A 71449-nucleotide genomic window follows, 5' to 3' on the forward strand; every position below is an offset into this window, starting at 1 on the left:
ACCGTCGACGACGACTACTACTCTGGAGGTGCCTACTACTATGTGCAAGCCGCTGACGACGACCAGGAGTAGTTTAGGAGGATCTCAGGCTGGAGGCATGTGCCTCTTTCGATCTGTATCCCAGTTTGTGCTAGCCATCTTATGGCAGCTTGTTTACTTATGTCTGTACTCAGATATTGTTGCTTCCGCTGACTCGTCTATGATCGAGCACTTGTATTCGAGCCCTCGAGGGCCTTGGCTTGTATTATGATGCTTGTATGACTTATTTATGTTTTAGAGTTGTGTTGTGATATCTTCCCGTGAATCCCTGATCTTGATCGTACACGTTTGCATGCATGATTAGTGTAGGATGGAATCGGGGGCGTCACAAGTTGGTATCAGAGCCGAGTGCCTATAGGAATCCCCCTTCCACACTCCTTGGCCGAAGTCGAGTCTAGTCACTACAAAACTTTTACTAACTTGGTTGTGTGCCTTACGAGCCCACGTCGCCATTGGGTGGTATTAGGATATTTTACTCCTCGACCTTTATTCTGGGGCTCTGAACTCTCTCCTACTCGGGTTAAACAAATTTACTAACTCTGACATTAGGATCCCATTACCACGTTCACCCCAAAGTTGGATAAGCCATAGTTATTCTGTAGGATAGTATTTTGAATAGTGCCCATATTGTCATTTGACTCCATTGAAACATCTTTGTTTTCAGATGGAACCCACGAGGCAAGTCGTGCGCCACACGGCGGCCATTGGTGCTTCGGGATCACCTGCTGTGCTAGCTGAGATGATGACCTATCTGGGTTATCGCTGGCACACTGAGTACACCGTCTACGAGGAGTACCAGGACTTTAACCAGGAGCAGTATCGTGCCATCGTCCACCTCTACTCTCGGGAGTATGAGTCCACTACCGTGCTACACACCGCTCATGGTGTTGGAGTGACCATCGAGATGGCAGTCCACGATGCTGCTCATGCTGCTCTGACACGTCTTCGTGGAGAGTATCGGGCGTTGGACACTTCCCCTTTCAGGCACATTCCTATCGCATCTGACGTTGGTGCGGAGGGATACTACACTGCTGCCTACTCCACCATCACCCGAGAGCCCTTCCACCATCAGCACCTGGTTCTGCATGCTGATGGGCTGGACCGAGCTAACAGAGCTCGTCGCCACGAGTTGTACACCACTCATCAGCACCTTTACAGGGCTCTGACATTGTTGCACCCCTTTGTCCGATCTGGACAGCTGCCACGTTCTACGATCTACCCAGCCAGGACCGTGATGCCCCACGGTGTCGGTTGGCCAGAGGTGGGAGGCTACTCTCCCGCACTTGGTCCTCTTCTGCCACCTGAGCGTTGGGTTCTACACCAGAGTATCCGTGGCCCCCAGGCCACTGACGTGGAGGGCTATCCGTTGCCTCACTACCAGCTGTCAAGCTACGACTACCTTCACAGTACCTCCTGGGACTAATGTAGTCTTGCTCATTAGTATTAGATGCATTCGCCGCGAGCCTACGTGCCGCCTATGATGACTTATGTACTGAACTCTGTGTACTGAACTCTATGTCCGACCCCTTTTGTAAGTCATGCCGACTACTATGTAGTATCTGTCGTGCTCCTTTCATTATGCATGTTTCATCATGAATGATTGTTGTCTATGCAAATTTCTCAATGCTGAACTACCCCTGTTATATATTAGCAGGATGGTTAGACCAGGTGGTCGTGGTCGTCGCGGCAACGCCTCACCACCGCCTGAGTACATGGCTGGTATGGTCCAACAGCTCGAGATGAATCGCCAGTTCATGGAGAATATGATGGCTCGGTTCCCTCGCCCCAATATGAACGAGCAGCCAGCCCAAGTGACTCTGCAGGATTTCATGCGCCTCAACCCAACCGTGTACCGCAGCTCAACTCAGCCGCTGGATGCTGATGACTGGCTCCGTGACATCACCTATGAGATGGAGTTTGCTAAAGTAGCCCCTGCCTGCTATGTCACCTTTGCTTCCTTCTTTCTGAAGGGACCCGCGGCTCAATGGTGGGACAGCCACAGGCGTACTCTGCCAGTTGGGACAATCATCACCTGGCCAGACTTTCAAGCTGCCTTCCGTGCCCGCTTCATTCCTCAGGGGATCATGGACAGGAAGAAACGTGAGTTCCGCAACCTCACCCTGGGCAACAAAGCTGTGGAAGCTTATCAGCAGGAGTTTCTGGACTTGTCCCGCTATGCTGAAGAAGACATTGCAACTGATGCTCGCAGACAGGAGAAGTTTCGTGATGGCCTTCAAGCTGACATCAAGCTCGCACTTCTAGTGCATGACTTTGCCGATTTTGCCACCTTGGTGAAGAAGGCCATTGTCACATCCCTAGCTTCTGGTGCTGCCTAGTGTTTGCATCATGTTTAAATTTTTGAAACTTGAACTGAGGAAGTTTGGAAGCCTCAAGAACTTAAATAAAAGAAGGGCAAAAACCCTAAAATCTCATTCATTGTTCCAAAATGCTCTTCTTAAATGTTTGATAATTTTGGCAAGGGTTCTGGTCCCAACCAAAATATTGAACATTTTTAAGGACTTAATCTTGGGACTTTGAATTTAAATCATTAGCTATTTGAATTTGAATTATATTCATATAATTAGAATATAATTTCAAATACCCCTGAAATATTTTATGAGCTTTTGGAAAAGTCCATCTAGCAAAATAAAAATATTCAGAGGAGTTTTTGGCATTGTTTGAATCGTTTTAAATTCAAAACAGTGGCAAAAGATTTTAAAAAAACAGAAACAGAAAAAAACAATAAAAGAGAAATACTAGAGAGAGAGAGAGAACTAACCTGGCCTTACCTGCGGCCCAGTAGGCAGCCCACCTGGCCCAGCCCACCAGAAGCCCCACCGCTGTCTTCAACCTCTGCCTACTGGCAGAGGCGTGTCGACGCGCCCGTGCCCGAGCCTCCACCTCCTGCTTCCCCGGCCCTCCTAGCAACGCCACGACGACGCCCCATGTCCCCTCTCTCTTTTCCCTCACCCGCTGCATCCTCTCCCCTCCTCTGGCTCCCTCCCCCTCTCTTCCCCGAGCGCCGCCGTCGCCGCCAACCAGCGCTCGCGCGGCCGCAAGCATCCCCAAGCCTCTCCGACACGCCCCCGAGATCCGCCGGTCCTCCCTCGTCCTCCTCGTCGTCTCACGCGACCAGAAGAGCCCCGGCGCGCCGTCCCCGCCCCGTTCTTCCTCCTCCGGCCATGGAGATCGCCGGCGACCTCCTGCCATCACCAGCACTTCCCCGAGCTCTCCGAGGCCACCGCTACACTCGCCGTGAGCTCCTCTTCCTTCTCCCTCTAACCATGTCGCTCGAGCTGCCCCCTAACCCCGTTGGTCATCACGGCCGAGAGGTCGGCTCCGCCGGCCATGTCGCCGTCGTGGCCACAGATGCATAAGCTCGAAACTGAGCGCGTAACCGTGCTCAGCACATCACCAGGAGGCCGTAGCACCCGGCCGTTCGCCCTGCCGTGCCCCGTAGCACCAAAACCGTGAGCACCCGAGCTCCGGCGACCGCCAAGGTCGACACCGGCGACAACTCCGGCCTCCCCAGGCCCAACCGCCACCACCACCCGATGCGCGAGTTCACCAGCAGTCCGTAGCGCGTCTCCGCCGTCGATTTGGTCAACGGAGGACCAAATCCGAGCCTCGCCGCCGTGTCTGGCCTCGCCGGCGTTGAGTCGCCGGCGAGTTTGACCTGTTCGACCCGGGGTTTGACCTCCCTGGGGTCAACACACGTGGGCCCCGCCCCTGACTAGATTAGTTTAGGACTAATTACCCCTTGCTGACACTGACTGGTGGGCCCAGTTTGACCCTTGGGTCCATGATAGGTGGGGCCCGCCCTGCTAACTAACCCAGGATTAGCGCTAACTAAATTTAGTTATATTAACTACCTACTGACAGACGGGACCCACTGGTCAGTTTGACCCGTACCGTGCCACGTTGACCTGCTGATGTCATGATGGTGTCAGGCTGACGCAGTAATGTTTTCTGGATTTATTTTTATTCAGAAAATTCCAGAAAATTGTATAAACTTATAAAATTCATAGAAATTCAACCGTAACTCCAAATTAAATAATTTATATATGAAAAATTATCAGAAAAATCCAATCTATCCATCTGTACCATTTTCATGCATGTTAGAACAACTTATGACCACTGTTTAGGACAATTCAATTAAATGGCATTTAAATAACCACATGTGGAGTTTGAATTTGAATCTTGGATTCAAACCAACTTCATTTAATCTGGTTTTAGTTGCATCAGCACAAATCAACAGCATATTGCCATGTCACATTCATGCATCATACTGTTGCATTGCATTGATTGTGTTCTTCCTTGTTTGCCGGTGATTGTCCCCTCTCGGTAGAAGATGTTCCGACGTTGTGATCGTTGACACTGATGAAGACTCAATGCTATCTTCAGAAGTGCCAGGCAAGCAAAACCCCCTTGTTCATTCCGATACAATCCTACTCTCTTGCTCCTGCTCTCTTTTACTGCATTACAACACCGATTCATCTGTTACTTGCTGCGGTAGCTGAACCCCTTTATCCTTTGCATGACCTGTCATTGCCACAGTAAATAGATGAAACCCACTAGCATGACTAGGAGTTGTTTGAGCCCTGTTGTGCCTACTCATTCATGCTTGTTTGTCATGCCTGCTACTGCTTAGAGTTGAGTCAGGTCTGATTCATCGGGGATGAATTGGAATGTGATGAACATGTCCTTATGTTGAGAGCTAAGTGTGTGAACACGATTTGGTAAAGGTAGCGGTGAGAGGCCATGTAGGAGTACATGGTGGGTTGTCTCATTGTAGCCGTCCTCAGGAACTAAGTTTTGTGTTTGTGATCCATGAACAGTTACTACCACACATTGGGTTCCGGTAACTCGGCCCCTCTCGGCTTATTAATCAACTTGATCTCTGTCCAGGAGTTGCAACTAGTTTCTGGTGTTTGTAGGTAGTGTTAGTAGTCTACCAAGTGGCACCCGGTACAGGTGGGCTTGGGACAGACTAGGCACAGTGGCCCGGTGTACCAAGTGGCACCCGGATGGTGGACTTGGGAACCCTGCACATATCGTTTGGTGCCGTGAGCGACACCCCGGCCGGATCTCCTTGCGGATGGAACCCGAATAGGTGATAAACCTGGACAAGAGACTTGTGTGGTTAGTCAGGTCGTGGCCGACACCCTCGCTGGGCTTCCACTTGAAGGTTGCCGAGTACATGTCGTGTAAACGGCGATAAGTGGTGAGAGCGTGTGTGAAGAAGTACACCCCTGCAGGGTTAATATGATCTATTCGAATAGCCGTGTACGCGGTAGAGGACTTCTGGGTTTCCTGTACAGTTCATAGACAAGTAAAAGTGGATACTCTAAAATACGCAAGATAAGCGTGAGTGCTATGGATGGCGTTCTCGTAGGGAGACGGGAGCGGATCCATAGTGGTGTATTGTTATGGTGAATATGTGGACTCGTGTGCGCCACCTCAAAAGAGTTACTTGCAGTCGTAGTTCAGGATAGCCACCGAGTCAAAGCTGGCTTGCTGCACTTAAACCCACCATCCCCTTGTTGATAATGATGCATATGTAGTTAGATCTGATGTAAGTCTTGCTGGGTACATTTGTACTCACGTTGCTTAATTTATGTTTTTGCAGAGAGACTTCGGTCTCACTAGTAGTATCGCGTGGACTTCGACGTTTAGCTTGTTACCTCAGCTACGATCTTGTGCCCTCGGCAAGATCTGGTAGATAGTCAGGCTTTTCAGCCTTTTTTCATTTATAGATGTCTGTACTCAGACATGTTAAGCTTCCGCTTGTGCTTTGACTTGTATGCTCTGAATGCTGGGTCGAGAGACCCATGTTTGTAATATCTCGCTCCTCGGAGCCTATTGAATAAATACTTGAGTTGTAGAGTCATGTTGTGATGCCATGTTGTATTTGCACATATCGAGCATATTGTGTGTATGTTATTGAAATGCTTGGTATGTGTGGGATCTGACTATCTAGTTGTTTATCCTTAGTAGCCTCTCTTACCGGGAAATGTCTCCTAGTGTTTCCACTGAATGGTAGCTTGCTACTGCTCCGGAACACTTAGGTTGGCCGGCATGTGTCCTTCTTCGTTCCTGTGTCTGTCCCCTCGGGGAAATGTCACGCGATGAATTCCGGAGTCCTGTTAGCCCGCGACAGCCCAGTTCACCGGAGTCCTGCTAGCCCAGTGCTACAGCCTGGATTCACTCGCTGATGACCGACACGTTCGTTGTTGGGTCATGTATGCCTGTCCCTGTAAGTTAGTGCCACTTTGGGTTCACGACTAGCCATGTCAGCCCGGGTTCTTTGCCATATGGATGCTAGCGGCATTATCATATACGTGAGCCAAAAGGCGCAAACGGTCCCGGGCCAGGTAAGGTGGCACCCGTGGGAATACCGTGCGTGAGGCCGCAAAGTGATATGATGTGTTACATGCTAGATCGGTGTGACTTAGGATCGGGGTCCTGACAGCTTTGGTATCATAGCTTGACTGCCTGTAGGATTACCAAGCCAAACTGGTCGAAGTTGAGTCTAGAAATTCTTTAGTTATGTAAGGGAATTGATTGTGGTTGGGAACGTAAGGCTCTTTTTACTCCTTATACCTTATGCCCTTCTGATCTGAGTCATCTTATCTTTCCTACGGGGTTAAGGAACTAGGCTTTCTTTTCTTTCTATCAGGATCACGTGTTACTAATCCGTAGACCTATAGGATTGATGGTTCTAAGCTTGAGTTCAGTTCCTACTATCTTCCGTATGTTAACTGTTGATCTCAGAACCTTGATATTATGATGATCGAGTGGTTATGCCACCATTTTGTAGTGTGTCTTAAATCTTTTCGAGCTTTTACAGCCGTTATGCTGTCCGAGTCATCCCAGGTTTCTAAATAATCTGATGCATTTGCAAATTCCTCCTTGTCAATCTGAAGTTCCTTTGTGCCAGACCAACCACACTAACTAGTGTGTTGAGGTACTTCATTGCCTCGGCATTTGTGTTGGAGCTATTATTATGACCCTAGGTGTCTTAGGGGATCACCTAGCTAGCTAGCCATGTGTTGTGTTTCCAGTGTGATGATTCTGGCCTTTATTCTCGAAAGCATCCCGTGATGCCACTTAGTTAGTAGGCATTCTATTCCTGGGTTCTTGACCCAAGATCCACCCTACTTACTTCATGTTGATAGTGTTTGCTCGTCCCTTTAGGTTATTAGTAACCTTTGCGATAGTCCTCGAGGTCCATGGTATATCGTTCTTCCAATACCATGAACCAATATGGCAGAAGTTCCTCGTTGAACCGAAACATCACAATAGAGTGCTCTTTGATGAGTTCTAGATTCTATGTTGTTACTCTGCCAGTCCTACCTTCTCCGCATGGGTTATCCGGAAGAAAAATGTTGAGCTTTGTTCGACATACTAACCTATGCATCCATAACTCAGTAAACCGCATGTTTCTTTGAGTTGTCCCTCTTTAGTTGTCTTCTGACCTTCGTCTATCAATTGATAGCCAAGAGTATACGTGTATTCGTTCATCGATACCTATTATTCTTGTGGTCCATCATGCCATTCTAGTTCGGAATGACTAGGAGAAACAAACTCCAGTACCTTGTCCATTTCTAGGATTTGGACAAAGCAGTTGTACTCCGCAGACCAAATACTAATCTAGTTTTTGTTCTGTTCTACCCTGAAGTATTACCCTCTTTATGTCAAGAATATCATGGGAATTGCACACCCTCCTATGAATTCTTGATACAGTGATACTTCTCGCCCTCATTATTCATTTCTCGGTTCTCGTGTTGTTGCAACCGGAATGTCGACAAATGAATCGTGATGTGTGAAATCAATACTGCTAGCAACCCCGTTGATTGGTAGTTAAAGGACAACAATTTCATTCCTAGCGTATTCGTCCTTGAATCGTCACCCTAGGGTTGATCGTGCTACCTAGTCCTTACTTCCGGTGCACTTCTCGATCAATGAGTTAGGATTGTGCCAATCCCTCGCTTATTTGATCATCTCGTCTTGCCCTGAAAAGCAAGATTGTTCTCGAGCTTATTAGCATATCGGTGGTTCGTGATTTTTCGATTATCTTCTCGGAAGTATCACCAGGTTGTCACCTGACTACTATGTTGAGCTCGTGACCAAGTTGGTTTTCGAAACCACCCTTTCTCCAAGAATCCGTGTTGGATACCCCTGAGCTAGTTGGTTAAGCTAAACAACAACTTGGAGAGTTGGAGGATAAAAGCTTACCGACTTAGTTCATTTCAAAGGGATGTGTATGTGTGTGTTGAAGAAAGATGATATCTTCATCAATTGATCCTTGAGACCAGTTGTTGGACCTATTGTCTTGCCAAAAACTTTGATTTGAGTGTGGGCTATCCCCAAATCAAATCAGAACCAACGATATTCGTAATGTTGTCTTACTCGTGGTTGTTTCCTCGAGCATACACCATTATATCTTTTGGTCTGACCAATACTACCACCTTGTTCACATAATCGTGGAATTCCATTTATATGGAAACCTGGATGAATTGTTATTGAGCCCATCAGCAACATTTTTATCTTTCCCATGATTCGTGTTGAACATTAAGCTAGTGTTGGAAACTTATAAGCATTGTCTTCACGTCCTGCTCATGGAGCATATGTCCGGATGAAAGAAGTGACCTCCTCTAATTCATGTGCATTTGATGCAAGTTGCCGCCGTGAATTCGAGAAAGTCAATGTTGCCTCCTCTGGAACCATCTCAAGTCAGTCATGCATGTGCGAAGTATGCTATGGTTTGATAGGCTCGCTACCTCCATTCTATATGTGTCCCTAGCACACCAAGCCACTGATTGACTTGTTCAAGATAAAGGAGTCTGTTCTAAGGTAAAATCTTTGGACTTCCACGCGTGGAGACTTCGATATCATTGATGATGGTTCCCTGCCAGAACTCGGTAGTGTTTTATTACAAGACTACTGCGTGGTCATGCTTGTCTGGGACAGCGTGTTCACATGCCTTTAGCAGAACCAGCTCATGTTTTGGAGCTTACTACCGTAGTTCATTCCCCGAGAATCTCGCAATGTCATCTCGTCTATTTGTGTTGCAAACTTTCATTTTTCTTTCTAGACTCGATGAGTCTAGATTGTTCTGACACCAACCAGATGTGAATCTCAGGCAAATATGATGGTTGGAACGTTTCCCAAGAACTATAATAATGGTCTCTCTGTAACCCGGTAAAGTGGATGTCGTGGCCAACACACCCAGCCGGAAGACCTATTATTGTAGTATCTTGATTGAAGAAGTTGGCCACCTCCCCATGAGGATTCTTATGGATTTACTTCCGTAGTTATTCCTTATGATTTTTGTGTTCCCGAAGTCCGACCTTTACTTGATGTCCTAGATATCAACCCAGTTTTATAAATGGGTTGCGCTAGCACATCAAGGAGAACATTAGAAGCGGAGTGCTAAATGTCTCTCGGTCGATCATCCGGATTTTGATCCCTTGGCCTCGCTAAGGTGAAATCTGAGAAGGTGTTATCTTCCTTTGCATCTGCATCCTCCATCACCATTCATCATGGTAGTAAGTTGTGTTGCCAGGATCCTTGACACGGATGTTGGTAAAACCTTGATGAATATGGAAATGCTCAAGTTCTTGAGAGAATGCGCAAGCAAAATCATCCCTTGCGTTGTTTTCAACAAGGTAATCCACATCATCCATTCTAATCCAAGCATGCCATTCTACCGACCCCCTCCAAACGATCGCTCGAGAATTACCTTAGGCTGGTATAAAGAGTTTCAATGATCTTTGAATCAAAGGTAATTCTTTTTGCCACTTAAGGGGATATTTCTACGAGTCACCTTCCCTAAGGTGTCTCATTGTGGTATCATGGCAATTCAACTCCTCGCTACGTTGACAACCATTCACCACCCTCATAAGTGTGGAATTGTTGTCTACCTAGTGAACCTTCGTCATCCGTTCCACTCCATACCTCTAGATGTATGCTTCGTGTCTCAGCTCGAGAGATGCTGCTATGTCTCATCCCATGAGTTCATCCTGAGTTGTTCGGTCTTCGAGAAGATCAATTCTTCTAGAGTTTTCCTTTCCTCTTCTTGTCTTGATAGTTGGAGTTCTCAGAGGAAGACGTCGAGACAATGATGGTGATCGAATCAATGTTCTTATGAAGGGCAACCTGGATCGTGAAGATTATGTTAGTTTGCATTCCCCCTTCATCCTACCCTACGCTTGAATCTCGGGATGAGATTCTTGTTTAGTGGGGGTGAGTTGTCACATCCCTAGCTTCTGGTGCTGCCTAGTGTTTGCATCATGTTTAAATTTTTGAAACTTGAACTGAGGAAGTTTGGAAGCCTCAAGAACTTAAATAAAAGAAGGGCAAAAACCCTAAAATCTCATTCATTGTTCCAAAATGCTCTTCTTAAATGTTTGATAATTTTGGCAAGGGTTCTGGTCCCAACCAAAATATTGAACATTTTTAACGACTTAATATTGGGACTTTGAATTTAAATCATTAGCTATTTGAATTTGAATTATATTCATATAATTAGAATATAATTTCAAATACCCCTAAAATATTTTATGAGCTTTTGGAAAAGTCCATCTAGCAAAATAAAAATATTCAGAGGAGTTTTTGGCATTGTTTGAATTGTTTTAAATTCAAAACAGTGGCAAAAGATTTAAAAAATGAGAAACAGAAAAAAAACAATAAAAGAGAAATACTAGAGAGAGAGAGAGAACTAACCTGGCCTTACCTGCGGCCCAGTAGGCAGCCCACCTGGCCCAGCCCACCAGAAGCCCCACCGCTGTCTTCAACCTCTGCCTACTGGCAGAGGCGTGTCGACGCGCCCGTGCCCGAGCCTCCACCTCCTGCTTCCCCGGCCCTCCTAGCAACGCCACGACGACGCCCCGTGTCCCCTCTCTCTTTTCCCTCACCCGCTACATCCTCTCCCCTCCTCTGGCTCCCTCCCCCTCTCTTCCCCGAGCGCCGCCGTCGATGCCAACTAGCGCTCGCGCGGCCGCAGGCATCCCCAAGCCTCTCCGACACGCCCCCGAGATCCGCCGGTCCTCCCTCGTCCTCCTTGTCGTCTCACGCGACCAGAAGAGCCCCGGCGCGCCGTCCCTGCCCCGTTCTTCCTCCTCCGGCCATGGAGATCGCCGGCGACCTCCTGTCATCACCAGCACTTCCCCGAGCTCTCCGAGGCCATCGCTACACTCGCCGTGAGCTCCTCTTCCTTCTCCCTCTAACCATGTCGCTCGAGCTGCCCCCTAACCCCGTTGGTCATCACGGCCGAGAGGTTGGCTCCACCGGCCATGTCGCCATCGTGGCCACAGACGCATAAGCTCGAAACTGAGCGCGTAACCGTGCTCAGCACATCACCAGGAGGCCGTAGCACCCGGCCGTTTGCCCCGCCGTGCCCCGTAGCACCAAAACCGCGAGCACCCGAGCTCCGGCGACCGCCAAGGTCGACGCCGGCGACAACTCCGGCCTCCCCAGGCCCAACCGCCACCACCACCCGATGCGCGAGTTCACCAGCAGTCCGTAGCGCGTCTCCGCCGTCGATTTGGTCGACAGAGGACCAAATCCGAGCCTCGCCGCCGTGTCTGGCCTCGCCGGCGTCGAGTCGCCGGCGAGTTTGACCTGTTCGACCCGGGGTTTGACCTCCCTGGGGTCAACACACGTGGGCCCTGCCCCTGACTAGATTAGTTTAGGACTAATTACCCCTTGCTGACACTGACTGGTGAGCCTAGTTTGACCCTTGGGTCCATGACAGGTGGGGCCCGCCCTGCTAACTAACCCAGGATTAGCGCTAACTAAATTTAGTTAGATTAACTACCTACTGACAGACGGAACCCACTGGTCAGTTTGACCCGGACCGTGCCACGTTGACCTGCTGACGTCATGATGATGTCAGGCTGACGCAGTAATGTTTTCTGGATTTATTCTTATTCAGAAAATTCCAAAAAATTGTATAAACTTCTAAAATTCATAGAAATTCAATCGTAACTCCAAATTAAATAATTTATATATGAAAAATTATCAGAAAAATCCAATCTATCCATCTGTACCATTTTCATGCATGTTAGAACAACTTATGACCACTGTTTAGGACAATTCAATTAAATGGCATTTAAATAACCACATGTGGAGTTTGAATTTGAATCTTGGATTCAAACCAACTTCATTTAATCTGGTTTTAGTTGCATCAGCAGAAGTCAACAGCATATTGCCATGTCACATTCATGCATCATACTGTTGCATTGCATTGATTGTGTTCTTCCTTGTTTGCCGGTGATTGTCCCCTCTCGGTAGACGATGTTCCGACGTTGTGATCGTTGACACTGATGAAGACTCAATGCTATCTTCAGAAGTGCCAGGCAAGCAAAACCCCCTTGTTCATTCCGATACAATCCTACTCTCTCGCTCCTGCTCTCTTTTACTGCATTAGGACAACACCGATTCATCTGTTACTTGCTGCGGTAGCTGAACCCCTGTATCCTTTGCATGACCTGTCATTGCCACAGTAAATAGATGAAACCCACTAGCATGAGTAGGAGTTGTTTGAGCCCTGTTGTGCCTACTCATTCATGCTTGTTTGTCATGCCCGCTACTGCTTAGAGTTGAGTCAGGTCTGATTCATCGGGGATGAATTGGAATGTGGTGAACATGTCCTTCTGTTGAGAGCTAAGTGTGTGAACACGATTTGGTAAAGGTAGCGGTGAGAGGCCATGTAGGAGTACATGGTGGGTTGTCTCAGTGCAGCCGTCCTCAGGAACTGAGTTCTGTGTTTGTGATCCATGAATAGTTACTACCACACATTGGGTTCCGGTAACTCGGCCCCTCTCGGCTTATTAATCAACTTGATCTCTGTCCAGGAGTTGCAACTAGTTTCTGGTGTTTGTAGGTAGTGTTAGTAGTCTACCAAGTGGCACCCAGTACAGGTGGGCTTGGGACAGACTAGGCACAGTGGCCCGGTGTACCAAGTGGCACCCGGATGGTGGACTTGGGAACTCTGCACACATCGTTTGGGGCCGTGAGCGACACCCCGGCCGGATCTCCTTGCGGATGGAACCCGAATAGGCGATAAACCTAGACAAGAGACTTGTGTGGTTAGTCAGGTCGTGGCCGACACCCTCGCTGGGCTTCCGCTTGAAGGTTGCCGAGTACATGTCGTGTAAACGGCGGTAAGTGGTGAGAGCGTGTGTGAAGAAGTACACCCCTGCAGGGTTAATATGATCTATTCGAATAGCCGTGTCCGCGGTAAAGGACTTCTGGGTTGCCTGTACAGTTCATAGACAAGTGAAAGTGGATACTCTAAAATACGCAAGATAAGCGTGAGTGCTATGGATGGCGTTCTCGTAGGGAGACGGGAGCGGACCCATAGTGGTGTATTGTTATGGTGAATATGTGGACTCGTGTGCGCCACCTCAAAAGAGTTACTTGCAGTCGTAGTTCAGGATAGCCACCGAGTCAAAGCTGGCTTGCTGCAGTTAAACCCACCATCCCCTTGTTGATAATGATGCATATGTAGTTAGATATGATGTAAGTCTTGCTGGGTACATTTGTACTCACGTTGCTTAATTTATGTTTTTGCAGAGAGACTTCAGTCTCGCTAGTAGTACCGCGTGGACTTCGATGTTTAGCTTGTTACCTCAGCTACGATCTTGTGCCCTCGGCAGGATCTGGTAGATAGTCAGGCTTTTCAGCCTTTTTTCATTTATATATGTCTGTACTCAGACATGTTAAGCTTCCGCTTGTGCTTTGACTTGTATGCTCTGAATGCTAGGTCGAGAGACCCATGTTTGTAATATCTCGCTCCTCGGAGCCTATTGAATAAATACTTGAGTTGTAGAGTCATGTTGTGATGCCATGTTGTATTTGCACATATCGAGCATATTGTGTGTATGTTATTGAAATGCTTGGTATGTGTGGGATCTGACTATCTAGTTGTTTATCCTTAGTAGCCTCTCTTACCGGGAAATGTCTCCTAGTGTTTCCACTGAATGGTAGCTTGCTACTGCTCCGGAACACTTAGGCTGGCCGGCATGTGTCCTTCTTCGTTCCTGTGTCTGTCCCCTTGGGGAAATGTCACACGATGAATTCCGGAGTCCTGTTAGCCCGCGACATCCCGGTTCACCGGAGTCCTGCTAGCCCAGTGCTACAGCCTGGATTCACTCGCTGATGACCGACACGTTCGTTGTTGGGTCATGTATGCCTGCCCCTGTAAGTTAGTGCCACTTTGGGTTCACGACTAGCCATGTCAGCCCGGGTTCTTTGCCATATGGATGCTAGCGGCATTATCATATATGTGAGCCAAAAGGCGCAAACGGTCCCGGGCCAGGTAAGGTGGCACCCGTGGGAATACCGTGCGTGAGGCCGCAAAGTGATATGATGTGTTACATGCTAGATCGGTGTGACTTAGGATCGGGGTCCTGACAGCCATCAATGTCGAGACTGGTCTGCAGGAACACCAGAGCTCTCAAAGGCGCAACCGTGACACGGGCTCATCTTCGGGCCCGCCCTCGCAGAAGCGTAAGATATGGATCCCAAATAGCATGTACCGTCCAAATGCACCTGCCCCAAGGCAGACCTATGCTGCACCTCGTCTGCCTCCTCCACCATCTAGGCAGCCAAGGCTTCCAGCTCCACCACCCCGAGCTCCTGCTCCCACTCCCAATAATGGTCTGTGCTTCAGGTGTGGTCAGCCAGGACACCATGCTAGGGAATGCAACCAGAACCAGAATCAACTGGCCCTTCCAGCAGCTGGTCATGGTAACAACCAGCCCCGCAACAACAATGCCAAGTCTTATGGCCGTGTTCATGCCAACCACATTGATCTGAATGAAGCTCAAGACCAGCCTGCTACTGTGATGGGTACACTCCTCGTAAATTCAGTACCAGTATCCGTTTTATTTGATACAGGAGCATCGCATTCATTCATGTCAGAAGATTTTGCATTCATGCATGGCATTAAAAGCGAAGACATGAACGCTTCGTTATTAGTACACACCCCTGCGGGCCAATGTCGTACCTCCATGATTTGCAACGACGTCCCCGTTTAAATTGAAGGACTAGAATTCCTTGTCTCTCCCATCGTACTGAAGTCCTATAGCATTGATCTCATTCTAGGAATGAATTTGTTAAAAGCGCATACTGCTTCTATCGTTTGCGCCACCAAGACCGTCCATCTGCTACACCCTTCTGATGAAATAATAAGCTACAATGCTCGACTGGTCTAGAATGCCGAGGCAAGGCTCTATGCATTGAATGCATTGAACACTGCACCACTCGAGGGCATTGAAAACATTCTCGTCGTGCGTGAATTCCTCGACGTCTTTCCTGAAGAACTTCCTGGGATTCCCCCTGTTAGAGCTGTCGAATTCATCACCGACTTGAAACCAGGCACCACTCCTATAGCCAAACGACCTTACAAGATGCCGCCGCATGAACTCATTGAGCTTAAGGAGGAAATCGACAAATCTCTTCGAAGTGGTTTCATTCGCCCAAGTTGCTCTCCTTGGGGAGCACCTTCTCTCTTTGTCAAGAAGAAGGATGGGACAAACCGATTGGTCCAAGACTACCGCCCTATTAACCAGGCTACCATTCAGAACAAATATCCTCTTCCTTGGATCAATAATCTATATGATCAACTGGTCGGTTCGTCAGTGTTCTCTAAACTCGACTTGAGGTTGGGTTACCACCAGATCCGTGTTCGTGAAGAAGATATCCCGAAGACCGCATTTGTGACTCGCTATGGTTCATACGAGTACACCGTCATGTCTTTTGGATTAACCAATGCTCCAGCCACCTTCTCTCATCTGATGAACTATATCTTTATGGGATACCTCGACAAATTTGTCGTGGTTTATCTGGATGATATCCTTGTATATTCCAAGAATGAAGAAGAAGATGTTGAACATCTTCGTCTTGTTCTAGAAAAGCTTAGAGAGCATCAACTCTATGCCAAGTTCTCCAAGTGTGAATTCTGGCTTCCCGAAGTAACCTATTTTGGGCATGTCATCTCTAAGGATGGTATTGTCGGCGTTCTGGGAACGGGGGTCCCCAGACTTGCCTGCCTGCGGCCTGCGGCATGGCTCAAGGGGCGGCCCGGCATGGCCCATCTTCATCAGCACGAGCTCAAGACCCTCGCGAGGGGCCAAGCCTCGCAGGGTGGACGACAGGGAGCTTCCTCAGGCACGACCTCGTCAGGCTGGCTCGCGACGAGGCGGAGAGATCAAGGCGGGGTACCTCACGAGGTGCCCATGACGCAAGCCATGACGACCAATGGCGCCAGGCGGGCGCCAGCCCGCGCAGTGTCCTCCCTTTCCTCTTTGGTGCAAAGGAAGCAAGCGCAGGCGAGAGCATCAAGCAAAGGCATCCATTTTGGTGCAACAAGACCAAGACCGTCGCAACGGCAGGAAGGCAGTCATTGTGGAGCCCAAGACGACGTCACCACCAGAGCCTTTGACAGGCGAGGACCAGCTTTAGTCAGGATAAGTGTACTGGATGTTCCCCTTCAAAATGGCCAATTGTTGGCGCCCTTCCCGCTCAATATTTGGGAAGAGGCCCAGGGCCTTTGCCTATAAGTAGGACTAGCCACCCACAAGGTAGGGACAAGAGGATCATCATCTGGAAACCAGTAGAAAGAGCGACTGAACTCCTCCTAGCAGTTCATCGCACCAGCCAAGAACAGACCCTCGCGAGGCTGTTCTTCCTTGTATTGTTCATCATCAGCCCAAGAGGCAATCCACCACACCACAAACTAGAGTAGGGTATTACACCACAATGGTGGCCCGAACTAGTATAAACCCTGTGTCTCTTGTGTTGCTCTTTTCATAGCTTAGATCCTAGCGAGGCGGCGAGGTGCAGGTAGGTAGAGGGCGAGATCTCCACGCGCACCCTAGTGTTCAAACCTAGAGGGTCTGCCGAAACCCGAAATCCGACATTTGGCGCGCCAAGTAGGGGTGCGCCGGAATCCACCTTCTGCCGCTTCGCGTCCCGTCGCATCGTCATCATCATGTCCGGCGACCAGGCAGGCAACCCTTATCCCTGGGCGGCCTGGTCCGCCCATGCAGAGCCGCTCGCCATGGGCAACCCCATGCCCCAGGCAGCTCGCGATCCGCAGGGCGCTGCGGGCCGCGGGCGGCACGGACAGGCAACGACAGCTCTCACGTTGCGGCAGGCACGGTCGGCGGCGAGGGCCTCCCACCACGCTGCGGCCACGGCGCCGTACACCCGACGGGAGCAGGCGAACTCGAGGGCCGCGCTCACGGTGGCCCGAGAGCTACTGCAATGCAGGCTGCTGGAAGGCGGCCGCGATGTGCTGCTAGAGCGGGTGGCAGAGCTCCTGGGCTTCGCCGCCTCGGGGGCTCCCCCCTTCTGCACCCAACTCCCACCTCAGGTCCAGGGTGGCCCGCACGGAGGCTCCATGCACGCCCGTGCAGCCCCAAGCGGACTCCAAGGCCACCCCAACACCGGCCAGGCCGTCAGCACCGGGCCAGCAGCGGTGCTGCCCTCGCCCCTGGCCAGCGAAGAAGGACTTGCCACAACCCACGGCCCCGGTGGGCCGCCGCGCTACCACCCCCAGGCGGGCGCCTCAAGCAGCACTGCGTGGCACGCGCGGCGCTATGGCGCGGCCTTCGGGATGGCGGCCCCAAAAGAGTATGTGCCCCACATGATGGACCAAGGGCGTGCGCATGAGGATGAACAAGGCTCGCTCCTCGGCCCAAGTTGGGGGGACGAGGCACCAGAAGCTGAGCTCTTCCAGGAGCCCCAGGAAGGCCCCGTCGGCTACGCTGGAAGCAACGATTATCAGGTACCACTAATTCCTCAGGAGCAGGCATACGCCAACCATGGATCGCAGGAGGTACAGGTCGCCACAACAGGCGGATGCCCCACTCCCGCAGCTTCCTACCCCTCAAGAGGAGGGCGCCGGGGGCTGCAGGAGAGGGGCCAAGATCCGGCATCACCACCGCGGCGTTCGGAGCAAGGCGTCCTCAGGAGGTAGGCCCTCTGCTGGGGAGGTGCCTCAGGGCCTACCCCTGGCAGAGGACCTGTGGTCGTCGGGGGAACCACTGGCGACCGCTCTACCCCATCGGCGGCGTCCTGGTTTCCGGTCGTCGTCGGTGGCACTAGAGTGTGGCACAAGGTGGGGCCCTCGTCTGGCGATATGAAGCAAGGCCGGTACCTGTGAAGAAGGCCCAGTGCCTGTGAAGCTCGCCGCCCCGTGACACTCTCACGTAATAATGAGTGGGGCTGTATTCGCCCCGGAGTCTCAAGGGTGCCGGCCTCAGGCCCTGGGGCTCCCTCCCACGCCCAGTGGCAGCACTTAGCTCCACGCTGGTGAGAAGACGTCCAAGACTAGACTAGGTGCCGGACGCGGCCTTTTTCTGCTTTCATTGCTTTTTCCCTTGGCTATCATTTTCCCCCGTTGGATTTAAGTTGGATTTGAGCTCAAAGATTTGCGTGTGTTCGGGGAAGGGGTGTTTAGTCTCGTTCGAGCAATCTCTCGCGTTCTCGTTACCAATTTGCCTCAGCTGCCTCCCCTCATGAGCCCCTCGCGAGCCGGGCCAGGCCTAGCTTGCGTGCAGCCCAGACTGCCGTTGCCGCGCCCTCTCATGAGGTTTTCATTACAGGTTCGATGGGCTCACTCAGGAGACGCTCGAGACACCACAGCCCTCGAGGCCTACGCGGGTCGAAGGTAAACAAGCCAACCAGCTCGTCGCAAAGTCAGCCGCTTGGCGCAGGCGTACGGGTGATATCGCATCTACTAATACGCTGAATGCGAGTTTTTACATGAGGGGCTCCCCCTCCCAAAATGCTCTTACAACCTTCAGGGCAAGGCCCGAACTCTATCTGCGCAGGGTAAGGAAGCAGGGACAACACACGGTCAGTCGGATAAATCCCCCAATGCATCCTCACGGGCACCTCCTGAATCGTCACTAGCCTCGCCATCGCCCTCCGCGTCGCCAGTAGCGGCGTCAGGGCCGTTCACCATGTCGCCTTCATCAGCAGCCACGACCGCGTCGTCGTTATCAGAAGCGAAGGCCCTGACAAGGGCATCCACGTTGTCTTCCACCCAGCGCGCCAGGTCATCCCGGACGTCCTGGGGCACTGGGGCGATGGCGGCGTCAAAGTCGAAGTTGGGGTCCATGTTCCGAAGGTGGCTGAAGACACGAGAGAAGGCGCGCCCGAGCAGGGCACGGCTCCTCTCCACCACCAGCTTGTTGGCTCCGACCGACCGCGCCTCCAGCTGCGTCACCACGTCGGTGAAGAACTGAAGATTGGCAGCATAGTTGACTGCGTGGGGCTCGTCAACAGCCGCCTCGCAGATGTTACCCAAGGCTGCGTTGGCTCTCTCCCGAAGCGTGGCGAGCATGGGGTCGTGCTCGTGCTCTAGAATCTGCCGCTGGCATATCCCGTCCTCGTTCTGCTGCGCAACGGCCTCAGTCTCGTCCACCCGCTAGCGGAGAAGAAGCGCCTCGGCGCGGGAGTTAATCAGCTCCTCCTGTGCCACGCCGAGGGCGGCCCAGGAAACGTCGGCCCGCCGTGTCACTTCCTCCAGCTTGGCCCTCAGGGCGGCGGTCCTGCCTTCAGCCTCGACCCGGATCAACCCCAGCCTCTCCTCGAACTCGCGCTCAAGGTTCAAGCAGGCCGTCGTCACCCCGCGTTCAACCTCTTCCAGGACTCGGGCCTCGTGCGCAGTGATGTCATCCTCCGCCTATGTCGCCAAGCGCTCTCTCATCTCTAGACGTTCAAGATCGCGTGCGCGCTCAGCAGCTTCCAACGTCAGTGCCTCCTCACGCCTCAGGAGCTCTACCTGGTCGACCGAAGCCACCTTCATCGATGCAAGGGCCGTCTCACGTAGCTCCACCTGCTGCTCCAGGGAATGGCACCTGGCCTGGAGTTCCCGCGCCCGCTCATCCACCACCTCACGCCACCGGTCAGCCTCTCGGGCCTCCTCGACGGCCCAGGAACGGGCCTCCCGAGAGGCCGCCAGTGACGCCTCAGCCTCCTCATTATCGAGGTCACGCTGATGGCGTGCAAGGACAACAACCGCCTTCAGCTTGCGCCTCTCTTCAGCCAGGCGCAGGCCCTCAGCTTCAAGGCATGCATCTTCATCAGCAAGCTCTTCAAGAAGCCGGCTCACCGCGTCAGCCGCCCTCCGGAGAAACTCTTGGCGAAGAGCGCGACGCCTCCGGGCGCGCTCGAGCACGTCTTCTACGTCGTCATCCGCCCCAAGTAAGCGCAGAGGGCCACGAATCAGCACTCCCTCTCTAGGCAGGGGGCTGGGGGCTGGCGCCCTCGCGATGGCCGGGCACGCCTCGCCAGAAGCCCGGCCAGGAGCCAGCCCACCCCCAAATGAAGAGCGCAGGGCCGACCTCAGCCAATCGCCATCCACGACCAGACGCGAAGCCCAAGGCAGGCTGGCCACGCCCCGAGAAGGCTCACGAAGGAGGGTCGCGAGGCGCGCAGAGCCGTGATGCACCACAGGACAGCTCACCTCTCCGACCGGCCTCACCACAAGGGCTCTGCTTGAGCTTGGAGCACTCGAAGACGGTGGAGAGGGCGGAGCCTGGGGGGATGGCTCCTCAGCCATCTCCGTAAGCTCGGCAGGAAGGGCCCTGCAGAACAAGGATCAGCCAAAGCAACGGGAGGATCAGGAGCTAGGAAAGGGGAAGGCTTACTCATCAATGGCGAAATACTTTCGGCGCTTCAGCAGGCGGCAAGGGTAATCGTCACCCAAGGCCTCCCTTCTCTTCCGGAGAGCCTCGAAGTCCATGCGGAAGCGGCCCAGGAGTTGAGCGCAGGGGTCAGCCTGCGACGAGGACGAAGCGTCAAGGTGCCCAGCGTCAGGGGCGTCGTCCTGACGCACGCCACCGGTCGCCTCACCAAGAAGAGTAGCTGGGGCCCCAGGGGCCTCAACCACGGGCGCCGCGGGCAGCGGCTCAATGCCTTCAGTCGCAGCAGCACGGGCCTTAAGAGCTGCCCCCTTAGGAGTGTCGCCTGGCGTTGTCACCCCCGTGGGGGCCCCCTCAGCCTCCGGCGGCCCATGCCTCCCTGCTCCGCCACTCGAGGAAGGACTGCCGTGTGCGACTGGAAGGGCAGTCACCACCACTGGGTTCTTGTGAGGCCCCGTGAGGCCAGCGGGGCGCAGCTCCCATTCGTCGAAGTCGGGCATCTGATTCACAAAGTCGCCCCTGTTCGAGCAAAGGTATAGCAAAGCCCGTTCTCGCCGGACACTGCCAGGGAAAGGGTCCCCCGTCAAGCTCAAGAGCACCTTCCTTAGCGCTCCGGGCGTCAGGTCCTCCTCTTGGAGCCTCATGAGATCTTCACGCCCGCTGAAGGCCCACATCTGGCGGGAGTGGCGCTGGAGAGGAGCAATGCGGCGTAGCAGGAACTCCTTCACCACCATGGGCGCCGTCATGCCGAGCTCCCTCAAGAGCGAGAAGCGACGCCAGACAAAGATGAGCCGGGGGCTCGTGAGCGTCTCCTGGCCCCAGTCTGAATTGAGGACAGCGGGCGATGTTGGCTCCGAAAGCAGGGGGCTGGGCACCCCTACATCCATGTACAGCCACCGCTCGTGGAACCCAGGCGCGGACGGAGGAAGGCTGAAATCAATCCCTGAGGCCGCTGTTTCTGGTGCAGCAATGAAGCTCACGCACCCTGAGCATTGGGTGGGATCGACGAGGCGCAGAGAGAAGAAGTGACGCAGCAAGGCAACTGAAGGAGGGATGCCCATCATTGCCTCATAGACAAAGGCGAAGACGGCAAGAAGAGTAATGGATTCAGGACCCAAATGCATCATATGGATCTGGTAATGGGAAAGCACAACTTTGAAGAAATCGGAAAAGGAGGGAACCAATCCCGCCCACAGGGCGTCGGCAAAATACCGGACCTCGGTGACTACTCTGTCGATGGAGAATTGGGACGTGGGCCAGGCCGTCGTCCTCCCGCACTTGTTGAAATAGTGGCCAAGGCAGAGCTGACCTTGCCCAAGCCTTCTCGGTTGAGTATGATCGACCGGTCGACGGCGGGAGCCGCCGACAACGGCTAGCGAGGCAGAGACACCGGTTTCTTCCCTTTTCCCTTCTTTGTCGGAGCCATGGCAAGGGGAAGAGGGAGGATTCGAGATTGGATTGGGAGCAGAGACTGGAGCTCGAGAGGAGGAAGAGCAAGGGACGGTCAAGCAGCGAAAAGAGGAATGACTGTGTGCAACCACGGGTCCGCCTAGCTGGGCGCAAGATAAGAAGGCGTGGGGGAACAGGGCCACCCACGTCCAATCAACTGCCACGCGGCACCCAAGGCCGCAGGCTGTTAGGGCCCGCGGCGCTTCGCACTTACCCCTTCGCTTTTCTACTCAGCCAAGTCCGGGCGCGCCTTGGGCCTGGGGGCTACTATCGGCATTCTGGGAACGGGGGTCCCCAGACTTGCCTGCCTGCGGCCTGCGGCGTGGCTCAAGGGGCGGCCCGACACGACCCATCTTCATCAGCGCGAGCTTAAGACCCTCGCGAGGGGCCAAGCCTCGCGGGGTGGACGACAGGGAGCTTCCTCAGGCACGGCCTCGTCAGGCTGGCTCGCGAGGAGGCGGAGAGATCAAGGCGGGGTACCTCACGAGGTGCCCATGATGCAAGCCATGATGACCAAGGGCGCCAAGCGGGCGCCAGCCCGGGTAGTGTCCTCCCTTTCCTCTTTGGTGCAAAGGGAGCAAGCGCAGGCGAGAGCATCAAGCAAAGGCATCCATTTCGGTGCAACAAGACCAAGACCGTCGCAACGGCAGGAAGAAGGTCATTGTGGATCCCAAGCCGGCGTCACCACCAGAGCCTTTGACAGGCGAGGACCAGCTTTAGTCAGGATAAGTGTACTGGATGTTCCCCTTTAAAATGGCCAATTGTTGGCGCCCTTCCCGCTTAATATTTGGGAAGAGGCCCAGGGCCTTTGCCTATAAGTAGGACTAGCCACCCACAAGGTAGGGACAAGAGGATCATCATGTGGAAACCAGTAGAAAGAGCGACTGAACTCCTCCTAGTAGTTCATCGCACCAGCCAAGAACAGACCCTCGCGAGGCTGTTCTTCCTTGTATTGTTCATCATCAGCCCAAGAGGCAATCCACCACACCACAAACTAGAGTAGGGTATTACACCACAATGGTGGCCCAAACTAGTATAAACCCTGTGTCTCTTGTGTTGCTCTTTTCATAGCTTAGATCCTAGCGAGGCGGCGAGGTGCAGGTAGGTAGAGGGCGAGATCTCCGCGCGCACCCCAGTGTTCGAACCTAGAGGGTCTGCCGGAACCCGAAATCCGACAGGTACTGCCGTCAACCCTGAACGAGTTCAAGCTATTCTCGATTGAACTCCTCCGAAGAATGTCAAGCAAGTCAGAAGTTTTCTCGGACTCGCCAGCTATTGCCGTCGATTCGTCGAGAACTTCTCCAAGACCGCTAGACCTCTGACTAACCTGCTTCATAAGGGCGTCAAGTTTGAGTGGACAGAAAAGTGTCAGGAAAGTTTCCAGGCGCTCAAAGACAAGTTGACTTCTGCCCCAGTGCTTGCTCCTCCAGATACTAAGAAGGACTTCGTCATTTATTGTGATGCTTCACGTCAAGGCTTAGGCGTTGTCCTAATGCAAGAGCGCAAAGTGATTGCTTATGCCTCTCGTCAATTGCGCCCTCATGAAGAGAACTATCCAGTTCACGACTCAAGCTTGCTGCTGTTATCCATGCACTGAAACAGTGGCGACATTACCTTCTCGGTAATCATTGCGAGATCTTCACCGATCACCAAAGTCTGAAGTATCTGTTTACTCAACCAGACCTGAACCTCCGTCAGCAGAGATGGATGAAGATTGTTGCAGATTTTAACCTGGATATTTCTTATACCCCAGGCAAGGCTAATGTAATGGCTGATGCCTTGAGCCGCAAGTCATATTGCAACCACCTCCAGGTTCTCAAAGTTCAGCCCTCGCTTGTTGAAGAATTCAGGAAGCTGAACCTCCATATTGTTCCTCCTGGTGCTCTCACTCCCCCTCCTCCTGAGAGCCGCAAAATGAACCTCCATGTTGTTTCCCAGGGTTCTCTCAATCCCCTGGTTGCTATACCAGATCTCATGGAAAGCATCAAGACGCTGTAGAAGTATGACTCTCAAGCCCACAATATTAAACGCTACATTGAAGAAGGGAAGCCCTCGTTCTTCACTGTTGATGATACTGGCACTTTGTTCTTTAAAGGTCGCCTAGTGGTCCCTTCAAAAGATAACCTGGATATGACTCAGGAGGTTATGAAAGAAGCTCATGATACACCTTTGTCTATTCATCCCGGTAGCACCAAGATGTACCAAGACATTCGTTAGAGATTCTGGTGGTCTAATATGAAGCAAGATATTGCTCGTTATGTTGCTGAATGTGATGTTTGTCGTCGTATCAAAGCAGAACATCAAAGGCCTGCTGGAACTCTGCAACCTATCTCTATTCCTGAATGGAAATGGGACCATGTTGAAATAGACTTCGTCACTGGATTTCCCAAATCGCAGAAAGGTAATGATGCTATTCTTGTCGTCATTGACCGACTTTCCAAAGTTGCGCATTTTCTGGCTGTCAAAGAAACTATCACTGCTAGTCAGCTGGCAACCCTCTACATGTCCAGAATTGTCTCACTTCACGGTATTCCTTTGGTAATCAGTTCAGACCGTGGCAGTTTATTAACTTCAAGATTCTGGGCAAGTTTCCAAGAAGCTATGGGGACTCATCTGTCTTTCAGCACTGCTTTTCACCCCCAGTCACAAGGGCAAGTTGAATGCGTCAACCAAGTTCTCGAAGACATGCTTTGAGCTTGTGTTATTTCCTTTGGCAAGAAATGGGAGGAACCTCTCCCGATGCTGAGTTCTCTTATAATAATAGCTATCAAGCTAGTCTGAAGATGGCCCCCTTCGAAGTGTTATATGGACGAAAGTGCCGAACCCCTCTGAATTGGTCAGAAACTGGGGAACGTCCACTCTTTGGTCCGGATATTATCCAACATGCCGAAGAACAAGTCCGCATTATTCGCGAGAATCTCAAGACTGCTCAGTCGCGTCAGAAGAGTCAGTATGACCGTAAACATAAGGACATGGTCTATCAGCCTGGCGAAAAGGCCTATCTTCGAGTTACACCAATGAAGGGTGCTCACCGCTTCGGGATCAAGGGCAAACTAGCTCCTTGCTATATTGACCCATTCACTATTCTCGAAAGGCGTGGAAAAGTGGCATATCAACTGGAGCTTCTGCCGAACCTTTCTCAGGTTCATGATGTGTTCCACGTGTCACAACCCCGCCGCTACTTCAAGGACCCAATCCGAGTAGTGGATCATGAAGTGCTCGAATTGCAACAGGACCTCTCCTATAAAGAGCATCCGGTCCGCATTCTCGACCAAGCTGAACGCCGCACACACCAGAAGGCGATCAAGTTCCTCAAAGTCCAGTGGTCGCACCATTCTGAAGATGAAGCCACCTGGGAACGCAAGGATCGCCTGCGTGATGAATACCCTGCACTGTTTCCTTCTACCTCCTAAATCTCGGGACGAGATTTCTTGTAGTGGAGGAGATTTGTAACGCCCGGATAATTATGCTACAGTGAAACTCTCCTAATTATGCCATGTCATCTCTGTTACTGTTGCTAAACAAGTGTTAGTTCAAAAACATTGCAAAATCAAAAATGAATTAGTGACAAACACCCAAAGTTTTCAAAAGTCAAAACAATAATGTTCGGACAGTGCCAAATATTGCATAGGTAATTATGGTGAAGTAAACACATTTTTAGAAAATGCCTAAATACTTTAAAATGAAATAAAACAGAAAAGAAAAATAAAGAAAAGAAAAGGAAAAGACCCCCCCCCACTGGACCAGGCGGCCCAGCTCACAGGCCAGGCCGGCCCACCTGGCCCAGCTTGCCTACCGCCGGCCCAGCCCCCCTGCCTCGTCTCCCTTCCTGTTCCTCCGACCCGGGTCGGAACAGGGGCGCGTCGCCACTGGACCCCCTCGCCGGCGTCGAGGAGAGGATAAGGCCGCCACGCCCCCGCCTCCTTGATCCCGCCTCCCACTCGCCCCCACTCTCGCCCTCGGTTCCCTCACCACTCCCTCACCCCTCAGATCCACCTCGCCACTCCCCCTCGTTCCCCCATCGCAGCCGAATGCCACCGCCACCATGGCTCCGGCCTAGCCACGGCCACTGTGCCCACCTCGCTGCCCCTCTGTGTCCCCAAGGGCCGCCGTCGTACGCTGCCTCGACCGGTGCATCCCGTTGGAGTTTGGAGCCACCGCAACGCCCACGACGCCGCCGTCTTCCTCCTCTGCTCCGATGAACGTCGCAGCCGAATTCGCCGCACCGAGCCCTCCCCGAGCCCACTTAAGCACACCTGTAGGAGCAACGTGAGCATGCCCTTCTTTCCCCTCTCTTTCCCGAGCATTTCCGCCGCCGTAGCTCCTCCTCCATGCCGTGCCCGAACGCGGCCTTGCCCGAGCTCATCGCCGGCATGGCCACGGTGACCATTTGGTCCCGTGCATGCCACCATTCCGCTTCTCGCGTCGAGTAGACACCGTAGACGCCTCATGCTACTCGTTTAGCGCACCGCAACTCTGAACCCGACGACGACCGAACTCCATCGTACGCCCCGCTCGTCGCTGGTGAAGCTGCGGCCCTCCTCCGGCCACACCACCGCCACCACTAGATGCGCCTCGACACGCTCGTCTGTCTGGTCCCAAACCCGCCTCGTTCGAACACCCCGTTGCGCGATCCTCGTCCGTGCTCGAATTGCTGTCCACCGTGCTCGTAGCCGGCGACCATTCCGGCCACCTCTGCCGACGAGCTCCCCTCCATTGGACGCGGCGCGAAGAGGCCGTTCCAGAGAGCCTGGCCGCGCCCGATTTGGTGCCCCATAGGCAAAACCCGAAGCTCGCCGGGGTTCGGCCGCAGCGCGCGAGCTCGCCGGAGCTACTCCGGCGGCTCCGCTGAGCTGGCACCCCGGGGGTCCACCCCTGGTTCACTGCCTGTGGGCCTAGGGGCCCCAACTGGCCACGTTGACCGAAGTCAACTACGCTGACGTGGCAGCTACTGCCACTGACATGCGGGCCCCATCCCATAAAATGAATAAAAACAAATAGATAAACTGCTAAATAATGAAAACCTAATCTCTCACTCACTACTGGGCCCCACCTGCTAATTGACCCATTTAGTTAGTTTTAAAACTCTGTTAATGCCCTTGACAATGACATGTGGGTCCCACTGGACCCACCTGTCTAGTTTGACTGGTCAACCGACTAGTTGACCTGCTGACATCACTCTGATGTCATACTTGTGTCATCAAACACTGTTCTGGATAATGTTGGCTTTAGATAAATAATTAAAATCAAAAAATGATTTAAATCTTTAGAAAATCATATCTTTTAATCCGTAACTCGGATGAAAATACTTTCTACATGAAAGTTGCTCAGAACGATGAGACGAATCCGGAAACGCAGCCCGTTCGTCCGCCACACATCCCTAACCTATCGAACTCACAACTTTCCCCTTCCGGTTCCTTTGTCCGGAAACACGAAACACCGGGACAAATTCTCGGATGTTTCCCCCTTCGCCGGTATCACCTACTACCGCGATTGGGCCCCCTAGCAACGCTCATTGTCATGCCATGCATCGTCATGCATATGTTTGCATTATATTTATTGTTTCTTCCCCCTCTTCTCTCGGTAGACTCCGTTACCGACGCTGCTGCTGCCCAGTTCGACTACGGAGTTGACGATCCCTCCTACTTGCCAGAGCAACCAGGCAAGCCCCCCCCTTGATCACCAGATATCGCCTATTCTTCTCTATACTGCTTGCATTAGAGTAGTGTAGCATGTTACTGTTTGGTTACTCCTATTCTGTTGCATAGCCTGTCATTGTTGCTACAGTCATTGATACCTTACCCGCAATCCTAAATGCTTAGTATAGGATGATAGTTTATCATCATTGGCCCTACATTCTTGTCTGTCTGCCTTGCTATACTATTGGGTCGTGATCACTCGGGAGGTGATCACGGGTATATACTATACATATATACATACTATACAGATGGTGACTGAAGTCGGGTCGGCTCGTTGAGTACCCGCGAGTGATTCACGGATTGGGGGCTGAAAGGACCTTTGTCCCGACGGCCCTCTGTGTGGATCTTTGTGGCGGAGCGACAGGGCAGGTTGAGACCACCTAGGCGAGAGGTGGGCCTGGCCCTAGTCGGCGTCCGTGGTTATTTCATAATAACACGCTTAACGAGACCTTGGTATTTGATCTGAGTCTGGCCACTGGCCTATACGCACTAACCAACTACGCGGGAAAGATATGGGCACTCGACGTCGTGGTATCAGCCGAAGCCTTCTTGACGTCAGCGATGGAGCGACGCGCGCCGGATTGGACTGGAACGCCTGCTCTTGTATTAGGGGGGCTAGCTCTGCTTCCGGCCGCCCTCGCAACATGTAGGTGTGCAATGGGCGATGGGCCCAGACCCCTGCGCGCATAGGATTTAGACCGGCGTGCTGACTTCTCTGTTGTGCCTAGGTGGGGCTGCGATGTGTTGATCTTCCGAGGCCGGGCATGACCCAGGAAAGTGTGTCCGGCCAAATGGGATCGAGCGTGTTGGGTTATGTGGTGCACTCCTGCAGGGAAGTTTATCTATTCGAATAGCCATGTCCCTCGGTAAAAGGACGACCCGGAGTTGTACCTTGACCTTATGACAACTAGAACTGGATACTTAATAAAACACACCCAGACAAGTTCCACAGATAACCTGGTGATCGCTTTTCCACGGGGCAATGAGGGGAGGATCGCCGGGTAGGATTATGCTATGCGTTGCTACTTGGAGGACTTCAATCTACTCTCTTCTACATGCTGCAAGACAGAGGTTGCCAGAAGCGTAGTCTTCGATAGGACTAGCTATCCCCCTCTTATTCTGGCATTCTGCAGTTCAGTCCACTGATATGGCCTCCTTACACATATACCCATGCATATGTAGTGTAGCTCCTTGCTTGCGAGTACTTTGGATGAGTACTCACGGTTGCTTTGCTCCCTCTTTTCCCCCATTTTCCTCTTCTTCTCGGATGTCGCAACCAGACGTTGGAGCCCAGGAGCCAGACGCCACCGTCGACGACGACTACTACTCTGGAGGTGCCTACTACTATGTGCAGGCCGCTGACGACGACCAGGAGTAGTTTAGGAGGATCCCACGCAGGAGGCCTGCGCCTCTTTCGATCTGTATCCCAGTTTGTGCTAGCCATCTTATGGCAGCTTGTTTACTTATGTCTGTACTCAGATATTGTTGCTTCCGCTGACTCGTCTATGATCGAGCACTTGTATTCGAGTCCTTGAGGCCCCTGGCTTGTATTATGATGCTTGTATGACTTATTTATGTTTTAGAGTTGTGTTGTGACATCTTCCCGTGAATCCCTGATCTTGATCGTACACGTTTGCGTGCATGATTAGTGTACGATTGAATCGGGGGCGTCACAGTCCACCTCGATAATACTGTAGTGGTGCTTAGGCGAAGCTTTGTGTCGGTAGAACATCATCATCGTCACCACGCCGTCGTGCTGACGAAACTCTCCCTCAACACTCGGCTGGATCGGAGTTCGAGGGACGTCATCGGGCTGAACGTGTGCTGAACTTGGAGGTGTCGTACGTTCGGTACTTGATTGGTTGGATCGTGAAGACGTATGGCTACATCAACCGCGTTGTGCTAACGCTTCTGCTTACGGTCTACAAGGGTATGTAGACAACACTCTCCCCTCTCATTGCTATGCATCACCATGATCTTGCATGTGCGTAGGATTTTTTTTGAAATTACTACGTTCCCCAACATCATTCTCATGTGAAGGTGGAAAATCTGTACCTTTGTCATTACCTCTTATGATCAACTCAGATGATGCAGGCACTCTCAATGGTGATGTGTCACATGGTGGAGATGACATAGTCCTCGCAACAACGGATGTGGTTGTCATAGTACACCTAGTAGTTGAATAAACATATGTATCAACAGTTGGAATGTGCACCATGCACTTGTTCTCCTTGTGGGCAACACGTCGTTTTATTTCCTGTTCAGCTTTGCAAGCAAGACGAAACAAATGGTCCATATGATAACACTCTTCATGAATTAGTATCTCCTGAATATCATGGTTTAATCCTCCCCAAAATCTATCAATAAAATCCTTTTCACTTTCTTCTAAAAATGAGTGCAATAAGGTAGTTTGTAAATTATCATAATATTTTGTTACGGTGTCAATACCTTGTATTAAATGTTGTAGTTTTTTAATCATGCCACGAGTATAATAAACATCAACGAATCTATCTCTCATGACATGTTTTAAATCATCCCAAGTATTAGGTACATAATCAGGGTGTAACCGACAATATTCACTCCACCAAACTAAAGCATAACCAGTGAAAAAACCAACCGCAACCGTAACTTTTTTACTTTCATCAAAATTATGGGAAGCAAATATATTATTTATGTCGAACTCCCATTTAATATATAAAGCAGGTCTAAAACGACCATTAAATGGTGGTATAGAAACATGAACCTGATCATGTGCATTTCGATGTTTGTGCACCTCTCGTGACGGTTGTGGTATTTGCATAGGTGGTGGCATGTCTCCCGCGATCGACAAAGCCCATGAATTGACTTTGGATCCTGTCATGATTAGTAGAAACAAGAAACAAAATCCAAAAATAATGTTCCTGTAACTACTAGGATGTGGTGGTAAAACGCTCACAGTAAAGCAAATATCAATGTCTTACAAGTTCTTACCATGCAGCAGGCGGTGATCGGCAACCAGCGGTGTCAAGTAACTCTGAAGATTGAGTAAAGTGATTGCCAGGAGAACGTACATATACACGGTGTAGAAATATGTGGAGCTTGAAAGGCTTAAATATTTTGTAGCAAAAAGTTAGCAATAATCAATTCAGAGATGCAATGTTGAATAAACGCTCAACGACGGTACTGTGCTGGTCTTAGGCTAGACCAGACTAGAGACGCGGGCCTAGAACACTGATGAGGTCACGACGTAGCACAACTAGCATCAATGAAGGATAAGTAGCTCTGGACAGCAAAATATAAGTGAAGATCACAACGGCAGTAAATATAATGATGAAAAACAACTGCCAAGCAGGATATATAACAACTCTCTCTCTTCAACTTTCCTCTTGAAAAATTTGCTACCAACTCAAGATTTCCAATGCAAAAATAATCACTCAATTCCGAATTGATATGAGAAGTCAAAAAATTCTAAAACCAGAACAAATTGTGTTCGCGAACTTCGGAGGACAAAAAGACCTATTTAGAAGCCAATTTTGAGGTGCCAAATATTGAACAAGCTTCTGCAAATATTTAGATGCGGCTCATCGCTAACTTTAATTTGAGTACTTGCGAAGCCAAAACGGACTTCGTATGAGGAAGTTATGTCTGTTTTACTGAACAGTGCACATAATAGATTCCAATCTGAATTGAACTACGAGATTGAGTCTAGATAGATCCGAATTTTGTTTTTTTTCTTCTTTTTTTCTTCTTTTTTTTCTCACACTTTTTTTCTTTCTCTTCTTTTTTTCTCTAACTTTTTTTCTTTCCTTTTTTTCTTTCCTTTTTTTCTCTTTTTTTTCTCCTTCTTTCCAAGACAAACTAGATAAGACGTAGATTGGATCAGACGAAGATGTGAATGACCTCAACTATGATTATGACAATGAACAGTGCGTAGCACGTGGTGGAAATTGATGGATGAGATGGTGGACAGCGGAAGGGATAATGATGTAGCGGCAGCGAGACTAATGTGATCAGAACTCAAAACTCTAAAGGAACTAGACACTAAGACCAGCAACTCGACACGATGATGCAACCGATAATTTAACTATGGAAGCAATGAAAAGAAAATTGTAAAGGCTCAGACTAGCTTGTACAAAGGATGAATAGATCTAACTTTTTTTGTGGCATTTTCTTGGATAATAGGTATGAAGGACAAATGCGATCAAAACTATGAAAAACTGTAAAATCTCACCGAGCAACCTAAAAACTGATACCACTTGCTAGAGGCGGGGGTGCCCCGATCTTTCGATGAGATGATAACTATCGATTTGGTGAAGATGACTTTGATGATTCGACTACAAACGTGCACGACGTTGCGCCTTAGCAATCGCTAAACCAACTCCAAGAGGTTATTGACCACGCCGGAGCACAATCAACCTGACCACGAAGGTCTATTCCTGCAAGCAATCGAAGAACAAGCAAAAATATGATAAAAGTAATCTGAATATTGCGAGTATATATGAAGTATTGATAAAGGTGGGGATCCGTAAGCGGTCTTGGTCTGGTCGTTGGACACAAACGAAGTACACGAAGTTGCAATGGCTAACTTTTAACTAAATAAATCCCAAGGAAAAAGCTACTAGATGGATCTACTTATATAGGAGCAAGGGGTGGCGGCCAAGGAGGTGGGAGAACGTCCCAAGGCAGCCTAAAACCAACTCTAGGTCGTAACGTGCCCAAGTGGAGGTGATGCAACACCTTTGGACTTGTTGTTTGACTCGAATTCTGCTGCAGCGTCAGATTGTTTCGTCGATATCTCAATGCTCCGGACGAATTTGAAGGTGAATCCAACTGGGTTGGAAAGAGCACGAAATCTACTTTCCAACAAAAATAGAATCACCCAATTCAAAGTCCGTATGAAAAAGTTGTTGGCGTTTTGAGTCAGGTATGTCTGTGCAGTCCGAATCTGAATCCAAAACGTGAGAAACTTGGACTCTATCTTTTCTTGACCCAAAAGTAACGTGAAAGGACTTTTTGAACAGAACACAAACTTCTCCTTTTGCCTTATCTTCATACGTGGATTGTACAAATGCCCATACACCTGTAATTAGACAAAACACAAAAGTGTGTGAAGTATTTTTGTTCTGGATAACATAAATAGATTATTGAATAGTTTGTACTAAAAATCACCTGACAAATATGCATGTATATAACATTTTTGGTCTTATCCAAGGTAGCCATGTCCTCATCAGTTTCTCATCATGCTGAATGAACAAAGAAGTTTATTATTTTGGTATATTGTCACGCTAGGAAATCATACATCTCTCCTTTCGATAGTAAGATCGGAAGGATTATTCTCACATCTACTTCCCAGAAGTTGCCACGGACTATTTTTATCCTACCTTCTAGTTTTTCCTTAGAAATACCTGTAATTTTATTCATACTCATAACAGTTACACGTACGCTGATTTAGATCTAAAATCCAGAAAATATAAAGTAACTCCTAAAACTAAGGATTATAATGAAATCTCTTGAAAACATTTTCTTCGCGGTATCAATCTCTGCTAAAAGAAATACTCCAAAGACTCGATAAAGTGGATGCAATTGGACCGGGACAACGATGTTGTCCCTCTTTCACTCGCACGGACATTACCAATAATGTTTTTGAAAGCGCCTTGAGCCGCCCATCCAAAAAGATGAGAAACCTTGATCATGAACGTACGTGGGCCGGGGATGATCATTTAGAAGTGCGGGCCATCGAATCACGATATCTTCACCATGGTGTCGATAAAAGATTCCACCTCCACAAAGAATCTCTATCTCTACTACTTAAAAAGAGCGTAAGGTTCTCATTTTACCTTTCTTTTCACCACCCCTTCGTCCAACCTTCCATGTATATGATAATTAACCACCTTAATTTACTTACCTTCTGAACTAATTTCCCTTTAATTTACTTACCAAATTTCTAATCAAAATATAAGGTAATTCACGGTCAGAATTTGATGAACATTTATTTACACAATCACATTATTATTGACAGGTAAATCACAAGCTACGTATTAGAATATTTATATCCCGTTACAACGCATGGGCATTGTTCTAGTCAAACAAACTAAAAAAAGCTTGACACGCCAACATAAACTCATCAGATCCGAATAATCGGATGTGCGAGCACAGAAAACTCTCTAACCTCATAGCACCGCCAAAAGAATGATAGTACTTTTATTCTCATAAAATACAAAGATCACTAGACGTTGAAGAGGAACATAAAAATCTTTAAGATGCGAAGTCCCCCCAGCTCGCAGCACCAAGATGGCAGCCGGAGGCGAGGGGACCAAAGATCGTTGGCGACAGTTATTGCTGCGCCGTTCACAAAATCCAACGTCGTGATAATTGATATTTTCTACGGAGTCTCCTCTCGCTTCTTTTCTTTCCTCTATCCCACCTTCTAGTGTAAGGGTAAATCAGTTCGTGGGCTTTGGTGAGTATATTTTCGCCATGACTTTTCTTTGAATTGCTCGAGGGGATCCAAGGATCATTCCATATATGTATATTTTCGCTATCTTCTACCTTCCATAATCCATATGCAGCCTTTTTTGAAGGTTTGAATTTCATATCATATGTTGTGCCAAACATAAAATGAACTGTTTGTCAAGGTTGCATCAAAATTTACCATCTGGAAATATTTAGGGCGTAGAACTCTGACCTATAAAAATGGGTTATTCTCTTTTTTTTACAATAAAAAATAGGTTATTCTCGATAAGACGCCAAACTTGTTTCCTCAGTAGGGTCCTGTTAAAGTCCACAATATCTCAAAACCGCATAGGCACATACACTTTTCAGTAGGCAAACCAATGTATATGCTTTTGGTTTTCCTCGTCACTCCACCAATGTCGTGACATCTCCTCTGTAATTTCCTTGCAAAAGAAAAATCCTAGATTGACGTCACCCTTAGACTGTAAAGTAATCTTTACAAAAGGAATTGAGAGGAAAAAAAGAGAAGATAAAACGGGAAGCACAACGGTTCATGGTTCAGGAATTTGCCACGTGGCTCCTCTAGCCATGACTTTTCCTCGAATCGCTGGAGAGGATCCAATGATCATTCCATATAATAGACTCATATTCTACCCTCCACAATCCATATGCAGACTTTCTTGAAAGTCTGAATTCCAAATCATATTTGCCAAAGAGTAACATAAGATGAACCCTTTTGTCAAGGTTGCATCAAAATTTACCATCTGAAAAATATTGGGCGTAGAACTCTGACCTACAAAAACGGGTTTCTCGTTAAGACGCCAAACTTGTTTGCCCGTAGGGCCTTGTTTAAAATACATGATATCTCAAAACCGCACAACTCTTTTTTCTTTAGGCACATACATTTTTCCCTCGTCGCTCCATTAATTGACGTCGCCTCCATAATTTCCTTGGAAAAGAAATCCTAGATTGACGTCACCTTTAGAGGGACTGTAAAGTAATCTTTACAAGGAATTGAGAGGAGAAAAACGAAGAGAAGATAAAACGGGAAGCACAGCGGTTCATCGTTCAGGAATTTGCCACGTGGCTACAGATTTTACGACACGCTATGTGGCCGTCCTCCGGTCGATGCCCGGCCATAGCCATACTTACAGAAACCCTGCGTACTGGGCCCAGGTGTCAGTGACCCACACCCACTGCTCGCTCCCTCCCCCGAAACTGTCCACGCCTCCGCTCAGCTCCGAGTAGTCGGAGGCAGGCAGCGATGGCCTCGCCGGCGGTGGCGATGCGGCGCCCGTCCCCCACCGTCCTCGCCTCCGCCCCTCGCCGCCGTCCCCGCCGTCACGTGAGTGCCCACTCCCATCGCTCTCGTGGCGCCCGCCGGCCGAAATTGTTTAGGCCCGTATATGCGCGTTCTGATCTGGTGTCTCGGCCTGATTTCTGCGCTTTGATGGCGGAATTCTGTGCTTCGACTGTGGAATGTCAAAACCTCTTGCAGCGATCCAGCTAGTCCAGCAGAGTTTGACTACCGCACCGTTGGCGAGTCATTAACTTTTTAAGGGAATCGGTTACTCTTGGATTGGCTCCTGGACAGGACCATTACGTAGGCTTGAGGTTGGTAGGATTTGGTTTGTGTGATAATAAGCCCTGTGAACTGGCAGTTAGATAGTTGTTCCTGTCACATTTTTATATATACACAAAACCAATACTGATATGATGACTGTTTCCGATTTAAGTATCTACACCCTTATGAACACGGTGTTCTATTAAACATTAGAGAAATGAATCATGTATACACTCCGATCCGTCTTTGCACTCACTTCCTCGCCCCAGTCTACAAATGATATCCATTCTGGAATTTGTGTAATTCTTGTCCTGTGTAATGCTTCTTATTTTGTGCCAAATTCTGTTCCCAAGCCTTTGCTTATTCATTTCATCCACAATGATTAGCAGGAGTATTCACCTTCCAACATGGGCTCCCCAAGCTCGGCTTCACGGTTAAAAGTTACTGCACTTTTTGGGTGGATCAAGGGAGATAGATATTCGAGAACTCGTGAATTGATCCCTTCTGCTGAATCGTACACTCTCACAGGGTCAGCCTCAGAGGTGTTTTTGTGTTTCTTGAGTCAACTCTTTTTCCAGGACTTATGCACCTGATTCATGGCTTTCTTAACCATTTCTTGATTTTAGGTGGACATGAAGCCACGTGAGGTATCGATTTCTGTTGTCTCTTCTATTATGGACATACCTCCGGCAGAGTGGGATGCATGTGCAGTTGATTCAGTTGAGCCTGAAAAGTTTAATCCTTTTCTTACACATGCATTTCTCTCAAGCTTAGAGGAATCAGGTTCTGCAGTGAAGGTGAGCATATAAAGCACCATTTCTTGATTCCGTACACCCACTATCAGACTTTATACTCATTTCATGGTTCATTTTTTCGTGTTAATATACTTTCAGAAATTTCAATACCTAATATCTTTAACTTTTGTTCTATCCCAATAAGCACGAGCCCTACAATTTATACTCCCTCCGTTCCTAAATATTTGTCTTTTTAGAGTTTCAAATGGACTACCACATACAGATGTATATAGACATATTTTAGAGTATAGATTCACTCATTTTGCTCCGTATGTAGTCACTAGTTGAAATCTCTAGAAAGACAAATATTTAGGAACGGAGGGAGTAATTGTTATGACTATCCTTGAAACTGTCATGTCCTGTACTGATTTCAGGAAACAGGGTGGTTACCTCTGCATGTTGTTGCACGGGACGAGAACCAAAATATTTTAGGTGTTGTTCCGCTTTACCTTAAAAGGTTTAACATCATTAACACAATATCATCTACCGTTTCCCTAATTTCTGTACACTTCATCTCGTTCATTGGCTGAACAACCACAATGTGCATTTGCAGCCATTCTAGGGGTGAGTTTGTATTCGATCAGTCATGGGCTGAAGCTTACCACAGCTATGGACTTGAATACTATCCAAAGTTGCAGTCTTGTGTCCCTTTTACTCCAGTAACTGGTCAAAGAATATTACTTCGGGATACATCCTACCGGGATCAAGTTTTTGATGCTTTAGTAAAAGCTTTGAAGAATTTGGCTACCAAGGTAGTGAAGTCAGAATTCTAGCAATATATTGTTAACAGTCTCTTGGCTAGCGAATAATTGTAGCAAAAGTTACAAAATGCTATTGTATGGTTGTGCTTTGCTTCATATGGCAATGGCAATATGACATTTTGATATTCAATAGGAAACATTATTCATCAATTTATGAATCAGTTGTCTTTTCATTTACTCTAATTTTGTTGTCATTTCCAATGAATACAACAGGCGACCAGGTTTAGTTCACTGAATTGGAAGGCTCTGTTGTCTTGTTACAGCTAATGTTTCGAAATCAATGCTTTGTTTTTATTGAATTGTCTAACAGCGATAAGTGAATGAGAGTAATGAGAGTTTTATAGTCAGAGTCTCTTTAGACCTGCTGAATCTTCATGGTGTTTGCTAATTTCGATTTTGGAGTATACAATGTTATAATAGCATGTAATTTGCCTATGCATTTTTTATTTCATTGATAGCTTCTGTGACTCTTAAATAGATGGAAACCCTCCGATCCACTGGACGAATTGACAATCTTTTGTTTTCTGCTGCATTTCAGTTGAATGTGTCATCACTGCATATAACTTTTCCATCTGAAGGTGAATTTAGCAAGTTGAAGGATAGTGGATTGTTGCAAAGAGTTGGGCTGCAATACCATTGGACAAACCGAAATTACAAATGGTACGTTAACATGAGATTTATAGAACTTCTGGATTGCAGTGGTTTAAAGTGCTCTTCTGACCACATAAGGCTATGACTCAGGGCCCACATTTAGTCATAAGCACGGCCTGGTAGACATATAAACAGGATTACATCACAAACAAGGGGCACCTACAATTTTCATCACAATAATGCAACCTCCAGGAATTTCTTTTCAACAACCTTCCACACTTGTTAACATATCAAGATCCCAGATTGTTGATAACTTGATATACCTTTTCTTTCATTTTATCTGGGAGTTTATTTGGGCAGTGTGGTGAACAAGCTAGTAATACAATCTTCCCAGACATTTGTTTCCCCCCTGTTTGGATTTACATCTGCATGACCATCCCAATGGAATAGTTGATGTCGGCAGATAATTGTAGATAAGTAAGAGCTTATATGCAAGAAATGCAAGTCCCTATGTTAAAAGTATAAACATTCTACCTTGGGATTTATGATCATGCCATTGCGCTCATTTGCTACTTTTGGAAATTTTATGAGCTTACATGCTATTGATTATGTGATTATGATATATCAACATTTACTGATATCTCTTTGTTCCACCCTTCAGTTTTGATGATTTTTTGATGGATTTGAAGCAGCCCAAACGGAAGAATATCAGACAAGAACGTAAAAAGGTTTGCCTTTGTTTTGGATTCCCTTTTCAAATTTTGGATATAAATAACATTTATATTTTTATCCTGCTTTTCAGATTCCTGCCCAGAACTTAAAAATGAAGCGCCTCCGAGGAGATGAAATAAAGGTACTTACGGTACTCAGCTGCTTATTTGTACTCAGTATTAGTTTTCTTGACATTACGGTGCTCAGCCGCCTGTCTTTCTGAGGCACTTCAAGTTTATTTCACAAAACAGTTGCAGATTTTACCAACTTATAATGGTTTTCCTTCGCATTGCAGAGCAGCCACTGGGACACCTTCTATAGATTCTACCGTAACACAACTGATAATCAGTTTGGTCCAATAACACTCTTTCCTTGTAATTTACAGAACTGATAATCAGTTTGGTCCAATAACACTCTTTCCTTGTAATTTACTTTCTGTATTTTTCATGTTAAACAATTCCTAAGTGGTTCTTTCCTGAACAAATCACAAGGTTTCTTCAAATAGTTGTCTATCTTCTGCGGACATTATATTAAACTAAACTTTGCTAAATGAGTAACAGATTTCTACCAATGCATGTGTCACTGTGCAATAAGAGCTTGAAACTAATTAAAGCAATAGCAGCTGGCAAAATGCTTTTAATTGCTAAATAGTAGTGCATGTACTTGTACTTTGATTGTACGCACAAAGTTCTAAAAATCACCATCATTGAATCACCCCCCCCCCCCCCCCCCCCCCCCCCCACACACACACTCGTTTTTGCTCGTATGACCCACAGAATATTTGTTGGTGGGTACTATTTGAAGTTGTGTGATGTAATTTTTTCACTTATATGATAAGTTTGTTTGCAGCTGGGGCAGAGCATACTTGACGCAGGAGTTCTTTCACCTTTTAGGAGAAAAGATGGGCGACAAGGTAATGCTAATTGTTGCTGAACATGATGATAAAGTTGTCGCTGGAGCTCTTAATCTTATTGGAGGCGATACATTATATGGCCGCTTATGGGGATGCCTACCAGATGCTCATTTCCCCAATTTGCATTTTGAAGCTTGCTATTACCAGGTAATTCACACATCTTTGTACAATATGTATACTGTATTAACTGAGAACTAATCTGTCATGGCAATACTGTTCCCAACTTTCATCAGGACATGCTTATTCGCATTCTGCAAAAAGGTAGAGCTGTTTTTAATGAAGGGATGGCCAGTTGATCATCAATTGCACTTGTGCTTCTCATCTGTTCGATTTCCTGTAGAAGATTGAATTCAAAAGTCTCTTATATTTGTAGTGGACATATTATATCTGACTGGTACTCTGAACAATGTGGAGACACATATGGTTCTTATAGAATATTTAACGTTCAGGCAATCGAAGCGGCCATAGAACTAAACCTGAGTAAGGTGGAAGCTGGTGCCCAGGGAGAGCACAAGATCCAGCGTGGTTACCTCCCTGTGACAACTTACAGCTGCCACTACTTCTTAGAACCTGGTTTTGCGACAGCTATTGGAAATTTTCTTGTACATGAGACAGCTCAGGTATTCCACTTGAATACTCAATAGTTGCCAGAGATTATTCAAAGTATATTGCTTAAATGTCACTTAGCCATCTTTTTTTGACTAAACGCTTTTGAGATCTTATGGGTTTCAGCTCTAGCCTACCCCAACTTGTTTCGGACTAAAGGCTTTGTTGTTGTCACTTAGCCATCTTTTTGTATTTGCTTCAATATATGCCTCCTATGGATTTGTAAACCGCTTTCTTGAATATATTGCATCCTGTTATGACCGGCATATTAGGGGCTTAGCCCAGCTAGTTGTGGCCCAGTCTATCTTATCGTTATTAGGGGCTTAGCCCAATTATCTTATTAGGAGGATTATATAAACTCGTGTAAGGATCTGTTTTGGAATTAAGCAAGAAAGCAATCATATTTGCTCGGCTTCCTTAGGGAGCCGGGAGACCTAACCCTAGCCTCCTCCCCTGCGCCATCTTCCTCTCAGCCGCCGCCTTCTCCCGCGCAACTACGGCGCCGACGCGCTGCCGCCGCCGCCCATCTCCTCGCCAACCAGCCTCCCACCCCTACAACCTACGGTTCAGGCCAGGTAGGGCCCAAGCTCCTACCAGTTTGGTATCAGCTAGCTTCGGTTCGATCATGTCTTCACCGCCGCCCAGCCCGTCTCTCCCGCTGCCGGTCACCTCGTCGCCTCCGGCGACCACCACGACCGTCGCCCCGCTCCTGCCCGCGCCGGGATCCTCCATCGCGCCCACCCCCGCCGTCCTCACCCCGGAGGAGGTGTCCGGGGTGCTGCGGGACCTAACCCAGGCGGTCCAGGAGATCCGCCTGTTCTTGGCCGGGTCCTACGGGCCGCACCCAGCTGCGCCGCCCATCGCCGCTCCCGCGCCGCCGTGGCTGCCATGGCAGCCGCCGCACCAAGCGGCCTCCGCCGCGCTCGCCGGGCCGCTGCAGCTGCCATTCATCGCCACCATCGCCCAGCCCTGGCTGCAGTGGTAGCCGCCGCTCCTGGCGGCCTCCGCCGCGCTCAGCGCTGTCTCGCTGGGCGGGAGTCCCGATCCACCAGGTCCGTTCCCGCCCTCGCCGTCCCCGCTACCTGCTTGGTTGACCGAGTCGTCGTCTCAGTCGGTCTACACGATGGCCTCGGGACCACCGCACGTGCCGCCCCAGCAGGCGCAGTACGGCGGGTCCTCCAGTTCCGCGGGTCCCTACGTTGGCCTCGACGCGACGCAGTTCCACGGGGGGCCCCCCTGTGATCACCGACCCGGCGCCACTGCTCCGCACCGCCAAGCCGTACCCCCATGGCGGTCATACCCAGACGGCGCCGTACCCCCACGGCGGTCATACCCAAACGGCGCTGCGCTTCGCCAAGCTTGCCTTCGCCACCTACGACGGCACCGATGACCCCCTCAACTGGCTTAATCAGTGTGACCAGTTCTTCCGGGGGCAACGCACGCTCGTGTCGGACCGCACCTGGCTCGCTTCATATTACCTCCGAGGCGCCGCATAGACTTGGTATTACGCTTTCGAGCAGGACGAGGGCGGCATGCTTCCATGGGAGCGTTTTCGCGAGCTCTGCCTCCTTCGCTTCAGGCTGCCAATATGCCGGAGCCGGCTAGCGGAGTTGGGCCGTCTTCCCTTCACCTCTACGGTGCAGGACTTCACCGACCGCTTTCAGGCCCTGGAGTGCCACGCGCCCGGCTTGACGGCTCGCCAGCGGGCTGAGCTCTTCGTCGGCGGTCTGCCGGATCATATCCGCGTGGACGTGGAGCTGCGTGGACCCCAGGACCTCCAGACGGCCATGTACTACGCTCACGCGTTCGAGCGCCGCGCAGTGGCCATCCAGCAGGCGTCACCGTCCTGGGCCGCTGGGCCGCCACCCTGGCCGAACGTTCCCGCGCAGGGTCGGCCTGCTCAGGCTTCCGCGGCACCCCTCGCCGCAACCGCGGCGCGCCCGTTCCGCCGGCTCACCCCGGCCGAGCAACTCGAGCGTCGCCGCCAAGGGTTGTGCTTCAACTGCGACGAGCCCTACGTGCCCGGCCACGTCTGCTCGCGACTCTTCTACCTGGAGGCTGCGGACTACATTGAGGAGGACCCCGCCGCTGCCGGGCTCGGCGACCTACCCGCCCCAGCTGCCGCGGAGGTGTTTGGCGACGGTTGATCACCTCGGGGAGTTCCGCAAGCGCTTCCCCGCCTTCCAGCTCGAGGACGAGTTGTTTGTGCAGGCGGGGAGAAATGTTATGACCGGCATATTAGGGGCTTAGCCCAGTTAGTTGTGGCCCAGTCTATCTTATCGTTATTAGGGGCTTAGCCCAATTATCTTATTATGAGGATTATATAAACTCGTCTAAGGATCCGTTTTGGAATTAAGCAAGAAGCAATCATATTTGCTCGGCTTCCTTAGGGAGCCGGGAGACCTAATCCTAGCCTCCTCCCCTACGCCATCTTCCTCTCAACCGCCGCCGGCGCTCATCTCCTCGCCAACCAGCCTCCCACCCCTACAACCTACGGTTCAGGCCAGGTAGGGCCCAAGCTCCTACCACATCCACAATTGCTACTCAGCCATCTGCATGCATAGTATCTGCAATTACTTAGTGTTATGTCATCCGAAAGCCGAACTCATAGCAGAAGACTATTATTGCGTCCTTAATTGTGAAATGTAAACATGGTACCCTGTTTTCGATAGAACTATTCCAGTGGTATGGCTTTATGTTATGATGGCTGATAAACCACTACTGTGTGGATTGATTGCTCTTAAGTTTACACTGTGTAAAGCATGCATCACCATTAAACTCCCATGTAATTCTTCGGTGGACAGTTATGCATTCTGCTCCTTCTCTCACATTGAGCTTCAGCTTTTGGAGCTAATAAATGCCAAACAATAGCGGCTACTGCTCTTGGAAAGGAGTGTATGCTTTCTTGCACACTTAAAAAAGGTGTATGTGTTAATATAGTAACTATAATTTAATGATAACACTTGTCTAAATATGCATTTCCCACAGAAAAGAATATTGGTGCAGTGTATCGACCCTTCCACATTTCTTTTCTAAATTAATACTCGCGTGCAAAAGCAAAAACGAACTAGTAAATTTCAACTTTTCCATCTTAGAAATATATTAACCATTATAGACTACCTCCATTTGATGATGTCATGAGTAATTCTATGTTTTCTGACAAATAATACTTGTATACTTTTATCTCCATCTAGCATTGGTCCACTCTTTTGAATTTAGGGACAAATAATAGAGAAAGCTGTTTTTTACGCTGTCCTTCATTTTATTAGAATCCTTCTATTTTCCAATAGGTTCTTATCCACCAAGTACCGTTGCTGACAATTCCAACTAATGTTTTCTTGTTTGCGTTGATATCAGGTTAAGCATGTCATCAATGTCCTGCATGAATCAGGTCCATACAAGGAAGACATATTGAAAGAATTTGCACCTCAACCAGACGGTGAAATGTAGAACAGAGGAAGGAACTTGCAGCTATGCATAGAACGATAATTACAACAGACGTAGCAGTAGGAAGACGAGCAATCACATGCCGCAGGAGGCAATATTGTGATTTCAATGGCTCGGATCCCTCACCCACCTTTGTACATTAATTATTACTAGGCATGTAAATAGCAAACATTTTATCTGGAATCATCCAATAGAAAGGTCCCATCTTAAAGCAAACATTCTATCACGCAATTTCGCTGTCTGAACTACTGCATGAATGCAATTACACGATTCGTGAGTACAATACATGGACGGTATAGACCTGACCTTTGAGACCATACTATGGTGTCTGCATCATCTTTTTCTTTTCTCATCAGAAGATCTGGTGCTACTTTTAAGTCAACTTGTGCTGTTCTTTTCTCATGAGATCTGAACTATTGAAACAGGTGAGCAGTCGCCCTCAACCAAGTGAAAGGCGAAAAAAAGTTCCCTGAATGTCACGTCAGTAGATCAGCCAAGATCCAAGCCAAAAGGGACATCAGATACCGCCTGCCTCATTGTGCGTTTTGTACAAGGATGGATACAAGGGGTTCTTCCTCAACTCGTCAGCCCAACAAGGCCAAGAACTGACGCCCGGTCAGAGAATCTCAAAGCAAACGAATCTACTACCTAAAGCTCCATCCATGGTTGTTGAAACATGGAGGTTCACTGCTCACTCATAAGCTACGACACACGAGCTACTCCTTGCAGAGCTGCAGCATGTCACTGGACCGCGGCACCATCACCTCAGGTAGGAGAGGAAGCAGCCGTTGGACCATCTGTGCAGGAGCTCGCCGACGCACAGGATGGCGTAGACCAGCAGGATGAACTTGAAGAGGAACGGGAAGTAGTGCGAGAGCCCGGCGCTCGACGAGTGGAGAACCTGAAAAAAAAAACACAACAGCAAGCGAAGATGATGATGAGTCCTGGAACATCAGACGGTAATAAGATGGAGGTAGGGGTGGTGACGTGCCATGGCAATATCGGTGAGGTGTGCTCGCCGTCGCAGCGACGACTTGCCATCGACAGCAGCTATATGGTCCGAGCTCTTGCTCACAGTGCTGCATGGAGGGTCCTTGGGTTTCACGTTCGAGCAGCTCCTCAGACGCGGCACATCCTTGCTCTGAAGAGGCTTGACGATGTAATCTTCAGCACCAGCCTTGAGGCATCTGTCCCCAGCAAAAAGTTAAGACGGTTACTATCAGGTATCAGCTGCAGGATTCTGTATAGTACAGTACAATCAAAAGATTACAAAGACACAATGAATGCACTGAGAAAAGCAGAGATCTCCATCGGATGTTCAAAATTCACTGATACTGATACATAATGAGAAGAACTAGGACAGGCAGCATAATGAACTGACTGCAGGGTATTTACTGAAGCAGCAAGCACTGTGGCTACGAATCCATCTTATTAACTGCTTTAGACCCATGATGTACTGTCTGCCTACTGTCCCGGCAAAGGCAACCTTTTTTGCCCCCGCCCCCATAGCTTCATCGACTTTGAACAAAAATGGATGCTCGAGCGAAGAAAAGGGGAAGCAAAATCGAGGCTCACCTGCTGATCCTCTGGGGCTCGTTCTCCGACGACATGACGATCACCGGGATGGGCTTGAGAGGACTCATCGCCTGAAAATGTCCATGGAAATTAGTAATGAGATTCTGGGAGCATTGGACATCTTCTTTCACATCACAAATGTGAATGGAAAAATGGGCACGTATGCAGTGAGATTTGCACCTTGATGGCTTTGAGGAGGTCGTAGCCGGTCATCTCAGGCATGCAGTAGTCAGTGAGCACCATGTCGACGGCCTGCTCCTGCAGACAAACAGCACAGGTGAAAGAAAACAATCAGTACTAGCAGATTATTATTACCCTACTAATCCAAGCAACACCTTTCTCCAACCGTGCCTTTAACTAGTGCTCTCATGTCCTGTGGCTACCAGACAGCCTCGGCAGGCCGCTGTAAGACGGCGAGTTTTTATCCCTTTCCCCCCATAAAAAAGTGGCGACCTTTTCTGGCTCTCGTCCTCCCCTCCCAAGAACACAAAACCCTCACGCGCGCATGCGCGAGCCCGCCCCTCGCCCCGTACGGTACGGCGGCCGGCGTGCCACCGACAAGTGGCGCGCCGCCGTGGCGCCAATGGATAGCCAAAGTGGGAAAAATGAAAGAAAATGAGAAGCAAGTCGTGCTTTGCAGTTGTTGATTGCTCTGCAGTACTGAATGCGAGGCGATCTGCCATGGACAGGGCGGATGGAATTGTTAGTAGTTACCTTGCCGTCCTTGAGCCCCAGGAACTCCATGGCCTTCTTGGCGCTGTCCACGGCGACGACTGTATGAAGTTGTTGAGATTTTAGTACAGAGCAAACGTGTTGGTAAAAAAAAGCTCAGAAACGGCGCAGCAATGGTGAAGGAAAGGAGGATTAAAAACATGGGACGATGACGATCGGTTATGCTGTCTATGTGCAGTTTGCACACATGCTGTTCAAGAGAAGCACGCGCATGGGACGAGCAAATTAACAGAGCAAAAGCATGGGCGGCAGAGGAAAATTGAACAGCCTCGCCATTAGAGAATTCGAGCCATGGAAGGGAAGGGAAGGGAGCTGACCGTGGAAGGAGCCGGCGAAGGTGTTGCTGCCGAGCACCAGTTCCACCACCTTCCTGTCCACCGGGGAGTCGTCCACCAGCAGCACCCTCGTCACCCCGTCCGCGCCTCCTCCTTCCATCTCCCTCTCCTCTCCTCTCTACCACACAAGCAACCACTCCAGCAGCAACAGGAGGAGGTCCTCCTACTAATACTAGTGGTAAGAAAGATGCTAGGGAGAATTATGACTGCGAGGCGGAGTGAGGTGAGGTCACAGGCGGCGCCGATAATGGGCTTTTAAGCAGCCGGGCGGGAGATGGGAGAGAGAGTACGAGCATTTGATGACCCGGTGCACCTGCAGGCGAGTGATGAAGGCTCCTCTCCTCTCCTCTTCTTCAGGGGGTGACCGCGAGCGTGGAAGAGAGAGAGGGAGGGAGAGAGAGAGAGAGAAGAGGGGTAGTGGGCCCGAGCCTCGCGCGCGCGGGACCCGCCGGCGGTGGCCAGCTCGTGGGGCACGGAAAATGCTTTCCCCTCCCCCTCCCCTAGATTTTGCTGTCGGGGAATCTCTCCACCTCCTCCCCTCCCCTTTTCTCCATTTTCCTTCCCTTTTCCCCGGTCCGTCCGACGCAGGAGCAGAGAATCGCCACCGGTGGTACGACGGCGATCCGCGCGTCGTGGCGCCACGCGTTGCATCATATCAGATCATCGGCCAGTAAAACAATTCTCATTATCTTAGCTTTGGTGATTATTATGTTCGTTCGTACTAATTGAAAACCATTTGACCTGCACGGGGTCCGATCGCGTCCGATCCTTTCTGGGAGTGCTCCTACCGGTCTCCGTCGCGGGCATGATCGCGCCACGGCGTGGAGGGAGGGGCTAAAGAAAGTCAGCACGTGGATTCGGCGCGGGATACGTTCCAACCGTTTCCTGGCTTGTATTATGGCGCTGGCTGGAGATGTTTATTCGCATGTCTGTGCCAACTAAATCATGCTCTCGTGGATGCGTATCTTGCGGATTATGTATATATGTTTCTGCTGCTTGAGTGCTGGCTCCGGATATGATGATATGGTGCGCATGTGCCAGTGGTAATATATGCATAACCAGATAAGACACTGCATCTTTGCTTTGCTCGCCCTGTCTGTATCCAGCTAAATATATAGCAAGTGGAACAAGTATGGATCATGTTTATGTCTCAGGCTAAACACACTTCATTCGCACCAGCAACAACAACAATAACAACAAACAGTTAGCTGCAGGCTAGGCATCTCCTAATTGACTCTTCAACTTTGCACTGAATTTCAAGAAAACTTCCAGCATCTAGCGGGATTTAATACAGACAAGTAGAGATGACAAGTTGTTTACATAAAAAAACTTCCTCGATTGATTCTTAAACTTTCACTATTAGTGAATGAATATAACACAATAGGTATTTCCTCACCTGCAAATGACTACAACAACACATATATGTTTTCATTACTTCGGGTTTCTGACATCAAAACCATTTGCTTCGAATGGGTAATTAGGGTTGTGGCCTTGTGGGCCTCAGCGCGTGAGCCGGTGCTACTACTCTAGGCGTCTCCCCCGCTGGGAGTGCCCCGAGGTTGGTTGCGTGGGGATGGACCTGAAGAGGGGGTTGTGGAAGATCCTTGGACTCCTGCATCAGATATCAACGAATGACATGCATGTCGATGATTAATGCACTGATGGAGAGGGTCGTGGAAGTAAGTAGAGGAAATGGTGGTGCCCGAATAGACCTCGACAATGTTGAAGGTGGTTTTACCCAGGTTCAAGCCCCCCAATGCATAATAACCCTATATTCTGCCTACCTATCTTTACTAACCAACGAGGGAGATTAAAATGGCGTTTTCCTATTTATTGAATTACGTTACAAATACGAGGCTCCGGCATGATCTTAAGCTTTTGATGGGGCTTCGTCTAGCCCTTATATAGAAAACGATGACAAGTAGTTTGGTAGCTATCTCCAATAGAAACGGAACTGCGGTTTCAAGCAATAAACATATGGAAACAAAATTTTCGTACCGACGCGTTAGAAAATTTCTTATCTTGTATTTGTATACCACTCCAACCGAAGGCATATACACTTTTGGTCTAACATAATCCTATCCAACAAAAACTTAACTCTCCCCTAATTTTGTGATCCTCGTCTCTCTCACCACACGCCTCCCAGGCTCCCATTCCCATCTTCCACGCCTCCTTGCATCTACGTTGGAGCGGTTTGATTGTGTTCGTCTCTATGGTTCAAGGGTTTTTGAGTTCCAGAAAACTTTCTCTTTTTGTATCCAGGTCGACATTGCGCTCTGAAATAGTGTTCGAATGTGTATCTACTTTGGTATTCAATTTCAGAATTTCCGTGTTTGTTTCTCCTTCGGTTTAAAGATGTAGAAACAAATGTGGTGCACTTGGCTATGTCAAGTGCATCATCTGAGTCTTCATCCACTTTATTCGCAGAAAAAAGAAGTCTTCATCCACTTGAAGCCGTGTTGGGTGGTGTTGACATGAAGGCTCGGATTTGGCTTAAGTTTTGAGGTAATAGCACCAGAAGTCCCAGAACTTGTCCTGGATGTGATGATTTGGTCCCAAACTTGCAAAAGGCAACTATTGAGTCACACAACTTGCAGTCAATGTGCAATTTTGGTCCTACCCAATCAGACGACGACAAGTGGAGCCAAGTCAGCACAGCCCACTCCACCCGGTCAGCACCGTACTTTTTGCAATTACCCCCCTGGACTTAGCACAAATAAACCCGCACAACACCACCTGAGTTTAACTGCGTGGTATATTTCTGGAATATCCTGCTCCACTCACTCACCTTTGTGCTAAGGAGGAAATAATTTTCGGAGGACAAGATGTTCTGGAGACACATTTTTATTGATTCGCGCTATTTACAGAACAAAATCGCTCCAGTTTGCATGCAGCCTGCGCAAAACCACCGAAGCGCAGCAGCCTACCGATGCTAGCTAGCTATACATGCTGCCGGCCGCAGAATTACTACGCGGCCTTGGGCGGAACCACGATGGGGCTCCGCACGATGTGGTCGTCGAAGACCCACTTCAGGTTGCCCTCGGCGCCGGCGACGCTCGGCAGTCCCGCCCACCGCACCGTCACCGTGAAGCTCTGCTTCTCCTTGGCCTCCGCGAACCGCAGCATCGGCGACTGCACAGTCACCGACACGTCTTTGGGCATGTCCACCACGGCGGTGTACACCGAGTTCGGCTTCCCGACGTTGGTCACCGTGCGGTTGACTGTGATCGGCTGGGCCAACAGGTTGACGATGAGGGACGGGTAGTTCAGCTCTGCCTCGGTGGTGGCCTTGAGGCTGGCGCAGGTGACCGGGCGGTGGGCGATCTCGGTGACGCCCTCGTCGCCGATGCCGAGGCCGCAGAGGTAGGGGAGGTAGTCGTCGGCGTGGAGGTCGTAGACTAGGCCGGGTCAAAGGCGAGCGCGGGGTTGACGTAGCCCGCGCCCATGGCGTAGAAGGTGGCGAGGCGGTACTGCTCGTCCTTGAGGGGCACGCCGGTGCGGTCCACTGCGTCCGACGTCGTCATGATGGAGGATTTGATCGCCGCCGGTGACCAGTCCGGGTGCAGGCTCTTGATGAGTGCGGCGATGCCGTTCAGGTGCGGCGTCGACATGGACGTGCCAGACTCCACGAAGAAAGAGAGGCCGACGCCCCCGTCGGAGAACTCCGTGTGCGACTCGCTCGGCGACCACGCCGCGAGTATGTTCATGCCGGGCCCCGTGATGTCCGGCTTCAGGATGCCCGGGCTGGCCTTGCTCGGACCTCGGGACGAGAAGAAAGTAACGGCCGGCGCCGGCAGCGCGCCCATGACTGTGCCCTTGAACGCGATGCTCGCCGTCGGGTTGGCCGTGGAGTTGATGTAGGCCGCGATCTTGGTCCCGGCATCGCAGCTCAGGTGCGAGGCAGGGAGGACATGCGGGTCAGCGAAGGTGGTGTACCCCCTCGGCTGCTCTGTTCATCACGATCATGCCCACGCCGCCGTACGCGGACACGGTCTGGCCAGCCTCGATGCGGCCGTTCAGGCCTCTGCTCTCGCAGAGCACCACCTTGTCGCTCACCTCGGCTCCGCGCAGCACGCTGCAATCGCGGCTTGTGTCGGAGCCGTCGGCGGCGGGGTACATAAGCGGAAGCGGCTTTGCGGCGGAGTTGTTGCCTGGCTGGAACAGGGACTCGCCGTCGAACTCCTCGCCGTTTCCGAGCCTCACGGTGGTGCGTATGGCGTGGTCCATGGTGCCGGCCGCGACGGTGAGCATCCAAGGCGCCCCGTTGCCCACGGAGCCCGGGTCCGGACCCGCGTTCCCCGCCGCGCAGCTGACGAAGATGCCGCGCTCCATGGCCTGGAACGCCGCGATGACGATGGGGTCGTACAGCCTGAGGCAGCCCTCTGTGGTCCGCAGCGCCTCGGCCTCCTCCTCCGTGAGCCGCGCGGCGAAGCCGGTGAACACGTGGTTGTAGGAGTAAATGATGCGCGGGCCGTGGTCCTCGGCGCCGCCGCCCGCCTCGGGCTCCGATTCGAGCGCGGCCGTCCGCGGGAGGAAGGAGCGGTGCCACTCCTCGACGGAGTCGACGGGGCCGCCCCTCGGGGCGAGGTGCAGGATGTAGTTCTTCCTCGCCCGCAGGTACGACGCGCCGAGCAGAGGCTGCAGGGAGAGGAGGAGGCGATGACCCACCGGGACTCCGCGGCGGCAATGGCGGCGACGCAGTTAAACTCAGGTGGTGTAGTGCGGGTTTATTTGTGCTAAGGCCAGGGGGTAATTGAAAAATGTGCTGCGCTGACCGGCTCTGCTGACTAGGCTCCACTTGTCGTCGTCTGATTGGCTAGGACTAAATTTGCACATTGAATGCAAGTTGTGGGACTCAATAGTTGACTTTTGCAAGTTTTGGACCAGATCATCACATCTAGGACAAGTTGTGGGACTCCTGGTGCTATTACCTCTTAAGTTTTTGAGATGGATTGTTTCTCGTTTAAAATCTTCTTCCAAAAGTCAGATTCATTGATATTTTCGAAAAAGGGTATATAGTCTTTTCACAAGGGTCGGAACTGTCAATTTTCACATAAATACGGGTGTTAGGAGTAGGTTTGAACGTTGGCGTGGTGGAGGGGCATCCTCCCCCTGGACCTCGAATGACTAGGCCGACTTTGACAGGGTGTACTACTGCCACTAGTCCAGGTCAGAGGAAGATTTCCGACATGACTAGGCAGACAGGCTCCTAGCTGCGTCGAATCCCGCGGACGCGACCTCCCCGACTGCGACGGAAGCAGCACAACACCCAACACGCACGCATGAGATCTCTCTCTCCCCGCCTGGCACTGGCTGGTCTAAGATTGACTGGCGTCCGTAATAAACCAGCACCACCGTGCACGTACGCGCCTCGCAGATCGCTTCCAGCACGCAATAAAACGTCGGCAGACAGCGTATAAGTGACAATCTGATCCAGCACGCAATCCCAGACCCGATCCTCGTGTCATGTATGGCATGGGCGCTGTATACGTACGCGCCCGCTCTCCCCAGCATCGTATCCAGACGCAGGCGGCGGGAATGAATTGATCCAGCGACCCGCATCAAATGGCCGGCCGTGGCTTCGGGGCGTGCGCTGTGGCGGAAGCCCGGCGTGTTGGCGACATGCGCATGTCGCCTTCCCAGAGGTCGGAATAACCGTAGAGGCCTGGTTGGGCAGATCTACGCTGCTGGACTCTGTCTGTAGGACTGTAGCACTCGCACTGGACTGGGCAGACCAAATCTGCTTCGAATGCATGGTTGTCTTAAATGAGAGCGCAGAGGGAGCGAGGGAGGGAGAAGATCCACTGGCGAGGTGGCATCATAGCATAAGCAAGGCTGCTCATTCATTCATTCATTCATTCATTTTTGACGCAGACATTCTTTAACTGTCGCGCGTGGGAAGCTGGGAATGTGTCGCGCTTTTTCGCCGATCGCCGTCTCTGTCCCGCGAAGATCGGCCGTGGGCCACCGAGCATTCAACCATAATATCCGCCCTCCGATCTCTCTCAAGCCTGATGGGTGAACGTGTGGGTTTTGGGAGCATCTGTTTGGCAACTGATTTGAACCTCCTTAAAGAAATCAGCACCGATGAGCCCAAACTTCGAGTCCACATATGTTATTCTTCATTCAGGGGTTTGTATGTTGCATAGGAGAGGAAACATAAGAAGACAATATTTAGAGTAATCCTAGCAAAGTCCGTATCAAACCAATCTTATATGACCATTTTGGACTGAAAAGCCACTCTAGTAAGGTAACAATCCGGCCCGAGTCGTCATAATTTATAGAGCTCACTGTAAAACCGAGCTTGCAACCTCCATGTTTGGAGGCTACACAGGTCCATTATGGAGCTCGCTCCAAACCCAACCGCTAGCGAGAGAGGAAAGTTTTAGCTTCTTTCTCCTCGCGCCATGACCGGGTTTTGAAATTGTGCGCTTTCCAGACACCGCCCATGAGCAACCACACGCCCATTGATGCCACGTCCACTCCTTCGGGTTCCCCGGACGACCCTTCGGATGGCCACCACTGTATATGGGCGAAGGAGGCACGGGAGGCGTTGCCTGTGGGCCCCACATGCCCCCTCACGCGGCCATGCCTTGGGACGCAAACGAGGGTCATGTGGGCCCAACAGGTGACCTGCTGACACGCCCATCTGGCTCCGTGGCTCTTTCTGTAACGCCCCGGATCTGATGCGCTAGGTGTCTTCCAGCTATTCGTCGTTGTTGCCATGTCATTGCTTGCGTGTTGCATTTTGCCATGTTATCATCTGCATTTCATCTGCATGTTTTTCAAAACTTGCATCCGTTCGGGTCCTCCCAGTTCTCTCTGTTGTCCGTTCCGAGCCCAGACACACTCGCACGCGCTCGCGGCACGTCCGAATATTATTTTTATAAGTGGCCGAAAAATGTTCTCGGAACGGGATGAAACTTGGCGTGCGGTGTTGTTTTAGAGTAGGTAGACCGTCTGTCAATTTTCGTCGCATTCGGAGTCCGTTTGACTCCCCAACGGTTAACCGCGTAGCCCGAAACCCCTCTCTCTTTGCAGCCCAGCCCCTCTTCACCACAGCCCATGAGCCCATCCAAACCCCCTCCATGCTCTCAGTCATTCGATCATGATCGTGTGGGTGAAAACCGCTCCCCATTTGGACACTCCTAGCTCCCTCTACCTATAAATATGTGATCCTCCCCGAAATCCCGCAGTCCAAACCCTAGATCAAACCTCCCTCTCGCCGCCGGACATGTCCGCCTCCGCGTCGGACGCGTCCACCGCCGCCGCCACATCGCCCGGGCCAATCAGAGGCCGCCACCTCAGCAGCTCCGCCTCCGCAGCCAACCGGCGTGCGCCACCTCACCCTCGCTCGCGCCCTCTCTCTCCTCCCACCGCGCCAGGCCCGGATCGGGCCGGCGGGGCCCATCTCGCCGTTGCCGCCGCCGTCGCCCGCGGGCGCTGCCCCGCCGGAGCCGCCCGTGCCCCGCCGGTGACCCCGCCGCCCGGCGCGCCTCGCCGCCCGCGCCGGCCTGGGTCACGCCAGCCCTCCGCTCCGGCCCCGCCGCCCGTGACCGCCCCCGCGCCTGCTCCGCCGCCGCAGCGCTTTTCCGGCGCCGCCCGCGGCCGCCGCCCCGAGCACCGCCGGAGAAGGCCGGAGCCGAGCCCCGCTGCCACGCCCTTCGCCGCCCCGGCCTCCTCTTCACCCGATCCGGTCGAGGAGCGACCGGATCCGGCTCCCCCGCGCTCCGGCGAGTCCCCATCGACGCCGACCGCCATCTCCCTCCTCTCCGGCCACATCTCCGGCGAACTCCGGCCCTGCATCGTTTTCCGTGCAAACCCGAGGTTGACCCCGTTTTTTCTTCTAAGTCCCCGTAATTTTGCATTCTGGTGCCATGTTTGACATGCCATAACTTCTTGTGTGCTGGTCCGTTTTGTGCATGTAATACATCAAAATGTTCATTGAGAGATGCTCTTCGTTTTGTTCCATTGTGCCATGCTTGTTTGAATCCATATTGATACCCTAATCATCGTTGCGAGAGTGCTATATGATGTTAACTGCTGTCTGTTAAGAGAACTTGGTGATTTGTCTTTTTCATTGCATTTTGTGTGTGCATCTTATGAGCTTGATGTCTACATGAGTTTTGAGCTACATCATGCCATCTTTACTGTGGTGCAATCCATGTATTTTTGTGAGTCTTGTAGTGAGTGCATCAAGCTCGTGAAGTAGGGTGTTTGCTGTTGCTGTTTTGCTAGGTTGAATCTATTATATCATGATGCTATGTAAACCTGCAGCTACAAGTCATCCTATGCATAATCTGGAGTTGTTCACTAAGGATATTTTGTTATACATGTCATTCTCTATCCATCCATGCCTTTGGTTGCATTTATAGCCTCCTGTATCTTGTTGTAATCTTGCTCTGAAGTTGATAAATAATGTTGTTGTCAGCCTGTTAACATTAAGTTCAGTTTTGCCATGTGTTTTACTAGTGATCCATGCACTCTATGACCATGATATTGCCATGTTTAGCTTCATAATTATGTCATATTACTGTTGGTTGCCTTATCATGCCATGTAATGCTCTGTGGTGAGTGGTACAAGCTCACCAACATGCCTACTTATTATTGTTTCTGCCATGTCTGAATCTGTCATATCATTTGCCATGTTTGCATGGATGCTACCATCTTTTCTGTTGATCTTTGGAATTAGTTCAGTAAGGGAGTTTTGTTCTTTGTCTTTAGTATTAGCATGTCATGCCTTTGTTTTCCATGATAAGTTCCTGTAGCATGTTGTTTGATAACTCTAAACATTGCATCTTGATGTTATTTCTGCCATGTCCAGTGATTTCTGCTAAGTCTGTGAACTGTTATTATTTGCAATCTTGCCATGTCCTTTTGAGCATGTTACAGTGTTTTTTGGAGAAAGCTCAGTGTTCATGTTTTGTAATGCTTTACCTGTACATCACGGCCATGCCTTTTTTTATTATGCCGGGGTGCTGTAGCATGTTGTTTTGGTGCTTGCTAGATGCCTAGTTGCTGTTTTGGACAGCTTGTCCTTTAAACTTGTTTCATGTGTATGTGTTGAACCGTTGCTCCGTCTTGAGTGTGCTCTATATGAAATTTGCTTGATTTTGCACGAAGTTTCATATTATCATGTTGCATTCATGTTTTGAGAGTGTTTGCTTGATGTTTGTATGCATTTTGCATCAATGCCATGTTTAACTTGTTTTGCTCATATCTTCTAGGGTGTAGCTCCAAATTAAATGAACTTTATATGTAACTTGACTAGAATCTCGTGTAAATCATCTTGGTGCATCTTAACTTTCTGTTTAACAACTTGAACATAAGGTCTATTCAGTTCTGGACCAATTTCGAAACTTGCATATGAGGACCTACCGGATTTGTTATATGTTATTTCCGGCCTCATTTAAACTTGCTTTGACGTGTTGCTCTTGTTTGCATCATCTCTTGCCATGAGTAGCTTCATGTAGTCTTGTCTTGCATCATACTTGGTTGAGCATCATGTCATATCCATGTGTGGTCTGTTTACCTTGTTGTTTGTTTCTTTCCGATTGTGCTCTTTCTCGTTAGTTCCTTTTTCGTTGCGATCATGAGGATTCGTTCGTCTACGCTTGGTTCGTCTTCATGGCTTCATCTTCTTTATGGACTCGTTCTTCTTCCTTGCGGGATTTCAGGCAAGATGACCGTCACCTTGCTTTGTTCTATCGCTATGTTGCGCTACCTATCTCTTGCTTATCAAGCCTCCCAATTTGCCATGTCAGCCTCTAACCTTTTCACCCTTCCTAGCAAACCGTTGCTTGGCTATGTTACCGCTTTTGCTCAGCCCCTTTTATAGCATTGTTAGTTGCAGGTGAAGTTGAAGATTGCTCCATGGTGGACAGGATTATGTTGGGATATCACAATATCTCTTATTTAATTAATGCATATATATACTTGGTAAAGGGTGGAAGGCTCGGCCTTATGTCTGGTGTTTTGTTCCACTCTTGCCGCCCTAGTTTCCGTCATACCGGTGTTATATTCCTTGATATTGCGTTCCTTACGCGGTTGGGTGAATTATGGGACCCCCTTGATAGTTCGCTTTGAATAAAACTCCTCTAGCAGGGCCCAACCTTGGTTTTACCATTTGCCTCACCACCACCTATACCCTTCCCTTGGGTCGGCCAACCCAAGGGTCATCTTTATTTTAGCCCCCCCAGGCCAGTGCTTCTCTAAGTGCTGGTCCGAACCGAGCCGCCTGCGGGGCCCCCTCGGGGAAACTCGAGGTCTGGTTTTACTCATAGCCTGTCTCATCCGGTGTTGCCCTGAGAACGAGATATGTGTAGCTCCTATCAGGATTGTCGGCACATCGGGCGGCTTTGCTGGTCTTGTTTTACCATTGTCGAAATGTCTTGTAAACCAGGATTCCGAGACTGATCAGGTCTTCCTGGGAGAAGGAATATCCTTCGTTGACCGTAAGAGCTTGTGATGGGCAAAGTTGGGACACCCCTACAGGGTATAAACTTTCGAGAGCCGTGCCCGCGGTTATGTGGCAGATGAGAATTTGTTAATGTCCAGTTGTAGATAACTTGACACCGGATTCGAATTAAAACGCATCAACCGCGTGTGTAGCCGTGATGGTCTCTTTTCGGCGGAGTCCGGGAAGTGAACACGGTTTTGGGTTATGTTTGACGTAAGTAGGAGTTCAGGATCACTTCTTGATCACTTCTAGCTTCTCGACCATTCCGTTTGCTCTCTTCTCGCTCTTATTTGCGTATGTTAGCCACCATATATGCTTAGTCGTTGTTGCAACCTCACCATTTTACCCCTTACTTACCCATTAAGCTTTGCTAGTCTTGATACCCATGGTAATGGGATTGCTGAGTCCTCCTGGCTCACAGATTACTACAACAACAGTTGCAGGTATAGGTTATGCGATGATCATGATGCGAGAGTGATGTTTGCTTGTTTTGGAGTTCTTCTTCTGCTTCTTCTTTGATGAGGGGATAGGTTCCAGGTCGGCAGCCTGGGCTAGCAGGGTGGATGTCATTTGAGTTTCTGTTTGTGTTTCATCCGTAGTCGGATGGTGCTCTTATGTAAGATGATGTTGTATTCGTGTGGCATTATATGCCTTTTGTATGTATCCCCATCTATTATGTAATGTTGATGTAATGATATCCACCTTGCAAAAGCGTTTCAATATGCGGTTCTATCCTTGGTGGGACCTTCGAGTCTCTTTAGGATAGTATCGCATATTGGGCGTGACACTTTCCACATGAAACTTTTTTTGCAGGATTTTTCTCAACTTTTTCCACAGAAAATAAACACCATGGGATATTCTGCTAGGAACAACATTAGTCTTGTTAGTTTGTATTCAAATCATGTAAATTAGAGGACAATAACATACCAAAAGTGTTTAGAAAAATAGACATGTTTGAGACATGTATCACGAGTCAGCCGACAAGGGAGGAGTCCACCCTCCCGCTCCAGAGGAGTCCTACCAGCACCCACGTGGGTTGCCTTAGCCCTTAAGCAAGAGGGGGTTCAGCCGACCTAGCACCAACATGATGCCTTGCCCCCCAAGCGCCCGGAGGGGGGGGGAGTGGTGTCCTTATGCAATGTTTCAGAACCTTATGGGACTTCATAGAAGTTTCCACCATGTTCTAGAACCTTCTGCTGCCTTCCGATACACTTTCAGACATCACGGAAACATTCTGGGACCACCAGGAACACTTCCCAGATCATCCGAAGCTCTTTCGAAACCCTTCTCTCTCAAATCTCCATTAAATCTCAGCATTCCTAAATGTCACTAAGCATGTGACCCTATAGGTTCGAGAATATGTGGACTTAATTTTTTCAAAAGATTAGATTCATAGTTTAGAAAAGGATACAGAAATATGGTCCATTCCAATTGGAATTCTGTACGGCTACAACTTTTTTTAAATGAGTCGAAGTCCACTCTTATCACTTTCCCAATCTTACCTTATAGGGCCCAAAGGTATATTTACCATACAAGATGTGTACACCTACTGAAGGGAATAGAAAGATCTTGGGCGTTAGGCTGATCTTTATTAATAAAGAACTCTACTATGCTAGGAGTTACTTTAAATAGATTATCCTCACCGAACTTCATTGTGCAATTTGCAATTTGATTCTGCAAATCTATTAATTTAGTTCAGGGTTCCCTACCCCATTCAACATTTTGCATTTTGGCGCAGTATAGTATACCCCTTCCCTGGGGTACGGTACCGCTTGAGACTGAAGCCCATTCAAAATATCACACATCTGCTTGCATTCTTTTTTATGTAACATTATATAGAAGTGGTTTAAATCATGGGAAGTTAATAGCCGAAAGTGACTCTAGATATCCCCCGTGTGTTTGCATAAGTAACCTCCTATCAGATTCGATAATGTATCAGGATCAGACCCCCTCTCGGTATTAGTCACGCATTTAGGAAAGAAAGTGAAAGGGGAGGGCAAGAGCGGTTTGAAGGTTAATGAAATGATAAAAAACCACCAAGTCGCCCTCTTTTTGAAGTGAATGGTCGAATATTCCCCTATTCCTTCTTTTAACTGATTGTACTCCATATGGACTTGCCTGGAACACCTTCCAATTAATAATCGTTAGCATGATTTGGACGCCCATAACGGTTCCCATATATCATCAAAGAGCTTTAGCGAGCAAACCTTGTATTACCGCATACAATTCCATCTGTCTCCCGAGCATTACCTAACCCGAGGTGAGATTTTGACAGTATCCATGTGATCAACTCCTTGGTCAATATACCTAGTTATCATCGTTATCACTTTATACTCTTTTCTTGTTTCCGTATTTCGGTATGCCCGCCGCTAACTTCTTAGCCTCAATACATGACGAGACGATGATGGACACCGTAATGCCGAGTGGGCCTAGAGTGTATCTCCCCATTTTTGGAGAAGTAAATCCCTGCCTCGACATGTCTCACAACATGACATGGTTTCTGGTGTACCTGAAGGTCATCCTTTAAATTACCCAGTTGCGGTGTAATTTTGATAGCCCTAGAGAAAACCTTCTGCTATCCAGGTCCACAACATCCTCTTGGTGTAAATAAGGAAGTACACATTACCACATTATGTAAAGATACGAACACTATATATGTATATATTGACGGCGTAAACTTGCAACATCTTAGAAACATGTCTATCCACCACCATTATTACCCTAAAAATGTGCTCTCTTTATTGTTGGCATCCTTGTTACATTAACAATGCCCATGATCTGGAAAACAAGACCATCAACAATACATGAGCTCATCGAGAGGCTCGTCTGGGGATCTGTTTAATGTTTATTATGCTGGAATTTTGTCTATTTTGGGTCAAGCCCGATAGCAGTTTCAGAAATTCCTAATAAATCCTAGAGGCCCACGCAACACATTCGTGCACGGCAAGAGGTGGAACTAAAGTTTAATCCCACATTGCTAGTTTAGAGGGAGTTGGACCTCTTTATAAGGGAGGTTCTTTGCCCACATGTATGAGGATGAGAACAAGAGGGACATCCACGCGCGCTCCTCCTTTGCCGCCCGCCTCGCCATGCCACGCCTCGCCACGACACGCTGCAGGTTGCGGGAATGAGCCGAGCCAATGTCTAAATTTTGGCCACACAGAACGGGTATACGAAAGGTCATGCGGGAGCTGAAACGTTTTTCTATAGTGGACACTGAATTCGAATGGCTCGCCTCTTCGGCTGAAGTCTGTTTGTTTTGTCTCCCTCGTTCCCTTCAGGTCCTGGCGCAGCCTCTCGCCTCCTTCAGTTGCGCCTATAAAAGAGAGGTTGCCCCTCTCAGAGAGGCACACCACAAGATCCTCTTCCTCTTGCCACAAAGTTCCTGAGCACTGCGCTGATGCTACGATCTTCCCCATCCCGGCTTGTGGCATGCACCGCAGGTCGGGACAGTAGGCCTCCAAAACTCCACCTCTTCGAGTCCTGTACGGGAGAAGGGTGATAAGGTTTTTGGGGAGCTCTCAGCGCAACTACTGACTTCTTCTTCACGGATGCCCCGGACTCCGACGACTACTTCCCCGACGATGACTTCTTACCCGACGTCGACAACCTCCTCGACGACATGGCTGGCGAGGACATCGACCCCAAGTCCAGTGCTACTGTTGCTGCTGCTATCCCGTACGTGTTCTTGTTTTTCCTGTTAGAGGTCCTGCCACAATTCCTTGTTCTAGTGTTTGCTCTAGATATGTTAAGTTCTACTTCATATATGCAACTTTCTCTACTCTTTGCTCTAGATATGTTCGGTTCTAGTTCATTTTTGCAGATGTTATTTACCTCCTCTCTGTCAGATTGCATGACTTGCTTTATCTCAGCTATTTTAGTCATGCTTTATCTAGTATTTCCGTTAATAAAATCATATGGTAAATTGCTCATATTTCCAACAATCCAAAAACCTTGTTATAGGCAATTTACCCAAGTGGTTTTTCTGCTTCCATGGGATCTCCCATGTTTGAGGGTATCCACTATAAGAGGTGGCGCTTGAGAGCAGTCTTATGGTTTCAAACCATGAGTTGCTATGACACCACTCTTGGCAAACCTGAAGGAGAGTATGATGCTCAATAGGCACAAGCTTTTCAGAAAATGGATACTCTGTTTAAAGCTGCTCTCTTGAGTGTTCTTGGTGAGAACATAGTTGATGCTTATGCGTCAATTGATAATGGAAAAGATATGTGGGACGCACTCGAGGCCAAGTTTGGCTTCACGGATGCTGGCACTGAGCTGTACATCATGGAGTTCTATGATTACAGGATGACTGAAGAGCGCTCCGTGGTTGAGCAAACTCATGAGATACAGTCATTCGCTAGAGAACTTGAGCACTTCAATTGTATACTACCGGAGAAGTTTGTTGTCGGAGGTGTCATCACTAAGCTTCCTCCTTCGTGGAGGAACTTTGCTACCTTACTGAAGCATAGAGGCAGGAGTTTTGCATTCCAGATCTCATTGGTACTCTTGATGTGGAAGGAAAGGCGAGAGCAAAGGACAACCGTGCTTGAGGTGTTGAGGAGGTTCTAGTGCCAATCTGATACAGAAGAAAAACTTCCAGCCCCACAAGTTCAAGAACAAGGGCAAGTTTGATGGTAAAGCAAAGTTTGATGGGAAGAACAAGGTTGTATAGCACACGAACTTCAAGAAGAAGAATGACAAGTAGAAAGGTGTTCGTCATGTGTGTGGAGATCCTGATCATTGGGCTCCTAGTTGCCCTAATCGCTATGACAAGCGTCATCTTGGGAAAGGCGGCAAGACCGCTAATGTTGTCATTGGAGACACTGACATGAAGGATGTTGGGTATGGTATATTTCCCACTATTCTTTCTGTATGTCATTCTCCTGATTGATTGATTGACACGGGTGCTAATGTGCATGTATGCGGTGATATTTCCATGTTTTCGTCTTATCAGACTGTAGGGACTTCCACCATGCTGATGGGCAACAGTTCAAGTGCTTTTGTTCGTGGTGTTGGCACAATCGATCTGAAGTTTACTTCGAGGAAGATCGTGTGGCTGAAGAATGTGCATTATGTCCCCTCCGTCAATAAAAATCTTGTTAGCAGATCTCTTCTGTGTAGAGATAGCTACAAGCTTGTCTTTGAGTCGAATAAATTTGTAATATACAAGTATGGAACCTTTGTTGGTAAAGGCTATGAGTCAGGAGGCCTGTTTTGTTTATGCTTATTAGACGCTTGCAATAAAGTTGTTAATCATGTTTGCAACAACAATGAATCAAATGTGTGGCATTCACGTCTCTGTCATGTTAACTTTGGTTGCATGTCATGACTAGCAAAGTTAAACTTAATCCCTAGTTTCACCACCATCAAGGGATCTAAGTGTCAAGTGTGTGTGCAAGCTAAGCGACCTCGTAAGTCTCATGTGACTGCAGAAACGAGAAATCTTGCACCACTAGAGATCATACATTCAAACCTATGTGAAATGAATGGTGTTTTGGCAAAAGGTGGAAAGAAGTATTTCATGGCGTTAATTGATGACTCCACTAGATATTGTCATGTGTATCTTCTGAAATCTAAGGATGAGGCTTTGAACTATTTCAAGATCTATAAAGCTGAAGTGAAAAACCAACTTGATCGAAAGATCAAGAGGCTTAGGTCTGATCATGGTGGAGAGTATTTCTCAAATGAATTTGATTCCTTTTTTTGCGGAACACGGTATAATCCATGAGAGGATGCCTCCCTATTCACCTCAGTCAAATGGGGTGGCCGAAAGAAAGAACCGTACTCTAACTGATTTGGTTAACGCCATGTTAGACACATCGGGTCGCTCCAAGGCATGGTAGGGGGAGGCGATATTGACTGCATGTCATGTCCTAAACCGAGTTCCCACAAAGAACAAAGAGATAACTCCATTCGAGGAATGGGAGAAGAAAAGGTTAAATCTCTCTTATCTATTAACCTGGGGTTGTTGGGCGGAAGTCAATGTGCCAATTCCAAAGAACCGAAAGCTGGGACCAAAAACTGTGGATTGTGTTTTCCTGGGATATGCTTTTCATAGCATTGGTTATAGATTCTTGGTTGTAAAATCTGAGGTACATGACATGCATGTCAGTACAATCATGGAGTCGAATGATGTGACTTTCTTTGAAGATATCTTTCCCATGAAGGATATGGCTACCTAATCAGGAGATGCCTAGTTCATCGAATAAGGAACTAGTTACAATTACTAAACCTGCCATTTAAATGGAACACTTTGAAAGTCCTATGGAGGAGAACAATGAAGTTCCTACTAGGAGCAAGAGACAGAGGACTGCAAAGTCCTTTGGTGATGATTTTCTTCTGTCTCTCATAAATGAAACTCCCAGTTCTATTTGAGAGGCCTATGCATCTGAAGATGCTGACTACTGGAAGGAAGCGGTCCGTAGTGAGATGGATTCCATCTTGGCAAATGAAACATGGGAGATAACTGATCGTCCTTATGGGTGCAAACCTATAGGGTGCAAATGGGTATTCAAGATGAAGCTTAGGACTGATGGTACTATCAAAAAGTACAAGGCACGACTCGTGCCTAAGGGTTATACTCAAAAGGAAGGTGAAGACTTCTTTGATACTTACTCACTTGTGGCGTGACTGACCACTATTCGCGTACTACTTTCACTAGCTGCCTCACATGGTCTTCTCGTTCATCAAATGGATGTTAAGACTACTTTCCTAAAGGGAGAGTTGGAAGAGGAAATTTATATGGGACAACCAGATGGGTTTGTAGTAGATGGCCATGAAGGAAAAGTGTGCAAGTTGCTGAAGTCTTTATATGGACTTAAGCAAGCACCCAAGCAATGGCATGAGAAGTTTGAAAGAACTTTAACAGCCGCATGCTTTGTTATAAACGAAGCTGATAAATGTGTGTACTATCGCCATGGTGGGGGCGAGGGAGTTATCCTTATCTTGTATGTTGATGAAATACTGATTTTTAGAACAAATCTAAAGGTTATTAAGGAGGTCAAGGATTTCCTATCTTGTTGCTTTGAGATGAAGGATTTAGTAGTGGCTGATGTCATTCTGAACATCAAGTTGTTGAGAGACGATAATGGTGGGATTACATTGCATCAATCTCAATATGTGGAAAAGATCTTGAGTCACTTTAGCTATAGTGACTGCAAGCCCTCTCCAACACCATATGATGCTAGCGTGTTGCTTGTAAAGAATCGAAGAATTGCTAGAGACCAATTGAGATATTTTCAGATTATTGGCTCGCTCATGTATTTAACCAGTGCTACAAGACCTGACATCTCTTTTGTTGTTAGCAAACTAAGCCGGTTTGTCTCAAAACCAGGAGATGTGCATTGGAAAGCTCTAGAGAGAGTTTTGCGTTATTTGAAAGGCACTGCGAATTATGGAATTCACTACACTGGGCACCCAAAGGTGCTTGAAGGGTATAGTGACTCAAAACTGGATCTCAGATGCTGATGAGATAAAGGCCATGGGCGGATATGTATTCACTCATGGAGGTGGCGCTGTTTCTTGGAAGTCTTGCAAGTAGACCATCTTAACGAGGTCAACAATGGAAGCAGAACTCACATCGCTAGATACAGCTACAGTCGAAGCAGATTGGCTTTGCCGTCTCTTGAATAACTTGTCGGTTGTTGAGAAACCCGTACCGGGTATCCTTATGAACTGTGACAATCAAACTGTGATCACGAAAGTGAGCAGCTCAAAGGATAACATGAAGTAATCAAGACACGTTCAGAGAAGGTTAAAGTCTGTCAGGAAAATGAGAAACTCCGGAGTTATTGCATTGGATTATATCCAAACATCTAAAATCTGGCACATCCTTTTACTAAGGGTCTATCACGCAATGTGATAGATAATGCATCAAGGGAGATGGGTATGAGACCCACAATATGAGTTATTCATAGTGGTAACCTAGTCTATGTGATCGAAGATCCCGTGAATTAGATGTGGAAGACAAGCTGTTGGTCAACTGAGAGGAGAGTATCCTTACTGTTAACAATACCACTCCATGAAGATGCAATACTCTCCTAAATATGCATGGCAAGTTGATGTATATCTTAATGTGTTCTAAGTGGCTCATTGAAGCAGAGTTGTTGTCCTGCAGAACATCTTTTGAAGAACACACCTATGTGAGTCTGATTGTTAAACATCGCAATCTATGAGAGTATGGTTCTCTCTAGTAAACTCATGAAAGTGAAGGAAATATGCCCTAGAGGCAATAATAAAGTTATTATTTATTTCCTTAATTCATGGTAAATGTTTATTATTCATGATAGAATTGTATTAACCGGAAACTTAGTACATGTGTGAATACATAGACAAAACATATAGTCCCTAGTATGCCTCTACCTGACTAGCTCGTTAATCAAATATGGTTATGTTTCCTAACCATAGACATGTGTTGTCATTTCATGAATGGGGTCACACCATTAGGAGAATGATGTGATGGACATGACCCATCTGTTAGCTTAGCATTATGATTGTTTCAGTTTCATTGCTACTACTTTCTTCATGACTTATACAAGTTCCTCAGACTATGAGATTATGCAACTCCCGAATACTGGAGGAACACTTTGTGTGCTACCAAACATCACAACGTAAAAGGGTGATTATAAAGGTGCTCTATAGGTGTCTTCGAAGGTGTTTGTTGGGTTAGCATATATCGAGATTAGGATTTGTCACTCCGTGTTTCGGAGTGGTATCTCTGGGCCCTCTCGGTAATACTCATCACTATAAGCCTTGAAAGCATTGTGACTAATGAGTTAGTTGCGGGATGAAGTATTACGGCATGAGTAAAGAGACTTGCCGGTAACGAGATTGAACTAGGTATGATGATACCAATGATCGAATCTCGGGCAAGTAACATACAAATGACAAACGGAACAACGTATGTTGTTATGCGGTTTGACTGATAAAGATCTTTGTAGAATATGTAGGAGCCAATATGAGCATCCAGGTTCCTCTATTGGTTATTGACCGAAGATATGTCTTGGTCATGCCTACATAGTTCTCGAACCCGTAGGGTCCGCACGCTTAACGTTCGATGACGATTTGTATTATGAGTTATGTGATTTCATGTACTGAAGTTTGTTCAGATTCCCAGATGAGATCACGGACATGACAAGGAGTCTCAGAATGGTCGAGGGGTAAAGATTCATATATTGGAATGTTGCATTTGGACATCGGAATGGTTCCAAGTGGTTCGGGCATTTTTCCGGAGTACCGGGAGGTTACCGGACCCCCCCCCCCCCGAAGAAGTATTGGGCCTAGTGGGCCTTATTGGAGGAGATGAGAAAGGGCCACATGAGAGGGGCACCCCTCCCCTTTCCCAAACCGAATTGGACTAGGGGAGGGGGCCGGCCCCCTCTTTCGTTCCTCCTCTCTCTCCCTTACATTTCCCTCCGGTGGAAGAAAGGAAGGGGGCCGAATCCTACTTGGACTAGGAGTCCAAGTAGGACTCCCCCTGGTGCGCCCAAACCTGGCCGGCCTCCCCTCTCCCTCCCTCCTTTATATACGTCGCCAGGGGCACCCCAATAGTACAACAGACAACACAAGTTGATCTCTTAGCCGTGTGCGGTGCCTCCCTCCACAGTTACACACCTCGATCATACCATTGCGGAGCTTAGGCGAAGCCCTGCGCCAGTAGCATCATCATCACCATCACCACGTTGTCGTGCTGACAGAACTCACCCTCGGCCTCAACTGGATCAAGAGTACGAGGGACGTCATCAAGCTGAACGTGTGCTGAACGCGGAGGTGCCGTACGTTCGGTACTTGGATCGGTCGGATCGTGAAGACGTACGACTACATCAACTGCGTTGTCATAATTCTTCTGCTTTCAGTCTACGAGGGTACGTGGACACACTCTCCCCTCTCATTTCTATGCATCACATAGATAGATCTTGCGTGATCGTAGGAAATTTTTGAAATTACCGCGTTCCCCAACAGTGGCATCCGAGACAGGTCTACACGTAGATGTTATACGCACGAGTAGAACACAAAGTGTTGTGGGCGATAATAGTCATACTGCTTACCAGCATGTCATACTTTGATTCGGCGGTATTGTTGGATGAACCGGCTCAGACCGACATTACACGTACACTTACGCGAGACTGGTTCTACCGATGTGCTTTGCACATAGGTGGCTGGTGAGTGTCTGTTTCTCCAACTTTAGTTGAATCAAGTGTGGCTACGCCAGTCCTTGTTGAAGGTTAAAACACCACACTTGATGAAAAATCGTTGTGGTTTTGATGTGTAGGTAAGAACGGTTCCTGCTAGAAGCCCATAGCAGCCACGTAGAACTTACAACAACAAAGTAGAGGATGTCTAACTTGTTTTTGCAGGGCTTGCTGTGATGTGATATGGTCAAGCATGATGTGATATAAATTGTTGTATGATATGATCATGTTTTGTAACAAAGTTATCGGTAACTGGCAGCAGCCATATGGTTGTCGCTTTATTGTATGCAATGCAATCGCCATGTAATTGTTTTACTTTATCACTAAGCAGTAGCGATAGCCGTAGTAACAATAGTTGACGAGACGACAACATTGCTACAATGGAGATCAAGGTGTCGCGCCGGTGATGTTGGAGATCATGACGATGCTTCGGTGATGGAGATCGTGAGCACAAGATGACGATGGCCATATCATGTCACATATTTTGATTGCATGTGATGTTTATCCTTTATGCATCTTATTTTGCTTAGTACGACGGTAGCATTATAAGATGATCCCTTACTAAAATTCAAGGTACAAGTGTTCTCCCTGAGTATGCACCGTTGCTACATTCGTCGTGCCGAGACACCACATGATGATCAGGTGTGATAAGCTCTACGTTCACATACAACGGGTGCAAGCCAGTTTTGCACATGCAGAATACTCGGGTTAAACTTGACGAGCCTAGCATATGCAGATATGGCATCGGAACACTGAGACCGAAAGGTCGAGCGTGAATCATATAGTAGATATGATCAACATAGTGATGTTCATCATTGAAAACTACTCCATCTCACGTGATGATCGGACATGATTTAGTTGATTTGGATCACATGATCACTTAGATGATTAGAGGGATGTCTATCTAAGTGGAAGTTCTTAAGTAATATGATTAATTGAACTTTAATTTATCATGAACTTAGTCCTGATAATTTTGCAAATTATGTTGTAGATCAATAGCTTGCGTTGTTGCTTCCCTATGTTTTTATATGTGTTCCTAGAGAAAACTAAGTTGAAAGATGATAGTAGCAATGATGTGGACTGGGTCCGTGATCTGAGGTTTATCCTCATTGCTGCACAGAAGAATTATGTCCTTGATGCACCGCTAGGTGACAGGCCTATTGTAGGAGCAGATGCAGACGTTATGAATGTTTGGCTAGCTCAATATGATGACTACTTGATAGTTTAGTGCACCATGCTTTATGGCTTAGAACCGGGATTTAAAAAACGTTTTGAACGCCATGGAACATATGAGATGTTCCAAGAACTAAAATTGGTATTTCAGATTCATGCCCGTGTCAAGAGGTATGAGACCTTTGACAAGTACTTTGCCTAAAAGATGGAGGAGAATTGCTCCACTAGTGAGCATGTGCTTAGATTGTCTGGGTACTACAATCACTTGAATCAAGTGGGAGTTAATCTTTCAGATAAGATAGTGATTGACAACGTTGTCTAGTCACCATCACCAATTTACTGGAACTTCGTGATGAACTATAGTATGCAAGGGATGACGAAAACGATTCCCGAGCTCTTCGTGATGCTGAAATTGACGAAGGTAGAAATCAAGAAAGAGCATCAAGTGTTGATGATTGACAAGACTACTAGTTTCAAGAAAAGGGCAAAGGGAAAGAAAGGGAACTTCAAGCAAAATGGCAAGCAAGTTGTCACTCCCGTGAAGAAGCCCAAAGCTAGACTAAAGCCTAAAACTGAGTGCTTCTACTGCAAAGGTAATGGTCACCGGAAGCGGAAATGCCCTGAATATTTGGTGGATAAGAAGGATGGCAAAGTGAACAACAGTATATTTGATATATAGGTTATTGATGTGTACCTTACTAGTGTTTATAGTAGCCCCTGGGTATTTGATACTTGTTCGGTTGCTAAGATTAGTAACTGGAAACAGGAGTTACAAAATAAACAGAGACTAGTTGAGGGTGAAGTGATGATGTATGTTGAAAATGGTTCCAAGATTGATATGATCATCATCACACACTCCCTAGATTTTCGAGATTATTGTTGAACCAAAATAAATGTTATTTGGTGTTTGCGCTAAGCATAAATATGATTAGATCATGTTTATTGCGATACGATTATTCATCTAAGACAGAGAATAAATTGTTATTCTGTTTTCATGAATAAAACCTTCTATGGTCATACACCCAATGTTGATGGTCTATTGAATCTTTATCATAGTGATACACATATTCATAATATTGATGCCAAAAGATGCAAAGTTGATAATGATAGTGCAACATATTTGTGGCACTGCCGTTTGGGTCATATCGCTGTAAAGCGCATGAAGAAACTCCATAAAAATGGACTTTTGGAAGCACTTGATTATGAATCATTTGATGCTTGCGAACCGTGCCTTATGGGCAAGATGAGTAAAACTCCGTTCTCCGGAACAAGGGAATGAGCTAGTGACTTATTGGAAATAATACATACCGATGTATGCGGTCCAATGAGTATTCATACTCGTGGCGGGTATCGTTATTTTCTGACCTTCACAGATGATTTGAGCAGATATGGGTATATCTACTTAATTAAAAACAAGTCTGAAATATTTTTCAAAGAATTTCAGAGTGAAGTGGAGAATCATCATAACAGGAAAATAAAGTTTCTATGATCTGATCGTAGAGGAGAATATTTGAGTTGCGAGTTTGGCCTTCATTTAAAACAATGTGGAATAGTTTCATAGCTCACGCCACCTGGAACTCCGTAGCGTAATGGTGTGTCCGAATGTCATAACCACACTTTTTTGATATAGTGCGATCAATGATGTCTCTTACCGACTTACCACTATCATTTTAGGGTTATGCATTAGAGAGAGTTGCATTCACTTTAAATAGGGCACCATCGAAATCCGTTGATATGACGCCTTATGAACTGTGGTTTGGCAAGAAACCAAAGTTGTCGTTTCTTAAAGTTTGGGGTCGCGATGCTTACGTGAAAAAGCTTCAACCTGATAAGCTCGAAACCAAATCAGAGAAATGCGTCTTCATAAGATACCCAAAGGAAACTGTTGGGTACACCTTCTATCACAGATCCGAAGGCAAGATCGTTGCTAAGAATGGATTCTTTCTAGAGAAGGAGTTTCTCTCAAAAGAAGTGAGTGGGAGGAAAGTAGAGCTTGATGAGGTAATTGTACCTTCTCCCGAATTGGAAAGTAGTTCATCACAGAAATCAGTCCCAGTGATTCCTACACCAATTAGTGAGGAAGCTAATGATGATGATCATGAAACTTCAGATCAAGTTACTACAGAACCTCGTAGGTCTTCCAGAGTACGGTCCGCACCAGAGTGGTACGGTAATCTTATTCTGGAAGTCATGTTACTAGACCATGATGAACCTATGAACTATGAGGAAGCGATGATGAGCCCAGATTCCGCGAAATGGCTTGAGGCCATGAAATCTGAGATGGGATCCATGTATGAGAACAAAGTATAGAATTTGGTAGACTTGCCCGATGATCGGCAAGCCATATTAAATAAATGGATCTTCAAGAGGAAGTCAGACACTGATAGTAGTGTTACTATCTACAAAGCTTGACTTGTCGCAAAAAGGTTTTCGACAAATTCAAGGTGTTGACTACAATGATATTTTCTCAACTGTAGCGATGCTTAAATCCGTCAGAATCATGTTAGCAGTTGCCATATTTTATGAAATCTGGCAAATGGATGTCAAAACTACATTCCTTAAATGGATATTTCTTAAAGAAGAGCTGTATATGATGCAACCAGAAGGTTTTGTCAATCCTAAAGGTACTAACAAAGTGTGCAAGCTCCAGCGATTCATTTATGGACTGGTGCAAGCCTCTCAGAGTTGGAATAAACGTTTTGATAGTGTGATCAAAGCATATGGTTTTATACAGACTTTTGGAGAAGCCTATATTTACAAGAAAGTGAGTGGGAGCTCTGTAGCGTTTCTAATATTATATGTGGATGACATATTGTTGATTGGAAATAATATAGAATTTCTGGATAGCATAAAGGGATACTTGAATAAGATATTTTCAATGAAAGACCTCGGTGAAGCTGCTTACATATTGGGCATCAAGATCTATAGATAGATCAAGACGCTTAATTAGACTTTCACAAAGCACATACCATGGCAAAGTTTTCAAGAAGTTCAAAATGGATTAGTCAAATAAAATGGTTCTTGCCTGTATTACAAGGTGTAAAATTGAGTAAGACTCAAAGCCCGACCACGGCAGAAAATAGAAAGAGAATGGAAGTCATTCCCTATGCCACAGTCATAGGTTCTATAAAGTATGTTGTGATGTGTACCAGACCTATTGTGCACCTTGCCATGAGTTTGGCAAAGGGGTACAATAGTGATCGAAGAGTAGATTATTGGAAAACTGTCAAAATTATCCTGAGTAAGGACTAAGGAAATATTTCTCAGTTATGGAGGTGATAAAGAGTTTGTCGTAAAGAGTTACGCCGAT

General features: G+C 48.4%; 2 protein-coding genes and 1 pseudogene across 5 annotated transcripts; 1 reads left to right on the top strand and 2 right to left on the bottom strand.

The window, feature by feature from the left end:
* The first annotated feature begins 35367 nt into the window (after positions 1–35367).
* Positions 35368–43903, top strand: LOC123045547 (uncharacterized). Of its 4 annotated transcripts, XR_006421491.1 has the most exons (13): positions 35368–35630; positions 36236–36391; positions 36476–36646; positions 37018–37100; positions 37197–37395; positions 37943–38064; positions 38657–38723; positions 38798–38848; positions 39002–39054; positions 39556–39766; positions 39853–39880; positions 40069–40239; positions 43583–43672. XR_006421491.1 is itself a non-coding variant. In XM_044468641.1 (12 exons), the coding sequence occupies exons 1-12, from the start codon at positions 35550–35552 to the stop codon at positions 43673–43675; spliced, it is 1458 nt and encodes a 485-aa protein (XP_044324576.1). In that variant the 5' UTR covers positions 35368–35549; the 3' UTR covers positions 43676–43903. The 4 variants fall into 4 exon arrangements, 3 of the variants coding, with proteins under 3 accessions (XP_044324576.1, XP_044324577.1, XP_044324578.1); XM_044468641.1 differs by lacking the exon at positions 39853–39880 and having other exon boundaries at positions 43583–43903; XM_044468642.1 differs by lacking the exon at positions 39853–39880 and having other exon boundaries at positions 36239–36391; positions 43583–43903.
* Positions 43904–44171: 268 nt separating this feature from the next.
* Positions 44172–46695, bottom strand: LOC101290611 (two-component response regulator ORR1). Its single transcript, XM_044468644.1, has 6 exons — positions 46297–46695; positions 45962–46020; positions 45428–45505; positions 45248–45318; positions 44664–44859; positions 44172–44573 (listed from the first exon to the last, which is right to left on the bottom strand). The coding sequence occupies exons 1-6, from the start codon at positions 46412–46414 to the stop codon at positions 44433–44435; spliced, it is 663 nt and encodes a 220-aa protein (XP_044324579.1). The 5' UTR covers positions 46415–46695; the 3' UTR covers positions 44172–44432.
* Positions 46696–49138: 2443 nt separating this feature from the next.
* LOC123045548 (subtilisin-like protease 4) lies at positions 49139–51156 on the bottom strand (annotated as a pseudogene).
* Between the last annotated feature and the right edge of the window lie 20293 nt (positions 51157–71449).

The sequence above is a fragment of the Triticum aestivum genome, chromosome 2B (genome assembly GCF_018294505.1).
Source record: "Triticum aestivum cultivar Chinese Spring chromosome 2B, IWGSC CS RefSeq v2.1, whole genome shotgun sequence".
NCBI lineage: Eukaryota > Viridiplantae > Streptophyta > Magnoliopsida > Poales > Poaceae > Triticum > Triticum aestivum.

Bases quoted from the DNA above. Each gene is read 5' to 3' on its own strand.
- LOC101290611 (XM_044468644.1), bottom strand. From the start codon at position 46,414: ATGGAAGGAGGAGGCGCGGACGGGGTGACGAGGGTGCTGCTGGTGGAC. The intron at 46,021-46,296 runs GTCAGCTCCCTT...AACTTCATACAG, and splicing joins CTTCGCCGGCTCCTTCCACG to TCGTCGCCGTGGACAGCGCC. The intron at 45,319-45,427 runs GTGCAAATCTCA...GGACATTTTCAG, and splicing joins ACCTCCTCAAAGCCATCAAG to GCGATGAGTCCTCTCAAGCC.
- LOC123045547 (XM_044468641.1), top strand. From the start codon at position 35,550: ATGGCCTCGCCGGCGGTGGCGATGCGGCGCCCGTCCCCCACCGTCCTC. The intron at 39,055-39,555 runs GTTTGGTCCAAT...GTTTGTTTGCAG, and splicing joins CGTAACACAACTGATAATCA to CTGGGGCAGAGCATACTTGA. The intron at 39,767-40,068 runs GTAATTCACACA...TTTAACGTTCAG, and splicing joins TTGAAGCTTGCTATTACCAG to GCAATCGAAGCGGCCATAGA.